The following is a 70,683-nucleotide window of genomic DNA, read 5'->3' as shown; positions in this document are numbered from 1 at the left end:
CCGCCCCAGCTCTGAGCGGTCCCTCCCCTAACAGTGATGATAAGTAGCTCCCCGCCACCCTCCCACCCCGGGCTTCCTGGGGGGGCGGGGGGGTTCCTTGGGGACTCCCCCCGGTCCCTCCCCACCGGGCCCTCAGCAGCTTGGGTGGGCGGGGTGGGGCCAAGACACACACACACCCGATTTGGGAACGATAACAGGGTCCGGGCCCGCCACCACCCAGGCAGGTCACGCCTCCCGCGGGAGCAGGGGCAGGGGCTGCCTTTGACCTGAAGACCAGACACCGTCCCTCGACCCCCGCATCCTCAGCCGTGCCCCCGGGGTTAGGGAGCTGCTGGTTCCATCCCACGACCCCGCAAGGTGACCAGCAGTTCGCCCCGACCTCTGGTTCTGCCCACATCGGTGGCCCCGCTTAGCCCCAAGTGCCCAGGGGCGGGGAGGTGCCAACCGGGGCCCCCCTCTCCCCTCCTCGTGCCCAATTTTGACAGAAGGCACTTGGGCCGGCCTGGGCAGACCCAGTGCGACAGCCAGGCCCGGGGCCGAACCTACGTGGGACGGTGGCGGCTTCCCGGGGGGGCGCGGGTCCGGGCCCACCCTCTCCGCGAGTGTCCGGGGTCGTCTCCTCTTCCCGGGCGGCTGTGGGGCTGCGGGGGGACGGATCCCGGGCCTCAGCGGCTGTTGGGCGGCCCCGTCGCCCCCCTGCCATCCCAAGATGGGGCTCAAATTGCTTCTGGATTATTTGAAATTTAGGAAGAAACAAGAGAGGAGGACGGGGCGAAAGGGGTGGGGGGGGGGAAAGGCAAGATCCCATCCTCCCTTCCCTCCCCCTGCCCTCTTCATTTCTCCCCAGGGGTGGGGAGTCCAGGGTTCATGGCTCAGTCTTGCAGCCTCGTGGCGGTAGATCGCGGTCCGGGGAGAGGGGGGCTGGGAGGGCAGTTCCCCCTCGCCCGCTCCTCGCCCGCCGGCCCCGGGCTAGGGTGGGGGCTCGGGGTAGGAGAGGAGCCAGGGGAGGGCGGATCCGGGGGGACGCGGGCGGCCCGGTCCCGTCCGCCCCCGCGCCTAGAGGGAGAACTGGCCCTCGGGGGTCTTGGAATGGCAGCCCTGGCACATCCGCTTGTGTCTGAGCAGCCGGTCTGTGCGGGAGAAGCTCTGGGTGGGCCACGCCGAGAGACAGCGGGGAGAGAAGGCGGGAGACCGCGGTCAGCCGCCCGCCGGCCGGCGCGGCCCCCCCCGCCCGCCCGCCCGCCCGCCCCCAGGAACCGGCCCGCCGGGTACCTGCTGGCAGCGCTCACACTGGTAGGGCTTCTCCCCGCTGTGGACGCGTTTGTGGCGTTCCAGGTGGTACTTCTGGATGAAACGCATGTCGCACTCGTCACACTCGAACGGCTTCTCGCCTGCGGCGGGTGGACGGCGGGGTGACTCTCGGCGGGGCTCCCGCCCTTCGGCCCGGCCCGGCCCGCCCGCGGGGCCCCCCCCCGCCCCCGGCTCACCCGTGTGGATGAGGATGTGCCGCTTGAGGTGGTAGCTGCTGCGGAAGGCGCCGAAACAGTGCTCGCAGATGAAGTTCTTGGGATTCTTGTGCTGGAATGAGCCGTTCTGCTCCGCCACCACCTACGGAGCCGGTGTTGGGGGACGGGGGACGGCCCCCCCACGTCACCTTGAGCCGGAATCTCGGACGTCCCCCACTTCCCCGCTCCCCCCCGGGGGGTCCCGACCACCTGCCTTTTTGATGGACTTTTTCGAATGCGAGGCCTCGGCCGAGCCGCTGTCGTCCTTGCGACTCCGGGACTTGTCCTCTTTCCGGTGTCCCTGGCGGACGACGGAGGACCCTCTCTTGCCGACCGTCTCCCCCTGCCAGACACACACCGGGCCCTCTCATCATCAATCGTATTTATTGAGCGCTTACTGTGTGCAGGGCACTGTACTAAGCGCTTGGGAAGTACAAATTGGGACCGCCACCGCCTCGCCCTACCGGACGCGTGGTATCCCCGGGCACCACCCCCGCGGCCCCCCGCCTCACCCTCCCGGATCTCCCGCCGGGATCACCGTCGCCGGAGTTGTGTGAAGGAGGAGGAGGAGGAGGATCTGGAAAGAGGCTCCGGCTCTGCCTTCAGACCCAGGAAGCCTTGGGAAGGGGACTGGGATCATCCCCCAGGACCCCCGTGCCAGGGCAGTAAGGTAATAATAATAATAACGATGATGGTGTTTTTAATAATAATAATAATGGCACGTATTAAGTGCTTACTATGTGCAAAGCACTGTTCTAAGCGCTGGGGAGGTTCCAAAGTGATCAGGTTGTCCCTGGGGGGGCTCACAGTCTTAATCGCCATTTTACAGATGAGGGAACTGAGGCCCAGAGCGCTTAGTACGTGCAAAGCACTGTTCTAAGCGCTGGGGAGGCTACAAAGTGATCAGGTTGTCCCTGGGGGGGGGGGGGGGGCGCACAGTCTTAATCACCATTTTTCAGATGAGGGAACTGAGGCCCAGAGCGTTTACTATGTGCCAAGCACTGTTCTAAGCGCCAGGGGGATAGAAGGTGATCAGGTTGTCCCACGTGGGGCTCCCAGTCTTCATCCCCATTTTGCAGATGAGGGAACTGAGGCACAGAGAATAATAATAATAATAATAATGGGACTGTCTCTATATGTTGCCAATTTGTACTTCCCAAGTGCTAAGTACAGTGCTCTGCACATAGTAAGCGCTCAATAAATACGATTGATGATGATGATGATAACGGCATTTATTAAGCGCTTACTATGTGCAAAGCACTGTTCTGAACGCTGGGGAGGTTACAAGGAGATCAGGTTGTCCCACAGAGGGCTCACAGTCTTTATCCCCGTTTTTACAGATGAGGTAACTGAGGCCCAGAGAAGTGAATTGACTTGCCCAAAGTCACCCAGCTGACAATTGGCGGAGCTGGGATTTGAACCCCTGACCTCTGACTCCCAAGCCCGGGCTCTTTCCACTGAGCCACGCTGCTTCTTAAGTGCTTCCTGTGCGCTAGGCACCGGGGTAGATACAAGTTAATCAGGCTGGACGCAGTCCCCGTCCCGCGTGGGGCTCCCAGTCTTCACCCCCGTTTTCCAGATGAGGGAACCGAGGCCCAGGGAAGCCAAGTGACTTGCCCAAGGTCACAGGGCGGAGCCGGAATTAGAACCCAGGCGCTCTGCTTCCCAGGCCGAGGTCAGGCGGGAGGGAGGAAGGGGGCGTAAGGCCGCGGCCCGGGCGGTCCCTCGCCTCCCCCGGCGGGGGTGGCCGGTGCCCACCGAGTCCCGGCCCGCCCGCAGAAGACCCCCGTACCTGGCCGGAGCAGCGCAGGGCGTCGGGCCCGGGGGCGTGCTCGCCGTTCTCCGCCTGCTTGCTGGCGATCTGGCTCAGCATCATCTTCTTACTGGCGGCGGTGGGCACCAGGCTCACGCCCGCGAGGCCCGCGCAGGCCAGGAGACTCGCCTGGGGGCGGGCGGGGCGGGCGGCCGGACGGGGCGGGGGGAGAGGGTCAGCCGCCGGGCCCACCTCCGCCTCAGACCCCCCTCCTAGACTGGGAACTCCCTGTGGGCAGGCAGTGTGTCTACCACCTCTGTTCTAGTAGACTCTCCCAAGCGCTCAGTGCAGTGCTCTGCACACGGTGAGCACTCAGTAAACACCACTGATCCCTGGTTCAGAGCCTCGCTGAAGGCCCATCTCCTCCAGGAGGCCTTCCCAATCAATCAATCAATCAATCGTATTTATTGAGCGCTGTACTAAGCGCTTGGGAAGTCCAAGTTGGCAACATCTAGAGACAGTCCCTACCCAACAGCGGGCTCCCAGGCTCAGCCCCACATTTCCTCATCTCCCACTCCCTTCTGCGCCGCCCTGACTTTACCCTCCCTTCCCCCGGCAAGCCCCACACCACTTATAATAATAATAACGATGGCATTTATTAAGCGCTTACTATGTGCAAAGCGCTGTTCTAAGCGCCGGGGAGGTTACAAGGGGATCAGGTTGTCCCAAAGGGGGGCTCACAGTCTTCATCCCCATTTTCCAGAGGAGGGAACTGAGGCCCAGAGAAGTGAAGTGACTTGCCCAACACGGCGGACAAGCGGCGCAGCCGGGATTTGAACCCATGACCTCTGACTCCGAAGCCCGTGAGCCCGCTGTGGGGTAGGGACCGTCTCTAGATGTTGCCGACTTGGACTTCCCAAGCGCTTAGTCCAGTGCTCTGCACACAGTAAGCGCTCACTCAATGCGATTGATTGATTGATTGATTGATTGATTTCCACTGAGCCACGCTGCCTCGGTATTGTGCTTTCCCAAGTGCTTAGTACAGTGCTCGGCACACAGTAAGCGCTTAATAAATACAATTGACTCAGATTGGCAGCTTCGTCATGGCAGGAAAGGGGGCTCCCTCCCACAGTGCCCGGAACATTGTAAGTGTGACCATTGTAAGTGTGACCTGTCGCCCCCCATTAGGTGTGTTTGTGTGTACTCTGTCTCCCCCCCATTAGGCGTGAGTGTGTGTGTTTGTGTGTTCACTGCATCCTCCCTTCCATTGTGTCCTCACGCGTTTCCCTCCGCCCCCCGAGCCTCCCCACAGTGATCCGCGGGTCAGATGGGCTTCTCGCCGGGGGCCGAATCGCCCCCCACTCACCTGAGCCATGCTGTCGCCTCGCTTGCCGAAAGTCAGGGTTCACTAGCCCAACGCTCCTGCCGTCACCGGGTACGCGCAGCGGACGGGTCTTCAGGGATTCATTGCGACCGTCTCCCGCCACCGGCCCTCCATGTTGGCGCCTGGGGATGCCAGCCAACTTCCAGGGGGCTCCAGGCCAGGGAACGGAAGCGGGCGAGGGGAGGCGGGTGGCACAGAGTCTACAGGCAGACGCCCCCGGACTCCTCTTCTCACGCCTGCCCGATCCTCGCCCGGCCTGGGCTCCGCGATCCCTCCGGGTCCAGAGACCTGCAACTGGACATCAATCAATCAATTGATTCATTCATTCATTCCGTCAGGTTGAGTGCTACGTGCCGAGCACTGTACTAAGCGCTTGGGAGAGTACGATATGATAATAATAATGGCATTTATTAAACGCTTTCTATGTGCCAAATAAATAAATCAATTCATTCATTCAGAGGTATTTGCCTGTATACATGTATGTGCATATTTATTACTTTATTTTTATTAATTTATTTATTACTAGATTTTTTAAAAAAACTATTTTTTAAAATTTAAAATTTAATTTTATTTTTACTTGTACAGATTTACTATTTACTATTTATTTCACTTTGTTAATATGTTTTGTTTTGTTGTTTGTCTCTTCCTTCTAGACTGTGAGCCCACTGTTGGGGAGGGACCGTCTCCGTATGTTGCCAACTTGGACATCCCAAGCGCATAGTACGGTGCTCTGCACACAGTAAGCACTCAATAAATACGATTGAATGAATAAATGAACATATATATAGTATATGTATTTACTATTCTATTTATTTTATTTTGTTAATATGGTTTGTTTTGTTGTCTGTCTCCCCCTTCTAGACTGTGAGCCCACTGTTGGGTAGGGACCGTCTCTAGATGTTGCCAACTTGGACTTCCCAAGCGCTTAGTCCAGTGTTCTGCACAGTAAGCGCTCAATAAATACGACGGAATGAATGCCAAGCACTGTTCATTCAATTCAATCGTATTTATTGAGCGCTTACGGTGTGCAGAGCACTGGACTAAGCGCTTGGGAAGTACAAGTTGGCAACATATGGAGACGGTCCCTACCCAACAGCGGGCTCACACTGTTCTAAGCACTGGGGAAGTTACAAGGAGATCAGGTTGTCCCACGGGGGGCTCACAGTCCTCATCCCCATTTTACAGATGAGGGAACTGAGGCCCAGAGAAGGGAAGTGACTTTCATTCATTCATTCAATAGTATTTATTGAGCACTTACTGTGTGCAGAGCACTGTACTAAGCACTTGGGAAGTACAAGTTAGCAACATATGGAGATGGTCCCTACCCAACAGCGGGCTCACGCTGTTCTAAGCGCTGGGGAGGTTACAAGGTGATCAGGTTGTCCCACGGGGGGCTCACAGTCTTCATCCCCATTTTACAGATGAGGGAACTGAGACCCAGAGAAGTGAAGTGATTTTCATTCATTCATTCATTCAATCGCATTTATTGAGCGCTTACTGTATGCAGAGCACTGTACTAAGCGCCTGGGAAGTCCAAGTTGGCAACATCTAGAGACAGTCCCTACCCAACAGCCGGCTCAGTCTAGAAGGGGGAGACAGAGAACAAAACAAAACATATTAACAAAGTAAAATATATGGAATAGCAATTATATATACTATATATATTTTCATTCATTCATTCAATCGTATTTATTGAGCGCTTACTGTGTGCAGAGCACTGTACTAAGCGCTTGGGAAGTCCAAGTTGGCAACATCTAGAGTCGGTCCCTACCCAACAGCTGACTCACAGTCTAGAAGGGGGAGACAGACAACAAAACAAAACATATTAACAAAATGAAATAAATAGAATAGTAAATATATATATACTATATATATGTTCATTCATTCATTTGTTCAATCCTATTTATTGAGTGCTTATTGTGTGCAGAGCACTGTACTAAGCACTTGGGATGTCCAAGTTGGCAACGTATAGAGCCGGTCACTACCCAACAGCGGGCTCAGAGTCTAGAAGGGGGAGACGGACAACAGAACAAAACATATTAACAAAATAAAGTAAATAGAACAGTACATATGTACAAGTAAAATAAATGGAGTAATATGTATGTACAAACATATATACAGGTGCTGTGGGGAGGGGAAGGAAGTAGGGCCGGGGGGAGCGCCCAAAGTCACACAGCTTACAAGTGGCAGAGCCGGGATTTGAACCCGTGACTTATGACTCCAAAGCCCGGGCTCTTTCCACTGAGCCACGCTGCTTCTCTGACAATAAATAACAATAAATGGACATATTCTCTTCCCAGAAAGAGCTTACAAGCACAAGGGCTGCTGGGGCCGTCTGCGGCAAGATGGAGTAAGTAATAATAATAATAATAATGGCATTTATTCATTCATTCATTCATTCAATCGTATTTATTGAGCGCTTACTGTGTGCAGAGCACTGTACTAAGCGCTTGGGAAGTACAAGTTGGCAAGCGCTTACTGTGTGCAAAGCACTGTTCTAAGCGCTGGGGAGGTTACAAGGTGATCGAGTTGTCCCATGGGGGGCTCACAGTCTTAATCCCCATTTTACAGACGAGGGAACTGAGGCACAGAGAAGTGACTTGCCCAAAGTCACCCAGCTGACAACTGGCGGAGCCGGGATTTGAACCCATGACTTCTGACTCCAAAGCCCGGGCTCTTTCCACTTCTCTGACAATAAATAACAATAAATGGACACATTCTCTGCCCACAACGAGTTTACAGACGCAAGGGCCGCTGGGGCCGTCTGCGGCAAGATGGAGTAAATAATAATAATGATGGCATTTATTAAGCGCTTACTATGTGCAAAGCACTGTTCTAAGCGCTGTGGAGGTTACAAGGTGATCGAGTTGTCCCATGGGGGGCTCACAGTCTTAATCCCCATTTTACAGACGAGGGAACTGAGGCACAGAGAAGTGACTTGCCCAAAGTCACCCAGCTGACAACTGGCGGAGCCGGGATTTGAACCCATGACTTCTGACTCCAAAGCCCGGGCTCTTTCCACTTCTCTGACAATAAATAACAATAAACGGACACATTCTCTGCCCACAACGAGTTTACAGACGCAAGGGCCGCTGGGGCCGTCTGCGGCAAGATGGAGTAAATAATAATAATGATGGCATTTATTAAGCGCTTACTATGTGCAAAGCACTGTTCTAAGCGCTGTGGAGGTTACAAGGTGATCGAGTTGTCCCATGGGGGGCTCACAGTCTTAATCCCCATTTTACAGACGAGGGAACTGAGGCCCAGAGAAGCGTCTTGCCCAAAGTCACCCAGGTGACAACTGGCGGAGCCGGGATTTGAACCCATGACTTCTGACTCCAAAGCCAGGGCTCTTTCCACTTCTCTGACAATAAATAACAATAAATGGACACATTCTCTGCCCACAACGAGTTTACAGACGCAAGGGCCGCTGGGGCCGTCTGCGGCAAGATGGAGTAAACAATAATAATAATAATGATGGCATTTATTAAGCGCTTACTATGTGCAAAGCACTGTTCTAAGCGCTGGGGAGGTTACAAGGTGATCAGGTTGTCCCATGGGGGGCTCACAGTCTTAATCCCCATTTTACAGACGAGGGAACTGAGGCACAGAGAAGTGACTTGCCCAAAGTCATACAGCTGACAATTGGCGGAGCCGGAACTTGAACCCATGACTTCTGACTCCAAAGCCCGGGCTCTTTCCACTTCTCTGACAATAAATAACAATAAACGGACACATTCTCTGCCCACAACGAGTTTACAGACGCAAGGGCCGCTGGGGCCGTCTGCGGCAAGATGGAGTAAATAATAATAATGATGGCATTTATTAAGCGCTTACTATGTGCAAAGCACTGTTCTAAGCGCTGTGGAGGTTACAAGGTGATCGAGTTGTCCCATGGGGGGCTCACAGTCTTAATCCCCATTTTACAGACGAGGGAACTGAGGCCCAGAGAAGCGTCTTGCCCAAAGTCACCCAGGTGACAACTGGCGGAGCCGGGATTTGAACCCATGACTTCTGACTCCAAAGCCAGGGCTCTTTCCACTTCTCTGACAATAAATAACAATAAATGGACACATTCTCTGCCCACAATGAGTTTACAGACGCAAGGGCCGCTGGGGCCGTCTGCGGCAAGATGGAGTAAACAATAATAATAATAATGATGGCATTTATTAAGCGCTTACTATGTGCAAAGCACTGTTCTAAGCGCTGGGGAGGTTACAAGGTGATCAGGTTGTCCCATGGGGGGCTCACAGTCTTAATCCCCATTTTACAGACGAGGGAACTGAGGCACAGAGAAGTGACTTGCCCAAAGTCATACAGCTGACAATTGGCGGAGCCGGAACTTGAACCCATGACTTCTGACTCCAAAGCCCGGGCTCTTTCCACTTCTCTGACAATAAATAACAATAAATGGACACATTCTCTGCCCACAACGAGTTTACAGACGCAAGGGCCGCTGGGGCCGTCTGCGGCAAGATGGAGTAAATAATAATAATGATGGCATTTATTAAGCGCTTACTATGTGCAAAGCACTGTTCTAAGCGCTGTGGAGGTTACAAGGTGATCGAGTTGTCCCATGGGGGGCTCACAGTCTTAATCCCCATTTTACAGACGAGGGAACTGAGGCCCAGAGAAGCGTCTTGCCCAAAGTCACCCAGCTGACAACTGGCGGAGCCGGGATTTGAACCCATGACTTCTGACTCCAAAGCCAGGGCTCTTTCCACTTCTCTGACAATAAATAACAATAAATGGACACATTCTCTGCCCACAACGAGTTTACAGACGCAAGGGCCGCTGGGGCCGTCTGCGGCAAGATGGAGTAAACAATAATAATAATAATGATGGCATTTATTAAGCGCTTACTATGTGCAAAGCACTGTTCTAAGCGCTGGGGAGGTTACAAGGTGATCAGGTTGTCCCATGGGGGGCTCACAGTCTTAATCCCCATTTTACAGATGAGGGAACTGAGGCACAGAGAAGTGACTTGCCCAAAGTCATACAGCTGACAATTGGCGGAGCCGGAACTTGAACCCATGACTTCTGACTCCAAAGCCCAGGCTCTTTCCACTTCTCTGACAATAAATAACAATAAATGGACACATTCTCTGCCCACAGCGAGTTTACAGATGCAAGGGCCGCTGGGGCCGTCTGCGGCAAGATGGAGTAAACAATAATAATAATAATGATGGCATTTATTAAGCGCTTACTATGTGCAAAGCACTGTTCTAAGCGCTGGGGAGGTTACAAGGTGATCAGGTTGTCCCATGGGGGGCTCACAGTCTTAATCCCCATTTTACAGATGAGGGAACTGAGGCACAGAGAAGTGACTTGCCCAAAGTCATACAGCTGACAATTGGCGGAGCCGGGACTTGAACCCATGACTTCTGACTCCAAAGCCCGGGCTCTTTCCACTTCTCTGACAATAAATAACAATAAATGGACGCATTATCTGCCCACAGCGAGTTTACAGACGCAAGGGCCGCTGGGGCCGTCTGCGGCAAGATGGAGTTGGTTTATCCTGAGGGAAAAGAAATCAGGGGTGAGCCCACCACGGAAGAGGGGACGTCTGAGGACTGTGGGGTCTCCAACCCCGGACAGACACTTTCATTCATTCAATCGTATTTATTGAGCGCCTACTGTGCGCAGAGCACTGGGCTAAGAGCTTGGGGAGGACAATTCGGCAACAGAGACAATCCCTTCCCACAACGGGCTCCCAGTCTAGAAGGGAGGAGGCAGACATCGAAACAAGTAAACCGGCATCAGTAGCGTCGTTATAAATAAAAAGAATTAATAACAATAATAATATCATGATGGTGGTAGTTGGAGAAGCAGCGTGGCTCAGTGGAAAGAGCCCGGGCTTTGGAGTCAGAGGTCATGGGTTCAAATCCCGGCTCCGCCAGCTGTCGGCTGGGTGACTTTGGGCAAGTCGCTTTACTTCTCTGGGCCTCAGTTCCCTCAACTGTCAAATGGGGATGAAGACTGGGAGCCCCCCTTTGGGAAAACCTGATCACCTTGTAATCTCCCCTGCGCTTAGAACAGTGTTTTGCACATTGTAAGTGCTTAATACATGCCATTATTATTATTATTCTCTAGGCCTCAGTTCCCCCATCTGTCAAATGGGGATGAAGACTGTGAGCCCCCCGTGGGACAACCTGATCACCTAGTCACCTCCCCAGCGCTTAGAACAGTGTTTGCACAAAGTAAGCACTTAAAACATGCCATCATCATCATTACTATTATTCTCTGGGCCTCAGTTCCCTCATCTGTCAAATGGGGATGAAGACTGTGAGCCCCCGGTGGGACAACTTTATCACCTTGTCACCTCCCCAGTGTTTAGAACGGTGCTTAACACAGAGTAAGCGCTTAATATATGCCATCATCATTATTATTATTATTCTCTGGGCCTCAGTTACCTCATCTGTCAAATGGGGGTGAAGACTGTGAGCCCCCCGTGGGACAACCTGATCACCTTGTCACCTCCCCAGCGCTTAGAACAGTGCTTTGCACAGAGTAAGCGCTTAAGAAATGCCATTATTATTATTATTATTCTCTGGGCCTCAGTTCCCTCATCTGTCAAATGGGGGTGAAGACTGTGAGCCCCCCCGTGGAACAACCTGATCACCTTGTCACCTCCCCAGCGCTTAGAACAGTGCTTTGTACAGAGTAAGCGCTTAAGAAATGCCATTATTATTATTATTCTCTGGGCCTCAGTTCCCTCATCTGTCAAATGGGGGTGAAGACTGTGAGCCCCCCGTGGGACAACCTCATCACCTTGTCACTTCCCCAGCGCTTAAAACGGTGCTTTGCACATAGTAAGTGCTTAACACATGCCATCATCATTATTCTTCTCTGGGCCTCAGTTCCCTCATCTGCGAAATGGGGATGAAGAGTGTGAGCCCCCCGTGGGACAACCTGATCACCCTGTCACCTCCCCAGCGCTTAGAAAGGTGCTTTGCACAGAGTAAGCACTTAATAAATGCCATCATCATTATTATTATTATTCTCTGGGCCTCAGTTCCCTCATCTGTCAAATGGGGGTGAAGACTGTGAGCCCCCCGTGGGACAACCTCATCACCTTGTCCCCTCCCCAGCACTTAGAATGGTGCTTTGCACAGAGTAAGCGCTTAACAAATACCATTATTATTATTATTCTCTGGGCCTCAGTTCCCTCATCTGTCGAATGGGGGTGAAGACTGTGAGCTCCCCGTGGGACAAACTGATCACCTTGTCACCTCCCCAGCGCTTAGAATGGTGCTTTGCACAAAGTAAGCGCTTAACAAATACCATTATTATTATTATTCTCTGGGCCTCAGTTCCCTTATTTGCGAAATGGGGATGAAGACTGTGAGCCCCCCGTGGGCCAACCTCATCACCTTGTCACCTCCCCGGCGCTTAGAACAGTGCTTGGCACCTAGTAAGCGCTTAAGAAATGCCATTATTACTATTATTATTATTCTCTGGGCCTCAGTTCCCTCATCTGTCAAATGGGGGTGAAGACTGTGAGCCCCCCGTGGGACAACCTGATCACCCTGTCACCTCCCCAGCGCTTAAAACGGTGCTTTGCACATAGTAAGCGCTTAACACATGCCATCATCATTATTCTTCTCTGGGCCTCAGTTCCCTCATCTGCGAAATGGGGATGAAGACTGTGAGCCCCCCGTGGGCCAACCTCATCACCTTGTCACCTCCCCGGCGCTTAGAACAGTGCTTAGCACCTAGTAAGCGCTTAAGAAATGCCATTATTACTATTATTATTATTCTCTGGGCCTCAGTTCCCTCATCTGTCAAATGGGGGTGAAGACTGTGAGCCCCCCTTGGGACAACATGATCACCTTGTCACCTCCCCAGCGCTTAGAACAGTGCTTCGCGCTTAACACATGCCATTATTATTAGTCTCTGTACTTTCCATGCCTTCAATCGTGTTTATTGGGCGCTTACTGTGTGCAGGGCACTGTACTGAGCGCTTGGGAAGTCCAAGTGGGAACCATCTAGAGACGGTCCCTACCCAACAACGGGCTGGCAGGGCGGCAGGGGGATGGCCCCTTTGGCCACCGGAAGTCGGCTGTGAGGGAGCCGGCCCTCTGATTGGCCGAGCCGCTCGCACGGCGGCAGGGGGATGGCCCCGATGGCCACCGGAAGTCGCCCGTGAGGGAGCCGGCCCTGTGATTGGCCGAGCGTCCCGGGGTGGGGAAAGGGGGCGGGGCCTGTCTCCACGAACACCCGGGGAAGCCGGATGGGAAGCGCACGTGGGGGCCGCCAGGGGGGGCGCGCGAGGCCCGCCGGAGGGGGGCGCGCGCGCGTTACGTGCGCGCCCCCGAGGGCGCAGGCGGCGCGCGGTGAGGCGGGGGATGGCGCGCGCGCCTCCTCACCTCTCCCCCCCTCCCCCACAATCCCTCGGGCGCGCGCGCGCGCGCGCTCCCCCCTCCGCCCTGCGCGGCTCCGGAGTCCGTGAGGGGCCTGAGGCGCCGCCCCCGCCGCGGCTCCTACCTGCCGGGCCCGGCCTCCGCCCGCTGGGCCCGCGGCAAGTTTACAAACAGCAGCCCGGGGCCCGCTCCCCCGGAAGCGCTCCCACCCCCTCCCCTCCGCCCGGCCGTGTCCACTTCCGGCCCCGACGGAGGGACCCGCCGCGGTTGGGCTGGGAGGGGGACGGCGCCTGCGCAGTCGGGGCGGCGGCCGCCATGTTGGACGAGGGCGGGAGGAGGGGCGGGGAGCGTGCGGGAGGAGGGCTGGGAGGGGGGCGGCGCATGTGCAGTCGGGGCGGCGGCCGCCATGTTGGACGAGGGCAGGAGGAGGGACGGGTCACGTGGGGGGGCGTACGGGAGGAGGGCAGGGAGAGGGAGGGCGCCATGTTGGACGAGGGCTGGAGGAGGGCCGGGTCACGTGGGGGGAGTGTGCGTCTGCGCGTGCGGGAGGAGGGCAGGGAGAGGGAGGGCGCCTGAGCAGTCGGGGCGGCGGCCGCCATGTTGGACAAGGGCAGGAGGAGGGACGGGTCACGTGGGGGGAGCGTGCGTCTGCGCGTGCGGGAGAAGGGGAGAGAGAGAGAGAGAGAGAGAGAGAGAGAGAGAGAGAGCGAGAGAGCGCATGTGCAGTCGGGGCGGCGGCCGCCATGTTGGACGAGGGCAGGACGAGGGACTTGTCACGTGGAGGAACGTGCGTCTGCGCGTGCGCGGCCGCCGCCTCCCGCCAGGCCGTTCGCCCGACGTTCATTCATTCATTCAATCAATCGTATTTCTTGAGCGCTTATTGTGTGCAGAGCACTGTACTAAGCGCTTGGGAAGTCTAAGTTGGCAACATCTAGAGACGGTCCCTACCCAACAGCGGGCTCACAGTCTAGAAGCTGTGTGGCCTACTAGAGAGCCCAGGCCTTGGGGTCAGAAGAGCTGGGTTCTAATCCTACCTCTGCTACTTTTTTTTATGGCATCTATTAAGGGCTTACTATGTGCAAAGCACTGTTCTAAGCGCTGGGAAGGTTACAAAGTGATCGGGTTGTCCCAAGTGGGGTTCACAGTCTTCATCCCCATTTGACAGATGAGGGAACTGAGGCCCAGAGAAGTGAAGTGACTTGCCCAAAGTCACCCAGCTGACAAGCGGCAGAGCCGGGATTCGAACCCATGACCTCTGACTCCAAAGCCCGGGCTCTTTCCACTGAGTCACGCTGCTTCTCCGACTTGACTGCTTTATGGCTTTGGGAAAGTTGCCCACCTCCAATTGCCTCAGTTTCCTCTTCTGTAAAATAGAAATTCAATACCCATTCTCCCTCCTACTCAGACAACGTCTGAGTATTAGAAGGGGGAGACAGACAACAAAACAAAACATATTAAGCCCTTCTAGACTGTGAGCCCGCTGTTGGGGAGGGACCGTCTCTAGATGTTGCCAACTTGGACTTCCCAAGTGCTTAGTACAGTGCTCTGCACACAGTAAGCACTCAATAAATATGATTGAATGAATGAATGAATATTAACAAAATAAAATAAATAGAATAAATATGTGCAAAGTAATATAGAGTAATAAATATGTACAAACATATGTACAGGTATAATCCTCATTGTACAGATGAGGTAACTGAGGCCCAGAGAAGTGGAGTGACTTGCCCAAAGTCACACAGCTGGCAAGTGGCAGAGCTGGGATTTGAACCCGTGACCTCTGACTCCCGAGCTCTTTCCACTGAGCCACGCTGCTTCTTATTCAATACCTGTTGTTCTTACTTGATAATGAGCCTCATGTGGGTCTCGATTTGGCCTGATTAACTTGTATCTTATAGCAGTGCTTGACAGAGTAAATGCTTAACAAATATCATTTAAAAAAGAGGGCTGAGAGTGGAGAGAAAAATCTCTTCAAATGTCCTTCTGGGCACAGCCTTTACAGGTAAGATCATTGTCATCGGTACCTATTGAGCACCTACTGAGGGTAAAGTCTCATATAAAGAAGGGCTTGGGAGTGAGAGGATGCACTTTTAAAAATGATATCTGTTAATTGCTTACGATTCATTCAATCGTATTTATTGAGCGCTTACTGTGTGCAGAGCACTGGACTAAGCGCTTGGGAAGTACAAGTTGGCAACGTATAGAGACGGTCCCTACCCAACAGCGGGCTCACAGTCGAGAAGGGGGAGACAGACAACAAAACAAAACATATTAACAAAATAAAATAAATAGAATAAATATGTACAAATAAAATAGAGTAATAAATGCGTACAAACATATATACATATGTATATGTTTTATGTTTTAGAAGATGAAACAATTATTCCTGCAGACATTCTGGGTAGCTATCTATAATTTATTCAGCTGTCAAATACATGAATAAAAAAGCTAAGGTGCTCGCTTTTGAAATACTATGTGACAGGCACTGTACTAAGCGCTGGGATAGATACAAGATAATCAGTTTGGACACAGTCCATGTCCTACATGGAGCTCACAGTCTTAACCCCCATTTTACAGGTGAGGTAACTGAGGCCCAGAGAGGTGAACAATAATAATAATAATGATGGCATTTGTTAAGCACTTACTATGTGCAAAGCACTGTTCTAAGCGCTGGGGGGGATGCAATGTGATCAAGTTGTCCCACGTGGGGCTCACAGTCTTAATCCCCATTTTTACAGATGAGGTAACCGAGGCTCAGAGAAGTTAAGTGACTTGCCCAAGGTCACACAGCAGACTTGTGGTGGAGCTGGGATTCGAACCCATGACCTCTGACTCCAAAGCCCGGGCTCTTTCTGCTGAGCCACGCTGCTTCCCAATGATGGGAGCTCACAGTCTTAACCCCCATTTTACAGGTGAGGTAACTGAGGCCCAGAGAAGTGAACAATAATAATAATGATGGGGGCTCACAGTCTTAACCCCCATTTTACAGGTGAGGTAACTGAGGCCCAGAGAAGTGAACAATAATAATAATGATGGGAGCTCACAGTCTTAACCCCCATTTTACAGGTGAGGTAACTGAGGCCCAGAGAAGTGAACAATAATAATAATGATTGGGGCTCACAGTCTTAACCCCCATTTTACAGGTGAGGTAACTGAGGCCCAGAGAAGTGAACAATAATAATAATGATGGGAGCTCACAGTCTTAACCCCCATTTTACAGGTGAGGTAACTGAGGCCCAGAGAAGTGAACAATAATAATAATGATGGGAGCTCACAGTCTTAACCCCCATTTTACAGGTGAGGTAACTGAGGCCCAGAGAAGTGAACAATAATAATAATGATGGGAGCTCACAGTCTTAACCCCCATTTTACAGGTGAGGTAACTGAGTCCCAGAGAAGTGAACAATAATAATAATGATGGGGGCTCACAGTCTTAACCCCCATTTTACAGGTGAGGTAACTGAGTCCCAGAGAAGTGAACAATAATAATAATGATGGGGGCTCACAGTCTTAACCCCCATTTTACAGGTGAGGTAACTGAGGCCCAGAGAAGTGAACAATAATAATAATGATGGTATTTGTTAAGCGCTTACTACGTGACAAGCACTGTTCCAAGCACTGGGGTAGAATCAAGGTCATCAGGTTGTCCCATGTGGTCCCATGAGTCTCAATCTCCATTTTCCAGATGAGGTCACTGAGGCACAGAGAAGTGAAGTGACTTGCCCAGAGTCACCCAGTTGACAAGTGGCGGAGGCAGGATTAGAACCCACGGCCTCTTGACTCCCAAGCCCGGGCTCTTTCTACTGAGCCGGGCCCAGAGAAGTGAACAATAATAATAATGATGGTATTTGTTAAGCGCTTACTATGTGACAAGCACTGTTCTAAGCACAAGGTCGTCAGGTTGTCCCATGTGGTCCCATGAGCCTCAATCTCCATTTTCCAGATGAGGTCACTGAGGCACAGAGAATTAATCAGGGTGGGCAAAGTCTTGTCCCACAAGGGCTTCACAATCTAAGCGGGAGGGAGAACGGGTTTTGAATCCCCTTTTTACAGATGAGGAAACTGAGGCCCGGAGAAATGGAGTGACTGGCCCAGAGTCACCCAGCTGACGAGTGGCGGAGGCAGGATTAGAACCCACGGCCCCTGACTCCCAAGCCCAAGCTCTTTCCACTGAGCCCACTGTTGGGTAGGGACCGCCTCTATATGTTGCCAATTTGCAATTCCCAAGCGCTTAGTACAGTGCTCTGCACACAGTAAGCGCTCAATAAATACAATTGAATGAATGGATGAGCCACCCTGCTTCTCTGGAAATGGTCAGCCTCAGGTGAGAAGCGGCGTGGCCTAGTGGGAAGAGCCTGGGCCTGGGACTCAGAAGGACCTGGGTTCTAATCCCGGCTCTGACACTTTGTCTGCCGGGTGACCTTGGGCCAGTCACTCCACTTCAAAAGCAGCGTGGCTCAGTGGAAAGAGCCCGGGCTTTGGAGTCAGAGGTCATGGGTTCGAATCCCGACTCCACCACATGTCTGCTGCGTGATCTTGGGCAAGTCACTTCACTTCTCTGGGCCTCAGTTACCTCATCTGTAAAATGGGGATTAAGACTGTGAGCCCCACGTGGGACAACCTGATCACCCTGTATCCTCCCCAGCGCTTAGAACAGTGCTTTGCACATAGTAAGCGCTTAACAAATGCCAATTATTATTATTATTATTTCTCCGGGCCTCAGTTTCCTCATCTGTAAAAGGGGGATTCAGAACCCGTTCTCCCTCCTGCTTAGATGGGGAAGCCCTTGTGGGGCAAGACTTTGCCCCCCCTGATTAATTTGTAGCTCCAACAGCCCTTGGCACAGAGGAGGCGTTCAATAGATAATATAATTATTAACAGTTTCTCCCTCTCTGTTTGAAAAATCTCCACCTTCAAGCACTAGGGGGGCGCCCTTCACGCTGGTAGTCATTCATTCATGCATTCATTCATTCATTCAATCGTATTTATTGAGCGCTTCCTGTGTGCGGAGCACTGGACTAAGCGCTTGGGAAGCCCAAGTCGGCAACATCTAGAGACGGTCCCTACCCCACAACGGGCTCCCAGTCTAGAAGGGGGAGACAGGCGACAAAACAAGACATGGGGGACAGGTGTCAAGTCATCAGAATAAATAGAAATAAAGCTAGATAATAATAATAATAATAATAATCAATCGTATTTATTGAGCGCTTACTATGTGCAGAGCACTGTACTAATAATGTCATAATAATGGCATTTATTAAGCGCTTACTATGTGCAAAGGGGGAGACAGGCGACAAAACAAGACATGTGGACAGGTGTCAAGTCATCAGAATCAATCATCAATCAGTCGTATTTATTGAGCGCTTACTGTGTGCAGAGCACTGGACTAAGTGCTTGGGAAGTCCAAGTTGGCAACATCTAGAGACGGTCCCTACCCAACAGTGGGCTCACAGTCTAGAAGGAGGAGACAGAGAACAAAACCAAACATACTAACAAAATAAAATAAATAGGATAGGTACAAGTAAAATAAATAAATAGAGTAATAGAAATAAAGCTAGATAATAATAATAATAATGGCATTTATTAAGCGTACTATGTGCAAAGCACTGTTCTAAGCGCTGGGGAGGTTACAAGGTGATCAGGTTGTCCCACGGGGGGCTCGCAGTCTTAATCCCCATTCTACAGATGAGGGAACTGAAGCACAGAGCAGTGAAGCGACTTGCCCAAAGTCACCCAGCTGACAGGTGGTGGAGCGGGGATTTGAACCCATGACCTGTGACTCCAAAGCCCGGGCTCTTTTCCACTGAGCCACGCTGCTTCTCTAGATGCACATCATCAACAAAATAAATAGGATAGTAAATATGTACAAGTAAAATAAATAGAGTAATAAATCCGTACAAACATCTATACAGGGGCTGTGGGGAGGGGAAGGAGGTAGGGTGGGGGGGGGTGGGGAGGAGGAGAGGAATCGTACTTTCTGAGCTCTTACTGTGTGCATAGCGCTTACTATGTGCCAGGCACTGTACTAAGCGCTGGGATCAATGCAAGATAATTGAGTTGGACACAGCCCCTGACGCACAACTTTAATCCCGCTGCCTCAAATTCCTCTCTGCCAATTCTCTCCTTGACCCTTTCCAATCTGGTTTCCGTCCCCTTCACGCCGCAGAAACCATCCTCTCAAAGGTCACCGTTCATTCAATCGTCTTTATAATAATAATAATAATAATAAACTATTATTTATTATTATTATTAACTATAACGATAATTAAATATTAACAATAATAATAATGATGATGGCATTTGCTAAGCACTTACTATGTGCCAAGCATTGTTCTAAGCACTGGGGTAGATACAGTAATAATAATAGCATTTATTAAGCGCTTGCTCTGTGTACAGCACTGTTCTAAGCGCTGGGGAGGTTGCAAGGTGATCAGGTGGTCCCACGGGGGGGCTCACAGTCTTCATCCCCACTTTATAGATGAGGTCACTGAGGCACAGAGAAGTGAAGTGACTCGCCCAAAGTCACACAGCTGACAATTGGTGGAGATGGGATTTGAACCCAGGACCTCTGACTCCAAAGCCTGTGCTTTTCCCACTGAGCCACACTGCTTCTCAAGATACAAGGTAATCAGGTTGTCCCCCGTGGGGCTCACAGTCTTCATCCCCATTTTACAGATGAGGTCACTGAGGCCCAGAGAAGTGAAGTGACTTGCCCAAAGTCACCCAGCTGACAAGCGGTGGAGCCGGAATTTGAACCCATGACCTCTGACTCCCAAGCCCGGGCTCTTTCCACTGAGCCACGCTGTAAGCGCTTACCAAATACCACCACCACCATCATCATCATCATCATCATCATCATCATTCATTCATTCATTCATTCAATCAATCAATCGTATTTATTGAGCGCTTGCTGTGTGCAGAGCACTGGACTAAGCGCTTGGGAAGTACAAGTTGGCAACATATAGAGACGGTCCCTACCCAACAGTGGGCTCACGGTCACATCATCCCAATCACATCCTCAACGTGGCTCAGAGGAAAGAGCCCGGGCTTTGGAGTCAGTGATCATGGGTTCAAATCCCGGCTCCGCCAATTGTCAGCTGTGTGACTTTGGGCGAGTCATTTCACTTCTCTGGGCCTCAGTTCCCTCATCTGGAAAATGGGGATGAAGACCGGGCGCGCCCCTCCCAGTGGGACAACCCGATTACCTTGTATTTACCCCAGCGCTTAGAACAGTGCTTGGCACATAGTAAGCGCTTCACAAATAGCAGCTCCGAGCGGCAGCGTGGCTCGGTGGAAAGAGCCCGGGCTTTGGAGTCAGAGGTCATGGGTTCGAATTCCGCTCCTCCACGTGTCTGCTGTGTGACCTTGGGCAAGTCACTTAACTTCTCTGCGCCTCAGTTACCTCATCTGTAAAACGGGGATTAAGACTGTGAACCCCACATGGGACAACCTGATCGCCTTGTATCCCCCCCAACGCTTAGAACAGTGCTTTGCACATAGTAAGCGCTTAATAAATACCATCATTATTATTATTATTATCCTCCTCCCCCCCCCCATACACACACCTCCCTTTCCCGGAACAAGGTTGGGACAACACTGAGAGGCTCCCCAGGAGAAGAGCGAGGAGGAAAGGAGGAGCGGGGTGGCAGAAAGGAAGGAACAGATAGGAATTTTGTTTTGTTTTGTTTTGTTGTCTGTCTCCCCCTTCTAGACGGCGAGCCCGTTGTTGGGCAGGGACCGTCTCTAGATGTTGCCAACTTGGACTTCCCAAGCGCTCAGTCCAGTGCTCTGCACACAGTAAGCGCTCAATCAATACGACTGAATGAATGAATGAATTGCAGCGGGAGGGAGCTGAGTTAGACCTAAGGAAGGACATCCTGATTTTCGGTGTTTGTAGGCGTTGGTTGGGAAGACAGCCCTGAGCTGGGTTTCCGTCTCCAGGAACCAGGAATGCCACCTGGAAGTGAAGCCCCGGGTGGCTAAGGTCTTGGCTCAGTGGAAAGATCCCGGGCTTTGGAGTCAGAGGTCGTGGGTTCAAATCCCGGCTCCGCCAACTGTCAGCTGGGTGACTTTGGGCAAGTCGCTTCACTTCTCTGGGCCTCAGTTACCTCATCTGGAAAATGGGGATTAAAACTGTAAGCCCTCTGTGGGACAACCTGATCATCATCATCAGTTGTATTTATTGAGCGCTTACTGTGTGCAGAGCACTGGACTAAGCGCTTGGGAAGTACAAATTGGCAACATATAGAGACAGTCCCTACCCAACAGTGGGCTCACAGTCTAAAAGGGGGAGACAGAACAATCAATCAATCAATCAATCGTATTTATTGAGCGCTTACTATGTGCAGAGCACTGGACTAAGCGCTTGGGAAGTACAAATTGGCAACACATAGAGACAGTCCCTACCCAACAGTGGGCTCACAGTCTAAAACAAAACCAAACCGAACATACTAACAAAATAAAATAAATAGAATAGACATGTACAAGTAAAATAGAGTAATAAATATGTACAAACGTATTTATTACTGTAATATTAATTATTACATTACATTAAATAACTGTAATTATTTCTTGTAACATTTATTACAAACATGTAATAAATATTGTACAAATATGTACAATATGATCACCTTGTAACCTCCCCAGCGCTTAGAACAGTGCTTTGCACATAGTAAGCGCTTAACAAATGGCATTATTATTATTATTATTAACAAATACCATTATTATTATTATTATTCCCCAGCCCGGCGTGGAGGCAGGGGACTGGCCTCTGAGTCCAAGCGGTCGATTTATCCCTCCCATCCCGGCGGAGGGGAGGACAGGGAGGGGGACAGTGGCTGACTTCTGGCCTATTTAACTTTTCCATGTTTTCCCTAGGAAAAAACCCATTGTGAAACTTGTTGAGGGCCAGGAGGGAGTTTGGCCAGGTCAGGAGGGCGAGTCGTGTTTGTGAAGCCCAGCCAACCGAGGGGGCCTGATAAAGCCCTTTGAAGATTACATTTCTTTTGGAAAGGGTGATCCATCAATCAATCCTATTTATTGAGCGCTCACTGTGTGCAGAGCACTGTGTTAAGCGCTTGGGAAGTCCCAGGTGGCAACATCCCTACCCAACAGTGGGCTCACAGTCTAGAAGCGGGAGACGGAGAACAAAACCAAAGGGTCTGGCCTGGGCACTGACCTGGAGAAGATGATGATGATAATAATGATAATAATAATAATAATGTTGGTATTTGTTAAGCGCTTACTATGTGCAAAGCACTGTTCTAAGCGCTGGAGTAGATACAAGGTAATTGAGCACTCAGAACAGCGCTTAGAACAGTGCTTTGCACATAGTAAGCGCTTAATAAATGCCATCATTATTATTGAGCGCTCACTGTGCGCAGAGCCCTGTACTAAGCGCTTGGGAAGTCCAAGTCGGTAACATTCATTCATTCATTCTTTCATTCATTCAATCGTATTTATTGAGCGCTCACTGTATGCAGAGCCCTGTACTAAGCGCTTGGGAAGTCCAAGTCGGCAACATTCACTCATTCATTCATTCAATCATATTTATTGAGCGCTCACTGTGCGCAGAGCCCTGTACTACGCGCTTGGGAAGTCCAAGTCGGTAACATTCATTCATTCATTTATTCATTCATTCAATCGTATTTATTGAGCGCTCACTGTGTGCAGAGCCCTGTACTAAGCGCTTGGGAAGTCCAAGTCAGCAACATTCATTCATTCATTCATTCAGTCGTATTTATTGAGCGCTCACTGTGCGCAGAGCCCTGTACTAAGCGCTTGGGAAGTCCAAGTCGGTAACATTCATTCATTCATTTATTCATTCATTCAATCGTATTTATTGAGCGCTCACTGTGTGCAGAGCCCTGTACTAAGCGCTTGGGAAGTCCAAGTCAGCAACATTCATTCATTCATTCATTCATTCAGTCGTATTTATTGAGCGCTCACTGTGCGCAGAGCCCTGTACTAAGCGCTTGGGAAGTCCAAGTCGGTAACATTCATTCATTCATTCATTCTTTCATTCATTCAATCGTATTTATTGAGCGCTTACTGTGTGCAGAGCCCTGTACTAAGCGCTTGGGAAGTCCAAGTCAGCAACATTCATTCATTCATTCATTCATTCAGTCGTATTTATTGAGCGCTCACTGTGCGCAGAGCCCTGTTCTAAGCGCTTGGGAAGTCCAAGTCGGCAACATTCATTCATTCATTCATTCATTCATTCAATCGTATTTATTGAGCGCTCACTGTGCGCAGAGCCCTGTACTAAGCGCTTGGGAAGTCCAAGTCGGCAGCATTCATTCATTCATTTATTCCTTCATTCAATCGTATTTATTGAGCGCTCACTGTGTGCAGAGCCCTGTACTAAGCGCTTGGGAAGTCCAAGTCGGCAACATTCATTCATTCATTCATTCAATCAATCGTATTTATTGAGTGCTCACTGTGTGCAGAGCCCTGTACTAAGCGCTTGGGAAGTCCAAGTCGGCAGCATTCATTCATTCATTTATTCATTCATTCAATCGTATTTATTGAGCGCTCACTGTGTGCAGAGCCCTGTACTAAGCGCTTGGGAAGTCCAAGTCGGCAACATTCATTCATTCATTTATTCATTCATTCAATCGTATTTATTGAGCGCTCACTGTGCGCAGAGCCCTGTACTAAGCGCTTGGGAAGTCCAAGTCAGCAACATTCATTCATTCATTCATTCAGTCGTATTTATTGAGCACTCACTGTGTGCAGAGCCCTGTACTAAGCGCTTGGGAAGTCCAAGTCGGCAACATTCACTCATTCATTCATTCATTCATTCAACCATATTTATTGAGCGCTCACTGTGTGCAGAGCCCTGTACTAAGCGCTTGGGAAGTCCAAGTCGGCAGCATTCATTCATTCATTTATTCATTCATTCAATCGTATTTATTGAGCGCTCACTGTGCGCAGAGCCCTGTACTAAGCGCTTGGGAAGTCCAAGTCGGTAACATAGAGAGGCGGTCCCTACCCGAAGGGCTCACAGTCTAGAAGGGGGAGACGGACAACAAGACAAAATACGGAGACAGGTGTCAAAACCATCAGAATAAATAGAAATCAAAGTTGGGTTTTAAAAAAAAATCTTAGGATGAACAGGATACAATTAAAATGTGTGAAAGCACGGTGTTCGTCACTAGATGCCTTAATAATAATAATAATAATAATGGCATTTATTAAGCGCTTACTATGTGCAAAGCACTGTTCTAAGCACTGGGGAGGTTACAAGGTGATCAGGTTGTCCCACGGGGGGCTCACAGTCTTAATCTCCATTTTACAGATGAGGGAACTGAGGCACAGAGAAGTTGAGTGACTTGCCCAAAGTCACACAGCTGACAATTAGATCTAGAAAGGAAGCAATTTTACCACACCAAAATTGGAAACTCACCCAAATCACTCAATCAGATTTATTGAGCGCTCACTGTGCGCAGAGCCCTGTACTAAGCGCTTGGGAAGTCCAAGTCGGCAACATAGAGAGGCGGCCCCTACCCCACGACGGGCTCACAGTCTAGAAGGGGGGAGACGGACAACAAGACAAAATACGGAGACAGGTGTCAAAACCGTCAGAATAAATAGAAATCAAAGCTGGTTTATTTTTTTAAATTTTAGGATGAACAGGATACAATTAAAATGTGTGAAAGAAACAGGTGTTCGTCACTAGATGCCTTAGATCTAGAAAGGAAGCAATTTTACCACACCAAAATTGGAAATCAGTCAATCAATCAATCGTATTTATTGCGCGCTTACTGCGTGCAGAGCACTGGGAAACTCACCCAAATCACTCAATCGGATTTATTGAGCGCTCACTGTGCGCAGAGCCCTGTACTAAGCGCTTGGGAAGTCCAAGTAGGCAACATAGAGAGGCGGTCCCTACCCCACGACGGGCTCACAGTCTAGAAGGGGGAGACAGACAACAAGACAAAGTATGGGGACAGGTGTCAAAACCTTCAGAATAAATAGAAATCAAAGTTGGTTTATTTTTTAAATTTTAGGATGAACAGGATACAATTAAAATGTGCGAAAGCAACTGGTATTCGTCACTAGATGCCTTAGATCTAGAAAGGAAGCAATTTTACCACACCAAAATTGGAAATCAGTCAATCAATCAATCGTATTTATTGAGCGCTTACTGCGTGCAGAGCACTGGGAAACTCACCCAAATCACTCAATTGGATTTATTGAGCGCTTACTGCGTGCAGAGCACTGGGAAACTCACCCAAATCACTCAATTGGATTTATTGAGCGCTCACTGTGCGCAGAGCACTGTACTAAGCGCTTGGGAAGTCCAAGTTGGCAACATAGAGAGACGATCCCTACCCGACGACGGGTTCACAGTCTAGAAGGGGGAGACAGACAACAAGACAAAGTACGGGGACAGGTGTCAAAACCGTCAGAATAAATAGAAATCAAAGTTGGTTTATTTTTTTAAATTTTAGGATGAACAGGATACAATTAAAATGTGTGAAAGAAACAGGTGTTCGTCACTAGATGCCTTAGATCTAGAAAGGAAGCAATTTTCCCATAGAAGGGGGAGACAGACAACAAGACAAAGTATGGGGACAGGTGTCAAAACCATCAGAATAAATAGAAATCAAAGTTGGGTTTTTTTTTAATTTTAGGATGAACAGAATACAATTAAAATGCGCGAAAGCAACTGGTGTTCGTCACTAGATGCCTTAGATCTAAAAAGGAAGCAATTTTCCCACACCGAAATTGGAAACTCACCCAAATCACTCAGTCGGATTTATTGAGCGCTCACTGTGCGCAGAGCCCTGTACTAAGAGGAAGGAGCATTTAAATACCACAATTAGTATTTTTATTATTATTAATAACTTGTAGGGTGCCGTGGCTAGAATGGCGGGGAGGGTGGCTATCTGGGGGTCAGCCCAAACCCTCCGCCAGTGGGAAAGAGCCTGGGCTTTGGAGTCAGAGGTCATGGGTTCGAATCCCGGCTGCGTCACTTAGCTGTGTGACTTTGGGCAAGTCACTTCACTTCTCTGGGCCTCAGTTCCCTCATCTGTAAAATGGGGATGAAGACTGTGAGCCCCACGTGGGACAACCTGATCACCTTGTATCCCCCCCAGCACTTAGAACAGTGCTTTGCACATAGTAAGCGCTTAATAAATGCCATCATTATTATTATTATTATTATCACCCAGTGCTTAGAACAGTGCTTTGCACATAGTAAGCGCTTAATAAATGCTATTATTATTATTATTATTATCATCCATCCAAGCCCCTTCCTTTCCCTGGCCCACCGCTCCTAACGAAGCCCCCCCGGTGAAGTCGATGACGATGATGATGATATTTGTTAAACGCTTACCGTGTGTGAAGCGCCAAGGACCCATGGCCCCAACTCTGTCTCTGCTCCACCCCGCAGCTGTCATTTATTTATTTGTATTAATAATGTTGGTATTTATTAAGCGCTTACTACGTGCAGAGCACTGTTCTAAGCGCTGGGGAGGACACAAGGTGATCAGGGTGTCCCACCTGGGGCTCGCAGTCTTCATCCCCATTTTACAGATGAGGGAACTGAGGCCCAGAGAATAATAGTAATAATAATGGCATTTATTAAGCGCTTACTATGTGCAAAGCACTCTTCTAAGCGCTGGGGCAGTTACAAGGTGATCAGGTTGTCCCACGGGGGGCTCACGGTCTTCAGCCCCATTTTCCAGTTGAGGGAACTGAGGCCCAGAGAATAACAGTAATAATAATGGCATTTATTAAGCGCTTACTATGTGCAAAGCACTGTTCTAAGCGCTGGGGCGGTTACAAGGTGATCAGGTTGTCCCACGGGAGGCTCACAGTCTTCATCCCCATTTTCCACTTGAGGGAACTGAGGCCCAGAGAATAACAGTAATAATAATGGCATTTATTAAGCGCTTACTATGTGCAAAGCACTGTTCTAAGCGCTGGGGTGGTTACAAGGTGATCAGGTTGTCCCACGGGAGGCTCACAGTCTTCATCCCCATTTTCCAGTTGAGGGAACTGAGGCCCAGAGAATAATAGTAATAATAATGGCATTTATTAAGCGCTTACTATGTGCCAAGCACTGTTCTAAGCACTGGGGAGGTTACAAGGTGATCAGGTTGTCCCACGGGGGGCTCACAGTCTTCATCCCCATTTTCCAGATGAGGGAACTGAGGCCCAGAGAAGTGAAGTGACTTGCCCAAAGTCACCCAGCAGACAAGTGGCGGAGGCGGGATTAGAACCCACGACTTCTGACTCCCAAGCCTGGGCTCTTAGGCGTTTACTATGTGCAAAGCGCTGTTCTAAGCAGTGGGGCAGATACAATTCATTCACTCAACCATATTTATTGAGCGCTTACTGTGTGCAGAGCACTGGACTAAGCGCTTGGGAAGTCCAAGTTGGCAACATGTAGGGACGATCAGGTTGGACACGGACCCCGTCTAGTCAGCCCCGGCCTCCATTTTACCTCTGAGGTCACTGAGGCCCAGAGAAGTGAAGCCACCAGCCCAAGGTCACCCAGCAGACCAGGGGCGGAGGCGGGATTAGAACCCCTGACCTTCGGACTCCCAGGCCTGTAGGCTAGCTGCTGTTTATTGAGCGCTTGCTGTGTGCAGGGCGCTGTACTAAGCGCTTGGAAGAGCACAATGCAACGATAAATGGGCACATTCCCTGCTGAGCAGACCTGCTCTTGATGGGGTGGGGGAATGGTCAATTTGGCGGCCTTCAATTCTGCCCCTCTCTCCCTGACCGTTACCCTCTCTCAATCAATCAATCAATCAATCAATCGTATTTATTGAGCGCTTACTGTGTGCAGAGCACTGGACTAAGCGCTTGGGAAGTCCAAGTGGGCAACATATAGAGACAGTCCCTACCCAACAGTGGGCTCACACAGTCTAAAAGGGGGAGACAGAGAACAAAACCAAACATGCTAACAAAATAAAATAAATAGAATAGATATGTACAAGGAAAATAAATAGAGTAATAAATACGTCCAAACATATATACATCTATACAGGTGCTGTGGCGAAGGGAAGGAGGTAAGATGAGGGGGATGGAGAGGCGGACGAGGGGGATATAGACTTCTGATATATATGTTGCCAACTTGTACTTCCCAAGCGCTTAGCACAGTGCTCTGCACACAGCAAGCGCTCAACGAATACGATTGAATGAATGAATGAAGGGGCTCAGTGTCCAGGGGTCATCATCATCATCATCAACCGTATTTATTTCCCCCCCGCCCCCAATTTTACCCCCCTCCCTCCTCCCCAGGGCTGGTTTGCTTTTCCAGAGACTTATCCCCCGCCCTCTAAATCAAACCCAATAAGTCCCTTGGCTACCAAGGGGGACCAGATAGGCTACTGGGGGCCATGTGACTCTCAATCTATACTTGGGCCCCCGGCCTGGGTGCTGCCCACTGCCCTGGCTCTGCCACCCTGCTGAGGTAGGGGCCCCGCCTGCCCAGATGGGCCGGGGGAAACTGGCAGGGTGGGCACAGGGGATGGAAAACTTGGGAGGGATGGGGGGGTCCTTTAAGGGGGAAGGGCAGAGTCTGAGGACACTCTGAAGGGTGGGGGGTCTCATAGAAGGGGATGGACAGGGGCTGGGACCCCTGGGAGGGATGGGGGCCTTATAGCTGGGGAGGGTCGGGGGCTGGAAATACTGGGAGGGGTGGGGGGGCTCTTGAGGAGAGGGGGCTGGGAAGATTGGGATGGGTGGGGGTCTTGTTGGGGGGGGGGGTACAGAGCCTGAGGACACTCTGAAGGGTGAGGGGGTCTCACAGAGGGGGATGGACAGGGGCTGGGACCCCTGGGAGGGATGGGGGCCTTATGGGGGGGAGGGTCAGGGGCTGGAAATACTGCAGGGGTGGGGGGTCTCTTGAGGAGAGGGATGGGGCTGGGAAGACTGGGATGGGTGGGGGTCTTGTGGAGGGGAGGTACAGAGTCTGAGGACACTCTGAAGGGTGGGGGGGGTCTCATAGAGGGGGATGGACAGGGGCTGGGACCCCAGGGAGGGATGGGGGCCTTATGGGGCGGGGAGGGTCAGGGGCTGGAAATACTGGGAGGGGTGGGGGGGCTCTTGAGGAGAGGGGGCTGGGAAGACTGGGATTGGTGGGGGTCTTGTTGGGGGGGTACAGAGTCTGAGGACACTCTGAAGGGTGGGGGGGTCTCACAGAGGGGGATGGACAGGGGCTGGGACCCCGGGGAGGGATGGGAGCCTTATGGGGCAGGGAGGGTCAGGGGCTGGAAATACTGGGACGGGTGGGGGGGGGGCTCTTGAAGAGCGGGAGGGGGCTGGGAAGACTGGGATGGGTGGGGGTCCTGTTGGGGGGATACAGAGTCTGAGGACACTCTGAAGTGTGGGGGGTCTCACAGAGGGGGATGGACAGGGGCTGAGACCCCTGGGAGGGATGGGGGCCTTATGGGGGCGGGGAGGGTCAGGGGCTGGAAATATTGGGATGGGTGGGGGGGCTCTTGAGGAGAGGGGGCTGGGAAGACTGGGATGGGTGGGGGTCTGGGGGGGGGTACAGAGCCTGAGGACACTCTGAAGGGGGTGGGGGGTCTCACAGAGGGGGATGGACGGGGGCTGGGACCCCTGGGAGGGATGGGGGCCTTATAGCTGGGGGGGGGAGGGCCAGGGGCTGGAAATACTGGGAGGGGTGGGGGGGGTCTCTTGAGGAGAGGGATGGGGCTGGGAAGACTGGGATGGGTGGGGGTCTTGGGGGGGGGTACAGAGTCTGAGGACACTCTGAAGGTCTGAAGGGTGGGGGGAATCTCATAAAGGGGGATGGACAGGGGCTGGGACCCCTGGGAGGAATGGGGGCCTTATGGGGGGGGAGGGTCAGGGGCTGGAAATACTGGGAGGGGTGGGGGGGCTCTTGAGGAGAGGGGGCTGGGAAGACTGGGATGGGTGGGGGTCTTGTGGAGGGGAGGTGCAGAGTCTGGGAATCCTGGGAGGGGTGGGGATCTTTTGGGAGGGGGAGACAGGGGCTGGGAATACTGGGAGGGGTGGGGGGGGTCTCATGAGGGAGAGGGACAGGGCTGGGAATACTGCTGTCATTGTCAATCGTATTTATTGAGCGCTTACTGTGTGCAGAGCACTGTGCTAAGCGCTTGGGAAGTACACGTTGGCAGCATATAGAGACGGTCCCTACCCAACAACGGGCTACTGGGAAGGGTGGGGATCTTGTGGGGGGGAGGTGCAGAGTTTGGGAATCCTGGGAGGGGTGGGAATCTTTTGGGAGGGGGAGACAGGGGCTGGGAATACTGGGAGGGGTGGGGGGGGGTCTCATGAGGGAGAGGTACAGGGCTGGGAATACTGTTGTCATTGTCAATCGTATTTATTGAGCGCTTACTGTGTGTGCTAAGCGCTTGGGAAGTACATGTTGGCAGCATATAGAGACGGTCCCTACCCAACAACGGGCTACTGGGAAGGGGGGGGGGGGTCTTGATGGGGGTGTGTGTGCAGAGTCTGGGAATCCTGGGAGGGGTGGGAATCTTTTGGGAGGGGGAGACGGGGCTGGGAATACTGGGAGGGGATGGGGGGGTCTCATGAGGGAGAGGGACGGGGCTGGGAATACTGCTGTCATTGTCAATCGTATTTATTGAGCGCTTACTGTGTGCAGAGCACTGTACTAAGCGCTTGGGAAGTCCAAGTTGGCAACATCTAGAGACGGTCCCTACCCAAAAGTGGGCTACTGGGAAGGGTGGGGGTCTTGTGGGGGGGAGGTACAGAGTCTGGGAATCCTGGGAGGGGTGGGGATCTTTTGGGAGGGGGAGACAGGGGCTGGGAATACTGGGAGGGGAGGTGGAAGGGCCCTGCAGGGAATTGTTTACTCTGATTAGGTATGGATCCAAGTTAATAATAATAATAATAATAATGGCATTTATTAAGCGCTTACTATGTGCCAAGCACTGTTTCAAGTTATGTCACCCTAGCTACCCCACTGCTTAGAACAGTGCTTGGCACATAGTAAGCACTTAAGAGCCCGGACTTGGGAGTCAGAGGTCGTGGGTTCTAAATACACCTAGGTAGATTTATTCTGATGGTATTCATTCAATCGTATTTATTGAGCGCTTACTGTGTGCAGAGCACTGTACTAAGCGCTTGGGAAGTCCAAGTTGGCAACATCTAGAGACGGTCCCTACCCAACAGTGGGCTCATATTCATTCGTTCATTCAATCGTATTTATTGAGCGCTTACTGTGTGCAGAGCACTGGACTAAGCGCTTGGGAAGTCCAAGTTGGCAACATCTAGAGACGGTCCCTACCCAACAGTGGGCTCACAGTCATTCGTTCATTCAATCGTATTTATTGAGCGCTTACTGTGTGCAGAGCACTGTACTAAGCGCTTGGGAAGTACAAGTTGGCAACACCTAGAGACGGTCCCTACCAAACAGTGGGCTCACATTCATTCATTCATTCATTCATTCATTCATTCAATCGTATTTATTGAGCGCTTACTATGTGCAGAGCACTGGACCAAGCGCTTGGGAAGTCCAAGTTGGCAACATCTAGAGATGGTCCCTACCCAACAGTGGGCTCACAGTCATTCATTCATTCAATCATATTTATTGAGCACTTACTGTGTGCAGAGCACTGGACTGAGCGCTTGGGAAGTCCAAGTTGGCAACATCTAGAGATGGTCCCTACCCAACAGTGGGCTCACAGTCTAGAAGGTGTGACACCTGTCTCGTTGTTTTGTTTTGTGGTCTGTCTCCCCTTTCTAGACTGTGAGCCCCTTGTTGGGCCGGGACTGTCTCTGTCTGTTGCTGATGTGTCCTTCCCGAGCGCTCAGTCCAGTGCTCTGCACACAGTAAGTGCTCAATAAATATGATTGAATGAATGAATGACTGTGAGCCCACTGTTGGGTAGGGACCGTCTCTAGATGTTGCCAACTTGGACTTCCCAAGCGCTTAGTCCAGTGCTCCGCAAACCGTAAGTGCTCAATAAATACGATTGAAATGTGAGCCCACTGTTGGGTAGGGACCGTCTCTATACATTGCCAACCTGGATTTCCCAAGCACTTAGTCCAGTGCTCCACACATAGTAAGCGCTCAATAAATACGATTGATTGATTGATTGATTGATTGATTGATTGGACTTCCCAAGCGCTTAGTCCAGTGCTCCGCACACCATAAGCACTCAGTAAATACGATTGAAATGTGAGCCCACTGTTGGGTAGGGACCGTCTCTACACGTTGCCAACTTGGACTTCCCAAGCGCTTAGTCCAGTGCTCAGCACACCGTAAGTACTCAATAAATACAATTGATTGATTGATTGATTGGACTTCCCAAGCGCTTAGTCCAGTGATCTGCACACAGTAAGCACTCAATAAATACGATTGATTGATTGGACTTCCCAAGCGCTTAGTCCAGTGCTCTGCACACCATAAGCACTCAATAAATACGATTGATTGATTGATTGATTGGACTTCCCAAGCGCTTAGCCCAGTGCTCCGCACACCATAAGCGCTCAATAAATACGATTGAAATGAGAGCCCACTGTTTGGTAAGGACTGTCTCTATACGTTGCCAACTTGGACTTCCCAAGCGCTTAGTCCAGTGCTCTGCACACAGTAAGTGCTCAATAAATACGATTGATTGATTGATTGATTGATTGGACTTCCCAAGTGCTTAGTCCAGTGCTCCGCACACCTTAAGTGCTCAATAAATACGATTGAAATGTGAGCCCACTGTTGGGTAGGGACCGTCTCTACACGTTGCCAACTTGGACTTCCCAAGCGCTTAGTCCAGTGCTCTGCACACCGTAAGTACTCAATAAATACGATTGATTGATTGATTGATTGATTGGACTTCCCAAGCGCTTAGTCCAGTGCTCTGCACACCATAAACGCTCAATAAATACGATTGATTGATTGGACTTCCCAAGCGCTTAGTCCAGTGCTCTGCACACCGTAAGCACTCAATAAATACGATTGATTGATTGATTGATTGGACTTCCCAAGCGCTTAGCCCAGTGCTCCGCACACCGTAAGCGCTCAATAAATACGATTGAAATGAGAGCCCACTGTTTGGTAAGGACTGTCTCTATACGTTGCCAACTTGGACTTCCCAAGCGCTTAGTCCAGTGCTCTGCACACCGTAAGTGCTCAATAAATACGATTGATTGATTGATTGATTGATTGGACTTCCCAAGTGCTTAGTCCAGTGCTCTGCACACAGTAAGCACTCAATAAATACGATTGATTAATTGGACTTCCCAAGCGCTTAGTCCAGTGCTCTGCACACCATAGGCCCTCAATAAATACAATTGAAATGTGAGCCCACTGTTGGGTAGGGACCGTCTCTACATGTTGCCAACTTGGACTTCCCAAGCGCTTAGTCCAGTGCTCCGCACACAGTAAGTGCTCAATGAATATGATTGATTGGCCGACTTGGACTTCCCAAGTGCTTAGTCCGGTGCTCCACGCCCAGTAAGCGCTCAATAAATACGATTGATTGATTGGACTTCCCAAGCGCTTAGTCCAGTGCTCCGCACCCAGTAAGCGCTCAATAAATACGATTGATTGATTGGACTTCCCAAGCGCTTAGTCCAGTGCTCCGCACCCAGTAAGCGCTCAATAAATCCGATCGAACGAATGACTGCATGAGAAGGGAAGAGGTCGGGGTCTGGGGGCGTCTCTGGTTGTGGGTGGGGAGGGGGGGTGTCTCACGGCGTCTCCCCCAGCTCCCGATGGCCGATCCCACCCTCCCGCGGCGGCGGGACGGAGACCCCGCGGCGGACGAGGCCCTGCTGCGGGCCGTCCTGCAGCTCCTCCTGGACGAGGCCGTGCGCCGGGGGACGGACGCCTCGGAGAAGGTGGGCGACCCCGGGCCCCCCTGCCCCGTCCTCCCCTTGTCCCCCCCGGCGTCCTCCCCATCCACCCCGCGCCCTCGCCCCCGCAGGTCTGCGAGTGGAAGGAGCCCGCCGAGCTGCGAGGCCTGCTCGATTTGGACTTGCGGCCCGAAGGGGAGGGCGACCAGCGCATCCTCCAGCGATGCCGGGACATCATCCGCTACAGCCCCAAGACCTGTGCGTCCCGGGGTGGGTGGCGGGGGGGCCGGTTGGGGAGGGGGGCCGCACCCCACCCGGCTGCATTTCGGCCTTCGTCCCCTCCCAGGTCACCCCCGCTTCTTCAACCAGCTCTTCTCCGGACTGGACGCCCACGCCTTGGCCGGACGCTTCATCACCGAGACCCTCAACACCAGCCAGTAAAGGCCCGGGGGGGTCGGGGGGCTCCGGGGTGGGGAGAGAGGGGGTGCCCTCGAAGCGGGCGGGGGGCTTCTCCTGCCCCCCTCCCCCTCCGTCCCGGCCTCCGCCTGATGTCCGGCGTCTCCCCCCCACCGCAGATACACCTATGAGGTGGCCCCCGTTTTCGTGCTGATGGAGGAGGCCGTTCTGCAGAAGCTGCGGTCGTTGGTGGGATGGACGAACTCCGGGGGAGGGGTCTTCTGTCCCGGTATTCCTTCATTCGGTCGCATTGATTGAGCGCTTACTGGGCACGGAGCAATCAATCAATCAATCAATCAATCGTATTTATTGAGCGCCTACTGGGTGCAGAGCACCGGACTACACGCTTGGGAAGTCCAAGTCGGCCACATCTAGAGCCGGTCCCTACCCACATTCATCCATTCATTCAATCGTATTTATTGAGCGCTTACTGGGTGCAGAGCACCGGACTAAGCGCTTGGGAAGTCCAAGTTGGCCACATCTAGAGCCGGTCCCTACCCAACATTCATTCATTCATTGATTCGTTCAATCGCATTTATTGAGCACTTACTGGGTGCAGAGCACTGGACTAAGCACTTGGGAAGTCCAATTCAGCCACATCTAGAGCTGATCCCTATCCAACATTCATTCATTCATTCAATCGTATTTATTGAGCGCTTACTGGGTGCAGGGCACTGGACTAAGCGCTTGGGAAGTCCAAGCCGGCCACACCTAGAGCCGGTCCCTACCCAACATTCATTCATTCGTTCAATCGTATTTATTGAGCACTTACTGTGTGCAGAGCACCGGACTACACACTTGGGAAGTCCAAGTCGGCCACATCTAGAGCCGGTCCCTACCCACATTCATCCATTCGTTCAATCATATTTATTGAGCGCTTCCTGTGTGCAGAGCACCGGACTAAGCGCTTGGGAAGTCCAAGTCGGCCACACCTAGAGCCGGTCCCTACCCAACATTCATTCATTCGTTCAATCGTATTTATTGAGCGCTTACTGGGTGCAGAGCACTGGACTAAGCGCTTGGGAATTCCAATTCAGCCACATCTAGAGCTGATCCCTATCCAACATTCATTCATTCATTCATTCAATCGTATTTATTGAGTGCTTACTGGGTGCAGAGCACCGGACTAAGCGCTTGGGAAATCCAAGTCGGCCACACCTAGAGCCGGTCCCTACCCAACATTCATTCATTCGTTCAATCGTATTTATTGAGCGCTTACTGGGTGCAGAGCACTGGACTAAGCGCTTGGGAATTCCAATTCAGCCACATCTAGAGCTGATCCCTATCCAACATTCATTCATTCATTCAATCGTATTTATTGAGCGCTTCCTGTGTGCAGAGCACCGGACTAAGCGCTTGGGAAGTCCAAGTCAGCCACACCTAGAGCCGATCCCTACCCAACATTCATTCATTCATTCAATCGTATTTATTGAGCGCTTACTGGGTGCAGGGCACTGGACTAAGCGCTTGGGAAGTCCAAGCCGGCCACACCTAGAGCCGGTCCCTAACCAACATTCATTCATTCGTTCAATCGTATTTATTGAGCGCTTACTGGGTGCAGAGCACTGGACTAAGCGCTTGGGAAGTCCAAGTCGGCCACGCCTAGAGCCGGTCCCTACCCAACATTCATTCATTCATTCAATCGTATTTATTGAGCGCTTACTGGGTGCAGAGCACCGGACTAAGCGCTTAGGAAGTCCAAGTCGGCCACATCTAGAGCCACTCCCTACCCAACATTCATTCATTCGTTCAATCGTATTTATTGAGCGCTTACTGGGTGCAGAGCACTGGACTAAGCGCTTGGGAAGTCCAAGTCGGCCACATCTAGAGCCGATCCCTATCCAACATTCATTCATTCATTCAATCGCATTTATTGAGCACTTACTGGGTGCAGAGCACCGGACTAAGCGCTTGGGAAGTCCAAGCCGGCCACACCTAGAGCCGGTCCCTACCCAACATTCATTCATTCGTTCAATCGTATTTATTGAGCGCTTACTGGGTGCAGAGCACTGGACTAAGCGCTTGGGAAGTCCAAGTCGGCCACATCTAGAGCTGGTCCCTACCCAACATTCAGTCACTTCACTTCTCTGGGCCTCAGTTCCCTCATCTGTAAAATGGGGATGAAGACTGTGAGCCCCCCATGGGACAACCTGATTACCTTGTATCTATCCCAGCGCTTAGAACAGTGCTTTGCACATAGTAAGCGCTTAACAAATACCAACATTATTATTATTATTCATTCACTCAATCGTATTTATTGAGCGCTTACTGTGTGCAGAGCACTGTACTAAGCGCTTGGGAAGTACAATTTGGCAACATATAGAGACGGTCCCTACCCAACAGCGCTTACAGTGTGCAAAGCACTGCATTCAGCGCTTAGCACTGTTACTAAGCGCTTAGCACTGCGCTTGCTGTGTGCAAGGCACTGTACTAAGCACTTAGCACAGCACTTAATGAGTGCAAAGCACTGTACAAGCGCTTAGTACAGTGCTCTGCACACAATAAGCGCTCAATAAATACGATTGAATGAATGAATACTAAGCACTTAGCGCAGCGCTTACTGCGTGCAAAGCACTGCACTAAGCGCTTGGCACTGTTACTAAGCGCTTACGGTGTGCAAGGCACCGTACTAAGCACTTAGCGCAGCGCGTACTGCGTGCAAAGCACTGTACTAAGCGCTTTAGCACTACATAACCATAACACTAGACAGGCTGGAGGCGAGGAGGGGGTTGGGTGGGCCCCTATGGCTCCTGCGGTCTATCATCAATCGTATTTATTGAGCGCTTACTGTGCGCAGAGCACTGTACTAAGCACTTGGGAAGTCCAAGTTGGCAACATCTAGAGACGGTCCCTACCCAACGGTGGGCTCACAATCTAAAAGGGGGAGACAGAGAACAAAACCAAACCTACTAACAAAATGAAATCAATAGAATAGGTAGGTACAAGTAAAATAAATAAATAAATAAATAAATAAATAAATAAATAAATAGAGTCTATGGGGTCGTGGGGGTCAAAGGTCAGGCCCCTGATGTGCGCCCCTCGCAGGGGGCTCCATCTCCAACATGTACGCCCTCAACCTGGCCCGGTATCGACGCTTCCCGGACTGCAAGGAGCGGGGCATGCGGGCACTGCCAGCCCTGGCGCTCTTCACGTCCCAAGAGGTGCGGAAGGAGGCCGGGGGCGGTGGGAGGGAGGGATGGATGGATGGACCCCCGGGTGGACCCCCCCCACCCCATTCAGTCAATCATTCAATCGGATTGATTGGGCCTGGAATGCCCTCCCGGGCCTGGAATGCCCCCAATCCCTCTGCCCATCCGCCAAGCTCGCTCTCTTCCTCCCTTCAAGGCCCTGCTGAGAGCTCACCTCCTCCAGGAGGCCTTCCCAGACTGAGCCCCTTCCTTCCTTTCCCCCTCGTCCCCCTCTCCATCCCCCCCATCTTACCTCCTTCCCTTCCCCACAGCACCTGCATATATGTATATATGTTTGTACATATTTATTACTCTATTTATTTATTTTATTTGTACATATCTATTCTATTTATTTTGTTAGTATGTTTGGTTTTGTTCTCTGTCTCCCCCTTTTAGACTGTGAGCCCACTGTTGGGTAGGGACTGTCTCCAGATGTTGCCAATTTGTACTTCCCAAGCGCTTAGTACAGTGCTCTGCCCATAGTAAGCGCTCAATAAATACGATTGATGATGATGATGATGATGATTGATTGAGCGCTTACCGCGTGCAGAGCACTGGACTAAACGCTTGGGAAGGCCAAGTTGGCAACATCTAGAGACGGGCCCAGCCCTGGGAGCAGCTCCAGACACCCCTAACTCCTCAGTGTCCCCCAGACAGATTTCCCCCCCACCCTGGAATAACCATAATAATAATAATGAGAAGCAGCGTGGCTCAGTGGAAAGAGCCCGGGCTTTGGAATCAGAGGTCATGGGTTCGAATCCCGGCTCCGCCACTTGTCTGCTGTGTGACCTTGGGCAAGTCACTTAACTTCTCTGAGCCTCAGTTACCTCATCTGTAAAATGGGGATTAAGACTGTGAACCCCACAGGGGACAACCTGATCACTTTGTATCCCCCCCAGCGCTTAGAACAGTGCTTTGCACATAGTAAGCGCTTAACAAATGCCAACATTATTATTATTATTATTATTATGATTTGTTAGGCGCTTACTATGTGCCAAGCACTGTTCTAAGCGCTGGGGTGGTCCCACGTGGGGCTCACAGTTTTCATCCCCGTTTTGCAGGTGAGGTCACTGAGGCCCAGAGAAGTGAGGTGACTTGCCCAAAGTCACACCGTTGAGAAGCGGTAGAGACGGAATTAGAACCCGTGCCCTCTGACTCCCAAGCCCGGGCTCTTTCATTCATTCATTCATCCAGTCGTATTGATTGAGCGCTTACTGTGTGCAGAGCACTGGACTAAACGCTTGGGAAGTCCAAGTTGGCAACATCTAGAGACGGTCCCTACCCAACAGCGGGTTCACGGTCTAGAAGGGGGAGACAGAGAACAAAACAAAACATATTAACAAAATAAAATAAATAGAATAAATATGTACAAGTAGAATAAAACCCAATTGAGCCACGCAAGTGCTTTTCTAAGCACTGGCAGGGATACAAGGTGATAATAATAATAATAATAATGGCATTTATTAAGCGCTTACTATGTGCAAAGCACTGTTCTAAGTGCTGGGGAGGTTACAAGGTGATCAGGTTGTCCCACAGGGGGCTCACAGTCCTAATCCCCATTTTACAGATGAGGTAACTGAGGCACAGAGAAGTGAAGTGACTTGCCCAAAGTCACCCAGCTGACAGTTGGCAGAGCCAGGATTTGAACCCGTGACCTCTGACTCCAAAGCCTGGGCTCTTTTCCACTGAGCCACGCTGCTTCTCAGGTGATCAGGTTGTCCCACCTGTTCATCCCCATTTTCCAGATGAGGGAACTGAGGCCCAGAGAAGTGAAGTGATTTGCCCAAAGTCACCCAGCTGATGCGTGGCAGAGGCAGGATTAGAACCCATAACCTCTGATTCCCGAGCCTAGGCTCTTGTCCCCTCTCCCTCCCACCTCCTCAGCCTACTGCCCCCCAACCCCAGCCTCAATCAACTCATAGGATTGTATTTATTGAGCGCTTACTGTGTGCAGAGCAATCAGTCAATCGTATTTATTGAGCACTTACTGTGTGCAGAGCACTGGACTAAGCACTTGGGACAATAAACAGTGACATTCCTTACCCACAACGAGCATACAGTCTGGAGGGGGGGAGGCAGACATCAATACAAATAAATAAATAATAATAATGATGGCATTTACTAAGCACTTACTATGTGCAAAGCATTGTTCAGGTTATAAGGTGATCAGGTGGTCCCACGGGAGGCTCACAGTCTTAATCCCCATTTTCCAGATGAGGTCACTGAGGCCCAGAGAAGGGAAGTGACTTTTTTTTTTGATGGCATTTATTAAGCGCTTACTATGTGCCAAGCACCATTCTAAGCGCTGGGGTAGATACAAGGTAATCAAGTTGTCCCCCGTGGGGCTCCCAGCCTTAATCCCCCAGAGAAGTGAAGTGCCTTGCTCAAAGTCACCCAGCTGACAAGTGGCGGAGCCGGGATTTGAACCCATGACCTCTGATTCCCAAGCCTGGGCTCTTTCCACTGAGCCACGCTGCTTCCCTGACAGATAGGGATGTGCTGTGTGACCTTGGGCAAGTCACTTCACTTCTCCGGGCCTCAGTTCCCTCACCTGTAAAATGGGGATGAAGACCGGGAGCCCCAAGGGGGACAACCTGATCACCTTGTATCTCCCCCAGCGCTTAGAATAGTGCTTTGCGCATAGTAAGCGCTAAACAAATGCAATCATTATTATTATTATGAAATGAAGTGGGCCACAGTCCCCGTCCCACGTGTTGCGGCAGTAATCAAGCAATCAATCATATTTATTGAGCGCTTACTGTGTGCAGAGCACTGTACTAAGCGCTTGGGAAGTCCAAGTTGGCAACATATAGAGACAGTCCCTACCCAACAGTGGGCTCACAGTCTAAAAGTACTAGCCGAGGCATGGCGCGGCCTTCCCAACATCGTTCAGGCTCCGCTGCCCTCCCATCCCATCCCTCTCCCGGTCTCCCCCAGAGCCACTATTCCATCCAGAAAGGGGCGGCTTTCCTGGGCCTGGGCACCGACAGCGTCCGGCTGGTCAAGGCTGACGAGAGGTAAGGACCCGGGCCCTGGAGTGGGCGGCCAAACAGTCCACGGGGCCTGCTACTAGGGGGACGCCACCCTGGGCCACCTTCCTCCCTCCCACCCTCACTCTTCCCAACGGGGAAGGCCCCAGATCCCCTTCCCCATCCCCATCCTGCTGCCCCTTCTCCTTCCCAATTCCCTGAGCCCTTTCCCGGCCTCCAGTCCCTTCCCGCCCCTTCCTCGTCCAACCCAAATCTCCTTCTTAGGGGGAAGATGATCCCGGAGGAGCTGGAGAAGCAGATTGAGCAGGCAGAGGCCGAGGTGAGCCCCACTTGGCCTCCTCTTCTCCAGCCCAGCTTCCCTCTCCTCCCTCTGAGTCCGTCTCCTCCTTCCTGGGAGTAATAATAATAATAATAGCATTTATTAAGCGCTTACTATGTGCAAAGCACTGTTCTAAGCGCTGGGGAGGATACAAGGTGCTTAGGTGGTCCCACGTAGGGCCCACAGTCTTAATTCCCATTTTCCAGATGAGGTCACTGAGGCCCAGAGAAGTAAAGTGACTTGCCCAAAGTCACCCAACGGCCCAGATAAGTCAAGTGACTTGCCCAAAGTCACCCAGCTGACAGTTGGCGGAGCCGGGATTTGAACCCGTGACCTCTGACTCCCAAGCCCGGGGCTCTTTCCACTGAGCCACGCTGCGAATAGTCTCTCCCTTAATAATACTAATGATGGTATTTGGTAAGTGCTTACTATGTGCCAAGCACTGTTCTAAGCACTGGGGAGGATACAAGGTGATTAGGTGTTCCCGGGGGGGCTCACAGTCTTAATTCCCATTTTCCAGATGAGGTCACTGAGGCCCAGAGAAGTCAAGTGACTTGTCCAAAGTCACCCGACTGTTGGCGGAGCCAGGATTTGAACCCATGACCTCTGACTCCCAAGCCCGGGCTCTTTCCATTGAGCCATGCTGCTTCTCTAATAATAATAATAATGGTATTTGTTTCCACTGAGCCACACTGCAAATAGTCTCTCCCTTAATAATAATAATGATGGTATTTGTTAAGCGCTTACTATGTGCCAAGCACTGTTCTAAGCGCTGGGGAGGATACAAGGTGATTAGGTTGTCCCACAGGGGGCTCACAGTCTTAATTCCCATTTTACAGATGAGGTCACTGAGGCCCAGAGAAGTCAAGTGACTTGCCCAAAGTCACCCAACTGACCGTTGGCAGAGCCGGGATTTGAACCCATGACCTCTGACTCCCAAGCCCGGGCTCTTTCCATTGAGCCATGCTGCTTCTCTAATAACAATAATAATGGTATTTGTTTCCACTGAGCCACGCGCGAATAGTCTCTCCCTTAATAATAATAATGATGGTATTTGTTAAGCGCTTCCTATGTGCCAAGCACTGTTCTACGCACTGGGGAGGATACAATCAATCAATCAATCAATCGTATTTATTGAGCGCTTACTGTGTGCAGAGCACTGGACTAAGCGCTTGGGAAGTACAAGTTGGCAACATATAGAGACAGTCCCTACCCAACAGTGGGCTCACGGTGATTAGGTTGTCCCACGGGGGGCTCACAGTCTTAATTCCCATTTTCCAGATGAGGTCACTGAGGCCCAGAGAAGTGAAGTGACTTGCCCAAAGTCACCCAACTGACAGTTGGCGGAGCCGGGATTAGAACCCATGACCTCTGACTCCCAAGCCCGGGCTCTTTCCACTGAGCCACGCTGCAAATAGTCTCTCCCTTCCTCCGGCCAGCCTTCCCTGCTCCTGACCATTACGGTTCCAGACCACCTCCTTCTGGAAGTCTTCCCTGATTTACACAGGCACATACATATCCAGTCTCTCTCTTTCCGTGTCTCAGTGTTTCTGGCTCTTTCTGAGCCCCCTTTTTCCTCTCCTCCGCCCCCTCCCCCCCCGCCCTCCCTCCTTCCCCTCCCCACAGCACCTGTTTATTCATTCAATCATATTTATTGAGCGCTTACTGTGTGCAGAGCACTGTACTAAGCGCTTGGGAAGTACAAATTGGCAACATCTAGAGACGGTCCCTACCCAACGGCGGGCTCACAGTCTAGAAGGGGGTGATTTATATTCATTCATTCATTCAGTCATATTTATTGAGCACTTACTGTGTGCAGAGCACTGTACTAAGCACTTGGGAAGTACAAATTGGCAACATATAGAGACGGTCCCTACCCAACGGCGGGCTCGCAGTCTAGAATGTTTGTACAGATTTATCATCATCATCATCATCATCAATCGTATTTATTGAGCACTTACTGTGTGCAGAGCACTGTACTAAGCGCTTGGGAAGTCCAAGTTGGCAACATATAGAGACAGTCCCAACCCAACAGTGGGCTCACAGTCTAAAAGGGGGAGACAGAGAACAAAACCAAACATACTAACAAAATAAAATAAATAGAATAGATATGTACAAGTATTACATATCTAAACTAAACTCTATTTAGTTTACTTGTCCATATTTACTATTCTATTTATTTTGTTAATGATGTGCATCGAGCTTTATTTCTATTTGTTCTGACGACTTGACACCCGTCCACATGTTTTGTTTTGTCATCCATCTCCCCCTTCTAATAATAATAATCATGGCATTTATTAAGCGCTTACTATGGGAAGCAGCGTGGCTCCGTGGAAAGAGCCCGGGCTCTGGAGTCAGAGGTCCTGGGTTCAAATCCCAGCTCCGCCGCTTGTCAGCTGTGTGACTTTGGGCTAGTCACTTCACTTCTCTGTGCCTCAGTTCCCTCATCTGTCAAATGGGGATTGATTGTGAGCCCCACATGGGACAACCTGATCACCTTGTATCCTCCCCAGTGCTTAGAACAGTGCTTGGCACATAGTAAGCGCTTAACAAATACCAAAATTCATTCATTCATTCAATCGTATTTATTGAGCGCTTACTGTGTGCAGAACACTGTACTAAGCGCTTGAGAAGTACAAGTTGGCAACATCTAGAGACAGTCCCTACCCAACAGTGGGCTCACAGTGTAGACGGGGGAGACAGAGAACAAAACAACATATTAACAAAATAAAATAAGTAGAATAAATATGTACAAGTAAAATAAATAAATAGAGCAATAGTAATCTATTATCAAATGAAACACAACAGCAATGCTACATTTAATTCAGAAATGTTGCTTCTTTCTAAATCTAAATGGACCAAATGCAGAAAGAGCTTCAAGAGTTGCCCCTGAAATGCGAAGGATACTAACAATAAATGCAGCAGAACTTACCAGAATTTTCTCCAAGTATCACAAATTTTTTATTTTATTTTATTTTATTTATTTTATTTTACTTGTACATATCTATTCTATCTTATTTTGTTAGTATGTTTGGTTTTGTTCTCTGTCTCCCCCTTTTAGACTGTGATCCCACTGTTGGGTAGGGACCGTCTCTATATGTTGCCAACTTGGACTTCCCAAGCGCTTAGTACAGTGCTGTGCATACAGTAAGCACTCAATAAATACGATTGATTGACTGATTGATTATATATACCACCTTTCTTCTAAGCAGCTCCAAAACTGTTTTTTTTTCCACGTCTAGGTAAATAATAACTTTATTATGATTACGTGCAAAGCACTGTTTGAATGATTGAATGACTGTTGGACGATTGATTGATTATATATACCACCTTTCTTCTAAGCAGCTCTAAAACTGTTTTTTTTCCATGTCTAGATAAATAATAACATTATTATGATTACGTGCAAAGCACTGTTTGAATGATTGAATGACTGTTGGACGATTGATTGATTATATATACCACCTTTCTTCTAAGCAGCTCTAAAACTGGTTTTTTTCCACATCTAGATAAATAATAACATTATTATGATTATGTGCAAAGCACCGTTTGAACGATTGAATGACTGTTGGACGATTGAATGAACGACATGCCTTTGTCGCAGAAGCAGCGTGGCCTAGTGGAGCCAGAGGACCCGGGTTCTAATCCCGACTCTGCCTCTCGCCCACCGGGTGACGGGGGGCCAAGTCACCTCACTTCCCTAGGCCTCAGTTCCCTTATTGGTAAATGGGGATTAAAGTACCTCGTGCTTAGACGGTGAGCACCACGTCTAATGGGGCCCCCCAGATTTTCACGCCCCCCGCCTTCTCTCCAGGGCATGGTGCCATTTTTCGTCTGTGCCACCTGTGGAACCACCGTCCTGGGTGCCTTCGACCCGCTGCCGCCCATCGCCGACGTGTGCCGACGCCACGGGCTATGGCTGCACGTCGATGTGAGTGTCCGGGGGTCCCGGGGAGGTCCGTGGGGATGGGGGTGTGCTGGTGGGACGTGGCGGAGGGCACCGGGGATGCCCCCAGAGAGGCCAGGCCTGCCATACCAACCGTGCCCCTCTCTCCCCCTTCCCAACAGGCAGCGTGGGGCGGCAGCGTCCTGCTTTCCCAGGGCCACCGGTACCTCCTGGACGGGATCGAGAGGTGGTCGAGGCCCCAGGCTTGGCGGGACGGGGGGCTGGGGGTGGGCCGGTGAGCGGGCGGGGGTCACCGGACCCCGGCCTGGCTGCGGTGGACTCTGCCAATCAGTCCCAGGGCCCGGACCCGGGGAGGGATGCCAAGGGGAAGGTGAGCTTGGATGCCCGGTGTAGGGGCTGAAGCAGAAAATCAATCAATCGATCATATTTATTAAGCGCTTACTGTGGGCAGGGCGCTGTACTAAGCGCTTGGGAAGTCCAAGTTGGCAATATACCGAGACGGTCCCTACCCAACAGTTGGCTGGGGTTGTGGGGTGAGGCCCAGGGGGATGCTGAGAGGAGCCGGGACTGGGGAGAAAAGATGGAGAAAAAAGAGGTTTACTGGGGGCTTGAGGGGAGGAGGTGGAGGCTGGTGGGACTTGGGAGGGATGAGGCAGGGGCTGCCCCAGGGCTAGCAATAATAATAATAATGGCATTTGTTAAGCGCTTCCTATGTGCAAAGTGCCGTTCTAAGCGCTGCGGCGGTTACCAGGTAATCAGGTTGTCCCATGTGGGGCTCCCAGTCTTCATCCCCATTTTCCAGATGAGGGAACTGAGGCCCAGAGAAGTGAAGCGACTTGCCCAAAGTCACATGGCTGACCATTGGTGGGGCCGGGATTTGAACTCATGACCTCCGACTCCAAAGGCCGGGCTCTTTCCACTGAGCCACGCTGCTAGATGCACAGCATTAGCAAAATAAATAGAACAATCATTTGTTCTGACGACTTGACACCCATCCACATGTTTTATTTTGTCATCCATCTCCCCCTTCTAATAATAATAATAGTAATAATGGCATTTATTAAGCACTTACGATGTGCAAAGCCCTGTTGTAAGCGCTGGGGAGGCTACAAGGTGATGAGGTTGTCCCACGGGGGGCTCACGGGCTTCGTCCCCATTTTCCAGATGGGGGAACTGAGGCCCAGAGAGGTGACCCCCAGGGCCTCCCAGGGGGGACTGGGCAGACTGTGAGCCCACTGTTGGGTAGGGACTGCCTCTAGATGTTGCCAGCTTGTGCTTTCCAAGCGCTTAGTCCAGTGCTCTGCACACAGTAAGCGCTCAATAAATACGATTGATTGATTGATTGATTGATTGATTGATTGCCGCTTCCCCCTCCCGTGCCCTCTGTGTCCCCAGGGCTGACTCGGTGGCCTGGAACCCGCACAAGCTGCTGATGACGGGGCTCCAGTGCTCTGCCCTCCTGCTGCAGGACTCCTCTGTGAGTGCTGGTCCAGCCCCAGCCCCTCACTCCCCCCCGCCTCACCTGTCTCCCTCTGTCCAACCCCTCACACCCCACTGCCCGTCCCCTTCAATCAATCAATCAAACAATCAATCAATCAATCAATCAATCAATCGTATTTATTGAGCACTTACTGTGTGCAGAGCACTGTACTAAGTGCTTGGGAAGGACAAGTTGGCAACATATAGAGATAGTCCCTACCCAACAGTGGGCTCACACTTCAATCAATCTATCAATCAATCAATCATCTTTATTGAGCACTTCAAGGCTCTACTGAGAGCTCACCTCCTCCAGGAGGCCTTCCCAGACTGAGCCCCTTCCTTCCTTTCCCCCTCGTCTCCCTCTCCATCCCCCCATCTTACCTCCTTCCCTTCCCCACAGCACCTGTATATATGGATATATGTTTGTACAGATTTATTACTCTATTTATTTTACCTGTTCATATCTATTCTATATATTCTATTTTGTTAGTATGTTTGGTTCTGTTCTCTGTCTCCCTCTTTTAGACTGTGAGCCCACTGTTGGGTAGGGACTGTCTCTATATGTTGCCAACTTGGACTTCCCAAGTGCTTAATACAGTGCTCTGCACAAAGTAAGCGCTCAATAAATACAATTGATTGATTGATTGATTGATATAATCTTGTACATATTAACTAAAGACTGAGCCCCTTCCTTCCTCTCCCCGTCCTCTCCCTCCCTATCCCCCCCTGCCTTGCCTCCTTCCCCTCCCCACAGCACCTGTATATATGTTTGTATGTATTTATTGCTCTATTTATTTATTTATTTTATTTGTACATATTTATTCTAATTATTTTATTTTGTTAGTGTGTTTTGTTTTGTTGTCTGTCTCCCCCTTCTAGACTGTGAGCCCACTGTTGGGTAGGGACCGTCTCTAGATGTTGCCAACTTGGACTTCCCAAGCGCTTAGTCCAGTGCTCTGCACACAGTAAGTGCTCAATAAATACGATTGATTGATTGATTGATTGATTACTGTGTGCAGAGCACTGTACTAAGCGCTTGGGAAGTCCCAGTTGGCAACATCTAGAGACGGTCCCTACCCAACAGCGGGCTCACAGTCGAGAAGGTGGTCCACCCTGGCCTGGCCCAACCCGTCACTCACTACTTCGTGCATCCCTGTCGTGGGAGCCCGAGGGATTCATTTATTCAACTGTGTTCAAATCCCGGCTCTGCCAATCATCAGCTGGGTGACTTTGGGCAAGTCACTTCACTTCTCTGGGCCTCAGTTCCCTCATCTGGAAAATGGGGATTAAGACTCTGCGAGCCCCCTGTAGGGCAACCTGATCACCTTGTAACCTCCCCAGCGCTTAGAACAGTGCTTGGCACATAGTAAGCGCTTAATAAATGCCATCATTATTATTATTATTATTTCATTTACTCACGCGGCTCAGTGGAAAGAGCACCGGCTTTGGAGTCAGAGGTCATGGGCTCACATCACTTAACTTCTCTGAGCCTCGGTTACCTCATCTGTAAAAATGGGGATTAAGACTGTGAGCCCCCCGTGGGACAACTTGATCACCTTGTATCCCCCCCAGCACTTAGAACAGTGCTTTGCACATAGTAAGTGCTTAACAGATGCCATCATTATTATTATTATTACTACCCCAGTCCACTGCGTGACTCTGGGCAAGTCGCTTCCTTTCTCTGGGCCTCAGTTCCCTCATCTGTCAAATGGGGATGAAGACCGTGAGCCCCCCGTGGGATGACCTGATCACCTTGTAACCTCCCCGGCGCTTAGAACAGTGCTTTGTACATAGTATGCGCTTAATAAATGCCATCATCATCATCATTATTATTATTCATTCAATCGTATTTATTGAGCTCTTACTATGTGCAGAGGACTGTTACTAAGCACTTGGGAAAGTCCAGTAGAACAATAAACAGTCACATTCCCTGCCCACAGTAAGCTCACAGTCTAAGGGGGAAAGACAGACAACAATACAAATAAATAAAATTACACTACACATATGTACAGAAGTGCTTTGGTATTTATTGAGCACTTACTGATAAATACATAAACGCAGACAGATAAAATTACATTACACATTTGTACATAAGTGCTTTGGTATTTATTGAGCACTTACTGATAAATAAATGCAGATAGATAAAATTACATTACACATATGTACAGAAGTGCTTTGGTATTTATTGAGCACTTACTGATAAATACATAAATGCACATAAATAAAATTACATTACACATATGTACAGAAGTGCTTTGGTATTGATTGAGCACTTACTGATAAATAAATAAATGTAGACAGATAAAATTACATTACACATATGTACATAAGTGCTTTGGTATTTATTGAGCACTTACTGATAAATACATAAATGCACATAAATAAAATTACATTACACATATGTACATAAGTGTTTTGGTATTTATTGAGCACTTACTGATAAATACATAAATGCACATAAATAAAATAACATTACACATATGTACAGAAGTGCTTTGGTATTTATTGAGCACTTACTGATAAATAAATAAATGCACACAGATAAAATTACATGACACATATGTACATAAGTGCTTTGGTATTTATCGAGCACTTACTGATAAATAAATGCAGACAGATAAAATTGCATTACACATATGTACATAAGTGTTTTGGTATTTATTGAGCACTTACTGATAAATACATAAATGCACATAAATAAAATAACATTACACATATGTACAGAAGTGCTTTGGTATTTATTGAGCACTTACTGATAAATACATAAATGCACATAAATAAAATAACATTACACATATGTACAGAAGTGCTTTGGTATTTATTGAGCACTTACTGATAAATAAATAAATGCACACAGATAAAATTACATGACACATATGTACATAAGTGCTTTGGTATTTATCGAGCACTTACTGATAAATAAATGCAGATAGATAAAATTACAGTACACATAGGTACGTAAGTGCTTTGGTATTTATTGAGCACTTACTGATAAATAAATGCAGATAGATGAAATTACATTACACATATGTATGTAAGTGCTTTGGTGTTTATTGAGCACTTACTGATAAACGCAGATAGATAAAATTACATTACACATATGTACATAAGTGCTTGGTATTTATTGAGCACTTACTGATAAACGCAGATAGATAAAATTATATTACACGTATGTACATAAGTGCTTGGTATTTATTGAGCACTTACTGATAAATAAACGCAGATAGATAAAATTACATTATTCATTCATTCATTCAATAGTATTTATTGAGCACTTACTGTGTGCAGAGCACTGTACTAAGCGCTTGGGAAGTCCAAGTTGGCAACATATAGAGACGGTCCCTACCCACCAGTGGGCTCACAGTCTAAAAGGGGGAGACAGAGAACAAAACCAAACATACTAACAAAATAAAATAAATAGAATAGATATGTACAAGTAAAATAAATAAATAGAGTAATAAATCTGTATACAGGTGCTGTGGGCAGGGGATGTGTCCGTTTGTTGTTGTAGTGTACTTTCCCTAGCGCTTAGTTCAGTGCTCAGCACGCAGTAAGCGCTCAAGAAATACGATTGAACGAATACTCAATAAATACCGTTGATGATGAGCAGAAACTGTTTGTGGGCAAAGAAACTAGTCCCCCAAGTCTGTTCTATCGTCCTCTCCCAGGTGCTTAGACCATCATCATCATCAATCATATTTATTGAGCGCTTACTGTGTGCAGAGCACTGTACTAAGCGCTTGGGAAGTACAAGTTGGCAACATATAGAGACAGTCCCTACCCAACAGTGGGCTCACAGTCTAAAAGGGGGGGACAGAGAATAAAACCAAACATACTAACAAAATAAAATAAATAGAATAGGTATGTACAAGTAAAATAAATCAATAAATAGAGTAATAAATATGTACAAACATATATACATATATACAGGTGCTGTGGGGAAGGGAAGGAGGTAAGATGGGGGGATGGAGAGGGGGACGAGGGGGAGAGGAAGGAAGGGGCTCAGAGTGCTCTGCACACAGTAAGAGCTCAATAAATGGGACTGACGTTTGATTGACATCACACATATGTACATAAGTGCTTTGGTATTTATTGAGCACTTAATAAATAAATGCAGATACATAAAATTACATCACACATATGTACATAAGTGCTATGTGCAAAGCACTTTTCTAAGCGCTGAACACTGTTCGAAGGCGGCCTCTTTCCACCTCAGGATTTGGGGGTCACTGATTATCCCCTCCCGCCCCTTCCCAGGACCTGCTGAGCCGATGTCACGGGGCGCAAGCCACGTACCTGTTCCAGACGGACAAATTCTACAGCTCGGCGCTGGACACGGGTGACCGGGCCATCCAGTGCGGACGCCGCGTCGACTGCTTGAAGCTGTGGCTCATGTGGAAAGCCCAGGGCGGGCAGGGGCTGGGCCTACGCGTGGACAAGGCCTTCGCCCTCGCTCGGTACCCCCCCCAGGGTCAATCAATCGTATTTATTGAGCGCTTACTGCGGGGTCCCCTCCTGCCCCACCTCGGCCCCCCAACCGGTCCGTCGGTCCGACTGGCACCGGCCGTCTACACCCTCCTGGTTCTGATTCTGCTCGTCCCTCGTGGTCTCTGTGAGACTGTCACTGTCAGTATCTGTCATTCACATTCTGTCTGTATCTGTACATATCTCTTCTATTTCTTTTATTTTGTTACTATGTTTGGTTTTGTTCTCCGTCTCCCCCTTCTAAGAATAATAATGATGGCATTTGTTAAGCGCTTACTATGTGCAAAGCACTGCTCTAAGCGCTGGGGGCGGATACAAGGTGATCAACTTGTCCCACGTGGGGCTCACAGTCGATCCCCATTTCACGGATAATGATAAGAATAATAATGTTGGTATTTGTTAAGCGCTTACTATGTGCCAAGCGCTGTTCTAAGCGCTGGGGTAGATTACAAGATAATCAGGTTGTCCCACGTGGGGCTCCCAGTCTTCATCCCCATTTTCCAGATGAGGGAACTGAGGTCCAGAGAAGTGAAGTGACTTGCCCAAAGTCACCCAGCTGACAAGTGGCGGAGCCAGGATTTGAACCCATGACCTCTGACTCCAAAGCCCGGGCTCTTTCCACTGAGCCACGCTACCCATCCATCCATCCTTCCTTCCATCCATCCATCCATCCATCCATCCATCCATCCAACCATCCATGCATTCATTCATTCATTCGTATTCATTCGTATTTATTCATTCATTCAATCGTATTTATTGAGCACCTACTGTGTGCAGAGCACTGTACTAAGCGCTTGGGAAGGACAAGTTGGCAACATATAGAGATGGTCCCTACCCAACAACGGGCTCACAGATGAGGTAACTGAGGCTCAGAGAAGTTAAGTGACTTGCCCAAGGTCACACAGCAGACATGTGGAGGAGTTGGGATTCGAACCCATGACCTCTGACTCCAAAGCCCGGGCTCTTTCCACTGAGCCATGCTTCTAGACTGTGAGCCCACTGCGGGGTAGGGACCGTCTCTATGTGCTGCCAAATTGTGCTTCCCAAGCGCTTAGTGCAGTGCTCTGCACACAGTAAGCGCTCAATAAATACGATTGACTGATTGATTGATTCACTCAATCAGATTTATTATTAATAATAATAATAATAATGTTGGTATTTGTTAAGCGCTTACTATGTGCAAAGCACTGTTCTAAGCGCTGGGGTAGATACAAGGTAATTGAGCGCTCACTGTGCGCAGAGCCCTGTACTAAGCGCTTGGGAAGTCCAAGTAGACAACATAGAGAGGCGGCCCCTACCCGACGACGGGCTCACAGTCTAGAAGGGGGGAGACGGACAACAAGACAAAATACGGAGACAGGTGTCAAAACCGTCAGAATAAATAGAAATCAAAGTTGGGTTTTTTAAAAAATCTTAGGATGAACAGGATACAATTAAAATGTGCAAAAGCAACTGGTGTTCGTCACTAGATGCCTTAGATCTAGAAAGGAAGCAATTTTACCACACCAAAATTGGAAATCAATCAATCAATCATATTTATTGAGCGCTTACTGTGTGCAGAGCACTGGGAAACTCACCCAAATCACTCATTTGGATTTATTGAGTGCTCACTGTGTGCAGAGCACTGTACTAAGCGCTTGGGAAGTCCAAGTCGGCAACATAGAGAGGCGGTCCCTACCTGACGACGGACTCACAGTCTAGAAGCGGGGGACAGACAACAAGACAAAATACGGAGACAGGTGTCAAAACCGTCAGAATAAATAGAAATCAAAGTTGGGTTTTTTTTTAATTTTAGGATGAACAGAATACAATTAAAATGTGCGAAAGCAACTGGTGTTCGTCACTAGATGCCTTAGATCTAGAAAGGAAGCAATTTTACCACACCAGAATTGGAAATCAATCAATCAATCGTATTTATTGAGCGCTTACTGTGTGCAGAGCACTGGGAATCTCACCCAAATCACTCATTTGGATTTATTGAGCGCTCACTGTGTGCAGAGCACTGTACTAAGCGCTTGGGAAGTCCAAGTCGGCAAAATAGAGAGACGTTCCCTACCTGATGATGGGCTCACAGTCTAGAAGGGGGGAGACAGACAACAAGCCAAAATACGGAGACAGGTGTCAAAACCATCAGAATAAATAGAAATCAAAAAGTTTCGTTTTTTAAAAAATTTAGGATGAACAGAATACAATTAAAATGTGCAAAAGCAACTGGTGTTCGTCACTAGATGCCTTAGATCTAGAAAGGAAGCAATTTTACTACACCAAAATTGGAAATCAATCAATCAATCGTATTTATTGAGCTACTGTGTGCAGAGCACTGGGAAACTCACCCAAATCACTCATTTGGATTTATTGAGCGCTCACTGTGTGCATAGCCCTGTACTAAGCGCTCCTGTATATATGTATATATGTTTGTACATATTTATTACTCTATTTATTTTACTTGTACATATCTATTCTATTTATTTTATTTTGTTAATATGTTTGGTTTTGTTCTCTGTCTCCCCCTTCTAGAGTGTGAGCCCACTGTTGGGTAGGGAACGTCTCTATATGTTGCCAACTTGTAGTTCCCAAGCGCTTAGTACAGTGCTCTGCACACAGTAAGCGCTCAATAAATACTATTGATTGATTGATTGATTGATTGGGAAGTCCAAGTTGGCAACATAGAGAGGCGGTCCCTACCCGACGACGGGCTCACAGTCTAGAAGGGGGAGACAGACAACAAGACAAAATACGGAGACAGGTGTCAAAACCGTCAGAATAAATAGAAATCAAAGTTGGGGGTTTTAAAAAATTTTAGGATGAACAGAATACAATTAAAATGTGTGAAAGAAACAGGTGTTCGTCACTAGACGCCTTAGATCTAGAAAGGAAGCAATTTTACCACGCCAAAATTGGAAACTCACCCAAATAATAATAATAATAATGATGGCATTTATTAAGCGCTTACTATGTGCAAAGCACTGTTCCTAAGCGCCGGGGAGGTTACAGGGTGATCCGGCTGTCCCACGGGGGGCTCGCAGTCTTAATCCTCATTTTACAGATGAGGTCACTGAGGCACAGAGAAGTGAAGTGAGTTGCCCAAAGTCACACAGCTGACAATTGCAACATCAAATCAAAATCATACATGCATTAGGTCATCAAAATATCATGAAGTAGGATCGGTCCTGGATCATCTTGACCGCCATAAAACTTATTGGTCCGGTCTGTTCCGTAAACGTCCTTATCTATTAGACTCCTGTAATCGCGTAACCTTGAATTTCTTTTTTCTTGTTCCTCACCGATAGATTTCCATCGTAGTTTCATCCTGAGAAGCAGCGTGGCTCAGTGGAAATCAATCAATCGATCGTATTTATTGAGCGCTTACTGTGTGAAGAGCACTGTACTAAGCGCTTTTAGAAAGAGCCCGGGCTTTGGAGTCAGAGGTCAGGGGTTCAAATCCCGGTTCTACCAACTGTCAGCTGGGTGACTTTGGGCAAGTCGCTTCACTTCTCTGGGCCTCCGTTCCCTCATCTGGAAAATGGGGATGAAGACTGGGAGCCCCCGTGGGACAACCTGATCACCTTGTAACCTCCCCGGCGCTTAGAAAGGTGCTTTGCACAGAGTAAGCACTTAATAATAGTAATAATAATAATAATAATGATGGCATTTGTTAAGTGCTTACTATGTGCGAAGCACTGTTCTAAGCGCTGGGGGGGAATACAATGTGATCAGGTTGTCCCACGTGGGGCTCACAGTCTTAATCCCCATTTTACAGATGAGGGAACTGAGGCTCAGAGAAGTTAAGTGACTTGCCCAAGGTCACACAGCTGACAAGTGGCGGAGCCGGGATTCCAACCCGTGACCTCTGGCTCCCAAGCCCGGGCTCTTTCCACTGAGCCACACTGCTTCTCTTAATAAATGCCATTATTTTTATTATTATCCTGAAATATTCAAGATCTGTGAAGATCCGTCAGGGTGTATCCGTCACAGTCTGTCTCTGCCTGTCTGTCCTGGTTTGTCACTGTCTCTCTCCCGCTCCTTGAGAGTCTCCTGGGAACTGGGTTTGTCTTGTTCATTCATTGAGTCAATCGTACTTATTGAGCGCTTACTGTGTGCAGAGCACTGGACTAAGCGCTTAGTCTGTCTGGGGGGTGGTGTCCTCCAGGCCCCCAAGGACCGACGACGGTCCGGCCTTCTCCGCAGGTACGCTGCTGAGGAGATAAAGAAGAGGGTTGGCTTTCAGTTGGTGATGGAGGTGCGTCTCCCCACTCTCCCCTCACCTACTTCTTGGACACCCCCCTTATCTCCCCCTCACCCCCGGCCACTGACGTCCAATATCTCCCCTCTTCTGCCCCCCTGCCCCTGGAAGCCCCCTTCTCCCCTCCTCAGACCCTCCCACCCACAGACACCCCCTTCTCCCTTCTTCTGCCCCCTCCTCAGACCCTCCTGCCCACGGACATAATAATAATATTATTTTTGATGGCATTTATTAAGCGCTTACTATGTGCCAAGCACCGTTCTAAGCGCTGGGGAGGTTACAAGGTGATCAGGTTGTATAATAATAATGATGGTGCTTATTAAGCGCTTACTATGTGCCAAGCACCGTTCTAAGCGCTGGGGAGGTTACAAGGTGATCAGGTGGTATAATAATAATGATGGTGCTTATTAAGCGCTTACTATGTGCCAAGCACCGTTCTAAGCGCTGGGGAGGTTACAAGGTGATCAGGTTGTATAATAATAATGATGGTGCTTATTAAGCGCTTACTATGTGCCAAGCACCGTTCTAAGCGCTGGGGAGGTTACAAGGTGATCAGGTTGTATAATAATAATGATGGTGCTTATTAAGCGCTTACTATGTGCCAAGCACCGTTCTAAGCGCTGGGGAGGTTACAAGGTGATCAGGTGGTATAATAATAATGATGGTGCTTATTAAGCGCTTACTATATGCCAAGCACCGTTCTAAGCACTGGGGAGGTTACAAGGTGATGAGGTCCCACGGGGGGCTCACAGTCTTCATCCCCATTTTACAGATGAGGGGACTGAGGCACAGAGAAGTGAAACGACTTGCCCAAAGTCACACAGCTGACAATTGGCGGAGCCGGGGTTTGAACCCATGACCATTGACTCCAAAGCCCGGGCTCTTTCCACTGAGCCACGCTGCTTCTCTACATAATAATGATGGCATTTATTAAGCGCTTACTATGTGCAAAGCACTGTTCTAAGCTCTGGGGAGGTTACAAGGTGATCGGGCTGTCCCACGGGGGCTCACAGTCTTCATCTCCGTTTTACAGATGAGGTAACTGAGGCCCATAGTAATAATAATGGCATTTATTAAACGCTTATTATGTGCAAAGCACTGTTCTAAGCGCTGGGGAGGTTACAAGTTGATCAGGCTGTCCCACGGGGGCTCACAGTCTTCACCCCCATTTTACAGATGAGGGAACTGAGGCCCAGAGAATAATAATAATAATAATAGTAATGGCATTTATTAAGCGCTTATGTGCAAAGCACTGTTCTAAGCACTGGGGTGGTTACAAGGCGATGATCAGGTTGTCCCACAGGGGGCTCGCATTCTTCATCCCCATTTTACAAATGAGGTAACTGAAGCACATAATAATAATAATGGCATTTATTAAGTGCTTATTATAATAATAATGGCATTTATTAAGCACTTACTATGTGCAAAGCACTGTTCTAAGCGCTGGGGTGGTTACAAGGCGATGATCAGGTTGTCCCACGGGGGGCTCACAGTCTTCATCCCCATTTTACAGATGAGGTAACTGAGGCCCATAATAGTAATAATAATGGCATTTATTAAGCACTTATAATAATAACAATGGCACTTATTAAGCGCTTACTATGTGCAAAGCACTGTTCAAAGCGCTGGGGTGGTTACAAGGCAATGATCAGGTTGTCCCACAGGGGGCTCGCAGTCTTCACCCCCATTTTCCAGATGAGGGAACTGAGGCCCAGAGAAGTGACTTGCCCAAAGCCACCCAGCTGACAATCGGCGGAGCGGGGATTTGAACCCAGCACCTTAATCCCCTCCTCAAACCCCCTGTGGCAACCCCTTCTCCCTTCCTCTGCCCTCCCCAGACCATGGACGACCCCTTCGCCCTTCCTCTGCCCCGCCACCCACGGACACCCCCTTAGCCCTTCCTCATCATCATCAATCGTATTCACTGAGCCCTTACTGTGTGCAGAGCACTGTACTAAGCGCTTGGGAAGTACAAATTGGCAAATATAGAGAGTGTCCCTACCCAACAGTGGGCTCACAGTCTAAAAGGGGGAGGCAAAACCAAACATACTAACAAAATAAAATAGAATAGATATGTACAAGTAAAATAAATAAATAAATAAATAAATAGAGTAATAAATATGTACAAACATATATACAGGTGCTTCCTCCACATCTGACACCCCCTTCTCCTCTCCTCTGCCCCCCCACCCCTGGACGCCCCCTCTCTCCTCCTCAGACCCCCACTTCTCCCCTCTTCTTCCCCCCCTTTGCCCTCCATGGACCCCCCACTTGTGCCCTCCTTATACCCGCCTCCCTCTTGTCCCCCCAGCCCGAGTTCCTCAACGTGTGCTTCTGGTTCGTGCCACCCAGTCTGCGGGGGCACCAGGAGTGCCCCGACTACGCCGAGAGGCTGGCCAAGGTGGGCACCTCCGGGCGGACCCTCCCCCTGCCAGGGCAGGGCCCTGGGGGAGGACCAGGCCGCAGCGGGCACCGGCTCTGTACGTCGGTGGCCACTGGCGGGGTCACAGTGGCGATGCCCTATGCCCATTCCCCCCCACCCAACAATCACAATGATAACATTTGTTAAGCGCTTACCATGTGCCAGGCACTGTACTGAGCGCCGGAGTGGGTACAAGCAAATAATAATGATGGCATTTATTAAGCGCTTACTATGTGCCAAGCACTGTTCTAAGCGCTGGGGAGGTTACAAGGTGAGCAGGTTGGACCCAGTCCCTGCCCCACATGGGGCTCGCGGTCTTCATCCTCATGTTCTCCGTCTGCCCCTTCTATAATAATAATAATTGGCATTTGTTAAGCGCTTACTATGTGCAAAGCACTGTTCTAAGCGCTGGGGAGGATACAGGGTGATCAGGTTGTCCCACGTGGGGTTCACAGTCTTAATCCCCATTTTACAGATGAGGTAACTGAGGCCCAGAGAAGTTAAGCGACTTGCCCAAGATCACACAGCAGACATGTGGCGGAGCCGGGATTCGAACCCATGACCTCTGGCTCCCAAGCCCGTGCTCTTTCCACTGAGCCACGCTGCTTCTTCTAGACTGTGAGCCCACTGTTGGGTAGGGACCGTCTCTAGATGTTGCCAACTTGGACTTCCCAAGCGCTTAGTACAGTGCTCTGCACACAGGAAGCGCTCGATAAATACGATTGAATGAATAATAGTGCTCTGCACACAGTAAGCGCTCGACAAATACGATTGAATGAATGAAATGAGGATTCATTCATTCATTCAATCGTATTTACTGAGCGCTTACTGTGTGCAGAGCACTGTATTATTCATTCATTCATTCAATCGTATTTATTGAGCGCTTTCTGTGTGCAGAGCACTGTATTATTCATTCATTCATTCAGTCGTATTTATTGAGCACTTACTGTGTGCAGAGCACTGTATTATTCATTCATTCACTCAGTCGTATTTATTGAGCGCTTACTGTGTGCAGAGCACTGTACTAAGCGCTTGGGAAGTCCAAGTCGGCCACATATAGAGACGGTCCCTACCCAACAACGGGCTCACGGTCTAGAAGGGGGAGACAGACAACAAAATAATGATGATGGCATTTGTTAAGCGCTTGCTATGTGCCAAGCACTGTCCTAAGCGCTGGGAGGGGATACAAGGTCATCAGGGTGTCCCACGTGGGGCTCCCAGTACAGCGCCCTGGACACAGTAAGCGCTCAATAAATCATCATCAATCGTATTTATTGAGCGCTTACTATGTGCAGAGCACTGTACTAAGCGCTTATTACGACCGACCAGACCGTAAGATCGTCGTTGGCGGGGAACGCGTCTGTCCCGTTGCGTCGCCCTTTTCCCAGGTGTTCAGTCCGGTGCCTCGCCCGCAGTAAGCGCTCAATAAATCCCACCGCCCGTCCTACCAGGTGGCCCCCACGCTGAAGGAGAGGATGGTGAAGTCCGGCTCCATGATGATCGGCTACCAGCCTCGGGGGAGGCTCGCCAACTTCTTCCGCCTGGTCCTGGGCAACCCGGCCGTGACTCCGGCGGACGTGGACTTCGTACTGAGCGAGCTGGACCGGCTGGGGCGGGACCTGTGACCGCCCGCCCCGTCTCCCTTCTTCCCCTATAAAGGCTGAGCGCTGATTAATAATAATAATGATGGCATTTGTTAAGCGCTTACTATGTGCCAAGCACTGTTCTAAGCGCTGGCAAGGTGATCAGGTTGTCCCACGGGGGGCTCACGGTCTTCATCCCCATTTTCCAGATGAGGGAACCGAGGCCCGGAGAAGTGAAGTGACTTGCCCAGAGTCACGCAGCTGACGGCGGAGCCAGGATTTGAACCCATGACCTCGGACTCCAAAGCCCGGGCTCTTTCCGCTGAGCCACGCTGCTTCTCTAATTCGTTCACTCAATCGTATTGATTGAGCGCTGACTGTGTGCAGAGCACTGTACTAAGCGCTTGGGAAGCCCAAGTCGGCAACATCTAGAGACGGTCCCTACCCGACAACGGGGTCACGGTCTAGAAGGGGGAGACGGACGACAAAACAAAACATATTAAAAAAATAAAATAAGTAGAATAGTAATTCTAACACCTATTCTCCTTCCTCCTTAGTCTGCCCACCTGATTATCCTGTATCCAACCCAGCGCTCAGCGCGGTGCTCGACACATAATAAGCGCTTAAATACCTCACTCATTATACGGGATCATCATCATCAATCGTATTTATTGAGCGCTTACTGTGTGCAGAGCACTGGACTAAGCGCTCGGGAAGTACAAATTGGCAACATATAGAGACAGTCCCTACCCAACAGTGGGCTCACAACTATGCAACATATAAAATATGTTATACGTACTTCCCAACTTGTACTTCCCAAGCGCTTAGTCCAGTGCTCCGCACACAGTAAGCGCTCAATAAATATGATTGATTGATTGATTGATTAATTGATTGATATAAAATAAAAAGTCAGTAAGGAGCTGGGGTGGGACGATCAGAATTTCAGGTCTCTCCTGCTGCAGAGTCGTAACAGTAGTAGTAAAAACGACGTTTTTTATTGAGCTGCCAATAGGTGCGACGCACTGAGCTAAGCACTTCGGTAACGTGGCCTGCCCGCCTCTTTGGCGGGGACAGAAATCGTAAGAAAAATAAAAATACGGTCGCGGTAAAAAGACGGCTGGAAAAAAAAAAAAAAGATTTCCTTTTGGAAGATTCCGGCTCCCGCCGTCCTTCGGGAAGCAGCGGGACCTAGGAGGATAAAGCCCGGACCTCTTGGAGTGGGAAAGACCTCATCCGGGCTCTGCCAGTTGTCCGCCGTGTGACCTTGGACGAGTCATTTCACTTCTCCGGGCCGCAGTTCCCTCATCTGTAAAAAATGGAGATCGAGGCTGTGAGCTCCCGGCGTTTAGTCCAGTGCCCGGCGCATAGTGACTGCTTAACAGACGCCCCAGTCATTATTATTATTCATCCATTCGGTCGTATTTACGGCGCGCCGACTGTGAGCGGAGCGCTGTCTCTTGAGTGACCTTGGACAAGTCACTTCTCTGTGGATCGAGCATAAACTTGAGTGTCAGAAGGAGCTGGGTTCTAATCCCGGCTCCGCCCCTTCTCTGTTGTGATGGGGGTAACTGAGGCCCAGAGAAGTTAAGGGCTCACGGTTTTAATCCCCATTTTACAGAGGGAACTGAGGCCCAGAGAAGTTAAGTGACTTGCCCCAGGTCACACAGCAGATAAGTGGTGGAGCCAGGATTAATTTATGTTGCCAATTTGGACTTCCCAAGCGCTTAGTACAGTGCTCTGCACACAGTAAGCGCTCAATAAATATGACTGACGATGATGGATCGAGCATAAGCTTGAGTGTCAGAAGGAGCTGGGTTCTAATCCTGGCTCCGCCCCTTCTCTGTTGTGAGGAGGTAACTGAGGCCCAGAGAAGTTAAGTGACTTGCCCCAGGTCACACAGCAGATAAGTGGTGGAGCCAGGATTAATTTATGTTGCCGACTTGGACTTCCCAAGCGCTTAGTACAGTGCTCTGCACACAGTAAGCGCTCAATAAATACGATTGATGATGATGGATCGAGCATAAACTTGAGTGTCAGAAGGAGCTGGGTTCTAATCCCGGCTCCGCCCCTTCTCTGTTGTGAGGAGGCAACTGAGGCCCAGAGAAGTTAAGGGCTCACGGTTTTAATCCCCATTTTACAGAGGGAACTGAGGCCCAGAGAAGTTAAGTGACTTGCCCCAGGTCACACAGCAGATAAGTGGTGGAGCCAGGATTAATTTCTGTTGCCGACTTGGACTTCCCAAGCGCTTAGTACAGTGCTCTGCACACAGTAAGCGCTCAATAAATACGACTGATGATGATGGATCGAGCACAAGCTTGAGTGTCAGAAGGAGCTGGGTTCTAATCCCGGCTCCGCCCCTTCTCTGTTGTGAGGAGGTAACTGAGGCCCAGAGAAGTTAAGGGCTCACGGTTTTAATCCCCATTTTACGGAGGGAACTGAGGCCCAGAGAAGTTAAGTGACTTGCCCCAGGTCACACAGCAGATAAGTGGTGGAGCCAGGATTAATTTCTGTTGCCGACTTGGACTTCCCAAGCGCTTAGTACAGTGCTCTGCACACAGTAAGCGCTCAATAAATACGACTGATGATGATGGATCGAGCGTAAGCTTGAGTGTCAGAAGGAGCTGGGTTCTAATCCCGGCTCCGCCCCTTCTCTGTTGTGAGGAGGTAACTGAGGCCCAGAGAAGTTAAGTGACTTGCCCCAGGTCACACAGCAGATAAGTGGTGGAGCCAGGATTAATTTATGTTGCCAACTTGGACTTCCCAAGCGCTTAGTACAGTGCTCTGCACACAGTAAGCGCTCAATAAATATGACTGACGATGATGGATCGAGCATAAGCTTGAGTGTCAGAAGGAGCTGGGTTCTAATCCCGGCTCCGCCCCTTCTCTGTTGTGAGGAGGTAACTGAGGCCCAGAGAAGTTAAGTGACTTGCCCCAGGTCACACAGCAGATAAGTGGTGGAGCCAGGATTAATTTATGTTGCCGACTTGGACTTCCCAAGCGCTTAGTACAGTGCTCTGCACACAGTAAGCGCTCAATAAATATGACTGACGATGATGGATCGAGCATAAGCTTGAGTGTCAGAAGGAGCTGGGTTCTAATCCCGGCTCCGCCCCTTCTCTGTTGTGATGGGGGTAACTGAGGCCCAGAGAAGTTAAGGGCTCATGGTTTTAATCCCCATTTTACAGAGGGAACTGAGGCCCAGAGAAGTTAAATGACTTGCCCCAGGTCACACAGCAGATAAGTGGTGGAGCCAGGATTAATTTATGTTGCCGACTTGGACTTCCCAAGCGCTTAGTACAGTGCTCTGCACACAGTAAGCGCTCAATAAATACGATTGATTGATTGATTGTGTGGTCTTGGGCAAGTCACTTCACTTCTCTGAGCCTCAGTTCCCTCCTCTGTAAAATGGGGATGAAGACTGTGGGACCACCTGATGACCTTGTATCCCCCCCAGCGCTCAGAACAGTGGTTGGCACATAGTAAGCGCTTAACAAACACCATCATCATTATTTGCAAGGGCTCGGGAGTCGGAGGATGTGGTTTCCACTTGTCTGCTGTGTGACCTTGGGCAAATCACTTCACTTCTCTGTGCCTCAGTTACCTCATCCGTACAATGGGGATTAAGACTGTGAACCTTAGGTGGGACAACCTGATTGCCCTGTATCTAACCTGGCACTTAGAACAGTGCTGGGCACATAGTAAGCGCTTAACAAATACCACAACTATTCATTATTGTTATGATTATCTATAAAATGGGGATTAAGACTAGGAGCATCACATTATAATAATGATGGTATTTGTTAAGCGCTTACTATGTGCCAAGCACTGTTCTAAGCGCTGGGGGAGATACAAGGTCATCAGGTTGTCCCACGGTGGGGGGAGCTCACAGTTTTAATCCCCATTTTACAGACGAGGCAACTGAGGCCCAGAGAAGTTAAGGGCTCTCAGATTTCATCCCCATTTTACAGATGAGGTAACTGAGGCCCAGAGAAGTTAAGGGCTCTCAGATTTAATCCCCATTTTACAGATGAGGTAACTGAGGCCCAGAGAAGTTAAGGGCTCACAGTTTTAATCCCCATTTTACAGACGAGGCAACTGAGGCTCAGAGAAGTTAAGGGCTCTCAGATTTAATCCCCATTTTACAGATGAGGTAACCGAGGCCCAGGGAAATTAAGGGCTCACAATTTTAATCCCCATTTTACAGATTCATTCATTCAACTGCATTTCTTGAGCGCTTACTGTGTGCAGAGCACTGTACTAAGCGCTTAAGTTACAGACTAGGTAACCGAGACCCAGGGAAAATGAGGGCTCACAGTTTTAATCCCCATTTTACGGATTCATTCATTCCACTGCATTTCTTGAGCGCTTACTGTGTGCAGAGCACTGTACTAAGCGCTTAAGTTACAGACGAGGTAACCGAGGCCCAGAGAAGTTAAGGGCTCACAGTTTTAATCCCCATTTTACAGATTCATTCATTTAACTGCATTTCTTGAGCGCTTACTGTGTGCAGAGCACTGTACTAAGCGCTTCAGTTACAGACGAGGTAACCGAGGCCCAGGGAAGTTAAGGGCTCACAGTTTTAATCCCCATTTTACAGATTCATTCATTCAACTGCATTTTTTGAGCACTTACTGTGTCCAGAGCACTGTACTAAGCGCTTAAGTTACAGACGAGGTAACCGAGGCCCAGGGAAGTTAAGGGCTCACAGTTTTAATCCCCATTTTACAGATTCATTCATTCAACTGCATTTCTTGAGCACTTACTGTGTGCAGAGCACTGTACTAAGCGCTTAAGTTACAGACGAGGTAACCGAGGCCCAGAGAAGTTAAGGGCTCACAGTTTTAATCCCCATTTTACAGATTCATTCATTCAACTGCATTTTTTGAGCACTTACTGTGTGCAGAGCACTGTACTAAGCGCTTAAGTTACAGACTAGGTAACCGAGACCCAGGGAAAATGAGGGCTCACAGTTTTAATCCCCATTTTACAGATTCATTCATTCAACTGCATTTCTTGAGTGCTTACTGTATGCAGAGCACTGTACTAAGCGCTTAAGTTACAGACGAGGTAACCGAGGCCCAGAGAAGTTAAGGGCTCACAGTTTTAATCCCCATTTTACAGATTCATTCAACTGCATTTTTTGAGCGCTTACTGTGTGCAGAGCACTGTACTAAGCGCTTAAGTTACAGATGAGGTAACCAAGGCCCAGAGAAGTTAAGGGCTCACAGTTTGAATCCCCATTTTACAGATTCATTCATTCAACTGCATTTCTTGAGCGCTTCCTGTGTGCAGAGCACTGTACTAAGCGCTTAAGTTACAGACGAGGTAACCGAGACCCAGGGAAGGGCTCACAGGTTTAATCCCCATTTTACAGATTCATTCATTCAACTGCATTTCTTGAGCGCTTACTGTGTGCGGAGCACTGTACTAAGCGCTTAAGTTACAGATGAGGTAACCGAGGCCCAGAGAAGTCAAGTGACTCGCCCCAAGTCACCCGGCTGACAATGGGCGGAGCCGGGATGGAGCCCGGGCTCCTTCCACAGTCTCCATCCCCATTTTCCAGATGAGGTAACCGAGGCCCGGAGAAGTCAAGTGACTCGCCCCAGCTCACCCGGCTGACAACTGGCGGAGCCGGGATGGAGCCCGGGCTCCTTCCACAGTCTTCATCCCCATTTTCCAGATGAGGTAACTGAGGCCCGGAGAAGTCAAGTGACTCGCCCCAGGTAACCCGGCTGACAACTGACGGAGCCGGGATGGAGCCCGGGCTCCTTCCACAGTCTTCACCCCCACTGTCCAGATGAGGTAACCGAGGCCCGGAGAATAATAATAATAATAATAATAATAATAATAATAATGGTATTTGTTAAGCGCTTACTATGTGCCAAGCACTGTTCTAAGCGCTGGGGAGGTTACAAGGTGATCAGGTACTACGTGCCAAGCAGCTCCTCCACAATATAATAATAATAATAATAATGGTATTTGTTAAGCGCTTACTATGTGCCAAGCACTGTTCTAAGCGCTGGGGAGGTTACAAGGTGATCAGGTACTACGTGCCAAGCAGCTCCTCCACAATATAATAATAATAATAATGGTATTTGTTAAGCGCTTACTATGTGCCAAGCACTGTTCTAAGCGCTGGGGAGGTTACAAGGCGATCAGGTTGTCCCACGGGGGGCTCACAGTCAATCCCCATTTTCCAGATGAGGTAACTGAGGCCCAGAAAAGTGAAGTGACTTGCCCAAAGTCACACAACTGACAGTTGGTGGAGCCGGGATTTGAACCCACGACCTCTGACTCCCAAGCCCGGGCTCTTTCCACTGAGCCACGCTGCTATAATATTATATATGCGCCAAGCCCCGTTGGAAGCACTAAGGTAGACACAAGTTGATGGGGTTGGGCCCAGTCCCTGTCCCACATGGGGCTCACGATCTATTTATTTTATTTTGTTAGTATGTTTGGTTTTGTTCTCTGTCTCCCCCTTTTAGACTGTGAGCCCGCTGTTGGGTAGGAACCGCCTCTCTATGTTGCCAACTTGGACTTCCCAAGCGCTTAGTCCAGTGCTCTGCACATAGTAAGCGCTCAATAAATACGACTGATGATGATCCCATGAGGGAACCGAGGCCCAGAGAAGTGGAGTGACGTGCCCGAGGGCACACAGCGGACCCGCGGCCGGCCGGGATCGGAACCCAGATCCCTTTGGGTCTCGGGCCCGCTGTGTGCCCTCGGGCACGTCACTTCTCTGGGCCTCGGTTCCCTCATGGGATCATCATCAATCGCATTTATCGAGCGCTTACTATGTGCAGATTCCGGAGAAGTCGAGTGACTCGCCCCAGGTCACCCGGCTGGCAAGTGGCGGAGCCGGGATGGAGCCCGGGCGCCCCGGCGCTTAGCACAGTGCCCGGCCCCTCCTTGCCACCTCCTCCCACCCACCCGCCGCCGGTAGCCCCCCCCGATACCCGCCGTTCAGGGCCGGTCCAGCAGCTCGGCCAGGGCCTCGGGGTCCACCGGGGAGTCGTCCTGGCTGAGGAGGCGCAGCAGGCGGGAGGCGGTGGCCGCGGGGCCCTCGCGGTTCCTCCAGAGCATGAGCATGGCGAAGACGCGGGTGCCCACCGTGCCGTGGTCTTCCTCCACGCCGTCCAGCTGGTGCCGTCGCAGGCCCAGGAACTCCACGCCCACCTCCCGCCACTGGCGCCCCAGCTTCCGCGCCAACCGCATCAACTGCCGCTGGCTCACCACCCGCTCGCCTGCCGGGGATGGGCGCCGCACGCCCGTCAGGCCGCGGGTAACAACAAATGATAATCGTAACAATAGCGATAGCATCTATTAAGCGCTTACTAGGTGCCAAGCACACTGTTCTAAGCGCTGGGGGAGGTTACAAGGTGATCAGGTTGTCCCACGGGGGGCTCACAGTCTTCATCCCCATTTGACAGATGAGGGAACTGAGGCCCAGAGAAGGGAAGTGACTCGCCCAAAGTCACACAGCTGACAAGTGGCGGAGCCGGGATTTGAACCCATGACTTCTGACTCCAAAGCCCGGGCTCTTTCCACTGAGCCACACTGCTTCTCCATATAATGATAAATAAAAATAATGAATAGTAATAATAATAAAAAATAATAAATGATAATAAGGGCATTTACTAAGCGCTTACTAGGTGCAAAGCACCGTTCTAAGCGCTGGGGAGGTGACAAGGTGATCAGGTGGTCCCTCGGGGGGCTCACGGTCTTCATCCCCATTTTACAGATGAGGTCACTGAGGCCCAGAGAGTCAATCGTATTTATTGAGCGCTTACTATGTGCAGATCACTGTACTAAGCGCTTGGGAAGTCCAAGTGGGCAACATATAGCGGCGGTCCCTACCCAACAGTGGGCTCACGGTCTCTCTCAGCTGCCTCTGACACTGTGGCCCACCCCCTTCTCCTCCACACGCTATCCGACCTTGGCTTCACAGACTCCGTCCTCTCCTGGTTCTCCTCTTATCTCTCCGGTCGTTCTTTCTCAGTCTCTTTTGCAGGCTCCTCCTCCCCCTCCCATCCCCTTACTATGTGGGGGTTCCCCAAGGTTCAGTGCTTGGTCCCCTTCTGTTCTCAATCTACACTCACTCCCTTGGTGACCTCATTCGCTCCCACGGCTTCAACTATCATCTCTCCGCTGATGACACCCAGATCTCCATCTCTGCCCCTGCTCTCTCCCCCTCCCTCCAGGCTCGCATCTCCTCCTGCCTTCAGGACATCTCCATCTGGATGTCCGCCCGCCACCTAAAGCTCAACATGTCGAAGACTGAGCTCCTTGTCTTCCCTCCCAAACCCTGCCCTCTCCCTGACTTTCCCATCTCTGTTGCCGGCACTACCATCCTTCCCGTCTCACAAGTCCGCAACCTTGGTGTCATCCTCGACTCCGCTCTCTCGTTCACCCCTCACATCCAAGCCGTCACCAAAACCTGCCAGTCTCAGCTCCGCAGCATTGCCAAGATCCGTCCTTTCCTCTCCATCCCTGCTCGTTCAAGCTCTCATCCTATCCCGTGTGGACTACTGCATCAGCCTTCTCTCTCATCACCCATCCTCGTGTCTCTCCCCACTTCAATCCATACTTCATGCTGCTGCCCGGATTGATTTTGTCCAGAAACGGTCTGGGCATGTTACTCCCCTCCTCAAAAATCTCCAGTGGCTACCAATCAATCTGCGCATCAGGCAGAAACTCCTCCCCCTGGGCTTCCAGGCTGTCCATCCCCTCGCCCCCTCCTACCTCACCTCCCTTCTCTCCTTCTCCAGCCCAGCCCGCAACCTCCGCTCCTCTGCTGCTAATCTCCTCACCGTTAGGCCCCGTGCTCGCCTGTCCCGCCGTCGACCCCCGGCCCACGTCATCCCCGGGCCTGGAATGCCCCCAATCCCTCTGCCCCTCCGCCAAGCTCGCTCTCTTCCTCCCTTCAAGGCCCTACTGAGAGCTCACCTCCTCCAGGAGGCCTTCCCAGACTGAACCCCTTCCTTCCTCTCCCCCTAGTCCCCCTCTCCATCCCCCCCCCATCTTACCTCCTTCCCTTCCCTACAGCACCTGGATATATGGACATATGTTTGTACAGATTTATTACTCTATTTATTTATTTATTTTACTTGTACATATCTATTCTATTTATTTTATTTTGTTAGTATGTTTGGTTTTGTTCTCTGTCTCCCCCTTTTAGACTGTGAGCCCACTGTTGGGTAGGGACCGTCTCTATATGTTGCCAATTTGTACATATCTATTCTATTTATTTTATTTTGTTAGTATGTTTGGTTTTGTTCTCTGTCTCCCCTTTTAGACTGTGAGCCCACTGTTGGGTAGGGACTGTCTCTATATGTTGCCAATTTGTACTTCCCAAGAGCTTAGTACAGTGCTCTGCACATAGTAAGCGCTCAATAAATACGATTGATGATGATGATGATGATGATGATGATGATGAGGGAACTGAGGCCCAGAGAAGTGAAGTGACTCGCCCAAAGTCACACAGCTGACAAGCGGCGGAGCCGGGATTAGAACCCATGACCTCTGACTCCCAAGCCCGGGCTCTGCTCCCAGTTAAGACTGCGAGCCCTACATGGGACAACCCGATGACCTGATCTACCCCATTCATTCAATCGTATTTATTGAGCGCTTATTGTGTGCAGAGCACTGTACTAAGCGCTTGGGAAGTACAAGTGGGCAACATAGGGAGACGGTCCCTACCCAACAACGGGCTCGGCGCTTAGAACAGTGCTTGGCACATAGTAAGCGTGAAGGCCCCATGGTGTAAAGGTTAGCACATTGGACTCTGAATCCAGCGATCCGAGTTCAAATCTCAGTGGGAACTAAAGTTTGGAGAAGCAGCGTGGCTCAGTGGAAAGAGCCTGGGCTTTGGAGTCAGAGGTCGGGAGTTCAAATCCTGGCTCCACCAGTTGTCAGCTGGGTGACTTTGGGCAAGTCACTTCACTTCTCTGGGCCTCAGTCCCCTCATCTGTCAAATGGGGATGAAGACTGTGAACCCCCCGTGGGACAACCTCATCACCTTGTCACCGCTCCAGCGCTTAGACCGGTGCTTGGCACATAGTAAGCGTGAAGGCCCCATGGTGTAATGGTTGGACACTCTGGACTCTGAATCCAGCGATCCGAGTTCAAATCTTGATGGGAACTAAAGTTTGGAGAAGCAGCGGGGCTCAGTGGAAAGAGCCCGGGCTTTGGAGTCAGAGGTCGGGAGTTCAAATCCCGGCTCCACCGGTTGTCAGCTGGGTGACTTTGGGCAAGTCACTTCACTTCTCTGGGCCTCAGTCCCCTCATCTGTCAAATGGGGATGAAGACTGCAAGCCCCCCGTGGGACAACCTGGTCACCTTGTCACCTCTCCAGCGCTCAGAACGGTGCTTGGCACATAGTAAGCGCTTAATAAAGGCCATCGTTATTATTAGTATAGTAAATGCCATCGTTATTGTTACCCGGGCGTCCCGGCCCTTACCGGCGTCCGTGGTCAGCGGCGGGTCGGAGGTCTCCCCGGGGGTGTCCTGCGGTCCCCGGGTGGCATCGCCCGGCGCGGTCCCGTGCAGCTGGTCCAGGAGATGCAGGGCGGGCATCTGGCGCAGGACCTGGGCCACCACGGCCAGGGCGCGGCCGGCGTAGTGGGCGGCCAGCAGGCCGGGGAGATCCTCGCGTGTGGCGGCCTGCAGGACCCCCCAGCCCGGGGGCCTCCCGCCCGCCTGATGCAGGAGCAGCTTGAACCTGCGGAGCTGCCCCTCGTCCAGCTCCTGCAGCGCCGCGTAGATCCGCAGCTCCGGGCACATGGCCCGCCGCACCCGCTCACCTGCTCACCCACCGGTGGACCGATCGATCGATGGGAGGACCGACCGATGGACGGATGGATGGACGGATGGACGGATGGCTGGATGGGCGGACCGATGGATGAATGGACTGACTACCTGAAACAATGAGGGTTGGGGGGGTGCAAAGGGAGGGAGCCCCCCACTCCTCCTCCTTGACCGCCCCCCACCCCCTTCCTCTTCCTGCCCCTCCTCCTCCCCTTCTCCTGCCCTTCCTCCTCTTCCTGCCCTTCTTCCTCCTCCTTACTCTTCCCCTGTCCCAATCCCCCACCTCCTCCCCCCCGCCCCCTCCCTCCTCCTTCCTCCCCCGCCTCTCCTCTTCCTCTTTCCTCCTCCTTCCCCCCTTCTGCCTCTCCCTTCTCCTCCTTCCCTCCTCCTGCCCTTCCTCCTCCTCCTTCCCTCCTCCTGCCCTTCCTTCCCCTCTCCTCCTGCCTCTCTTCCCCCTCCTCCTTCCTCTCTTCTCCCTCCTCCTCCTGACTCTCCTCTCCCTCCTCCTGCCCCTCCTCCCTCTCCTTCTTCCCCCCCTCCTCCTCTCCCTCCTCCCCCTCCTTCTCCCGCCTCTCCTCTCCCTCTTGCTCCTCCCCTCCCTCTCCCCCCCTTCCTCTCCTTCCCCCTCCTCCTGCCCCTCTTCCCCCCTCCTCCCTTTCCTTCTCCCCCTCCTCTCTCTCCTTCTCCCTCCCTGCTCCTCCTCTCCCTCCTTCTCCCCCCGCTCCTCCTCTTCCTCCTCCTCCTGCCCCTCTTCCCGCTCCTCCTCTCCCTCCTTGCCCCCCTGCTCCCCCTCCTCCCTCTCCTTCTCCCCCCTCCTCCTGCTTCCTCCTCTCCCTCTTCCCGCTCTTCCTCTCCCTCCTCCCTCTCCCCCTCCTCCGGCCCCCCGGGCCTTACCCGAGCCCTCCCCGGGCTGCTCCCGCTCCTCCTGCTCCTCCCGCTCCCGCTCCTGCTCCTCCTCCTCCGGGCGGGCCGCCGCGGTTGCTTGTGTCTCCCTGGGCTCCGGGCCCCCTCTCCGCCGGCCGGAGCCCCGCCCCAACCGC

At 50.4% G+C, this 70,683-nt stretch overlaps 3 protein-coding genes across 5 annotated transcripts; 1 reads left to right on the top strand and 2 right to left on the bottom strand.

Moving 5' to 3' along the window:
• Positions 1-165: 165 nt before the first annotated feature.
• ZNF740 (zinc finger protein 740) lies at positions 166-13,174 on the bottom strand. 2 transcript variants are annotated; one of them, XM_038752870.1, is made up of 7 exons: positions 13,130-13,174; positions 4,625-4,936; positions 3,298-3,447; positions 1,720-1,848; positions 1,488-1,608; positions 1,273-1,391; positions 166-1,146 (listed from the first exon to the last, which is right to left on the bottom strand). In XM_038752870.1, exons 2-7 carry the CDS (start codon positions 4,631-4,633, stop codon positions 1,057-1,059), a joined length of 618 nt encoding a protein of 205 aa, XP_038608798.1. In that variant the 5' UTR covers positions 4,634-4,936; positions 13,130-13,174; the 3' UTR covers positions 166-1,056. The 2 variants fall into 2 exon arrangements, with proteins under 2 accessions (XP_038608798.1, XP_038608799.1); XM_038752871.1 differs by lacking the exon at positions 13,130-13,174 and adding an exon at positions 12,581-12,616.
• Positions 13,175-28,367: 15,193 nt separating this feature from the next.
• On the top strand, positions 28,368-58,891 carry CSAD (cysteine sulfinic acid decarboxylase). The gene is made up of 15 exons (XM_038752482.1): positions 28,368-28,435; positions 33,682-33,813; positions 33,900-34,026; positions 34,115-34,205; positions 34,344-34,453; positions 37,270-37,385; positions 40,350-40,429; positions 40,667-40,721; positions 44,533-44,649; positions 44,787-44,851; positions 46,021-46,102; positions 50,362-50,561; positions 54,778-54,829; positions 57,144-57,233; positions 58,706-58,891. Exons 2-15 carry the CDS (start codon positions 33,688-33,690, stop codon positions 58,877-58,879), a joined length of 1,485 nt encoding a protein of 494 aa, XP_038608410.1. The 5' UTR covers positions 28,368-28,435; positions 33,682-33,687; the 3' UTR covers positions 58,880-58,891.
• A 922-nt stretch (positions 58,892-59,813) lies between these two features.
• LOC119933428 lies at positions 59,814-69,733 on the bottom strand. 2 transcript variants are annotated; one of them, XM_038752957.1, is made up of 3 exons: positions 69,298-69,733; positions 65,794-66,081; positions 59,814-60,143 (listed from the first exon to the last, which is right to left on the bottom strand). In XM_038752957.1, the coding sequence occupies exons 1-2, from the start codon at positions 69,617-69,619 to the stop codon at positions 65,801-65,803; spliced, it is 603 nt and encodes a 200-aa protein (XP_038608885.1). In that variant the 5' UTR covers positions 69,620-69,733; the 3' UTR covers positions 59,814-60,143; positions 65,794-65,800. The 2 variants fall into 2 exon arrangements, with proteins under 2 accessions (XP_038608885.1, XP_038608884.1); XM_038752956.1 differs by having other exon boundaries at positions 65,798-66,081.
• Positions 69,734-70,683: the final 950 nt, after the last annotated feature.

The sequence above is a fragment of the Tachyglossus aculeatus genome, chromosome 10 (genome assembly GCF_015852505.1).
Source record: "Tachyglossus aculeatus isolate mTacAcu1 chromosome 10, mTacAcu1.pri, whole genome shotgun sequence".
In the NCBI taxonomy this organism is placed as follows: Eukaryota; Metazoa; Chordata; class Mammalia; order Monotremata; family Tachyglossidae; genus Tachyglossus; species Tachyglossus aculeatus.
The sequence above is the reverse complement of the archived record's forward strand: the minus strand, read 5'-3'. Positions and strand labels throughout refer to the sequence as shown.

Coding starts and splice junctions, on each gene's coding strand:
- ZNF740 (XM_038752870.1), bottom strand. Junction 1,849..3,297: donor CCCTGCGCTGCTCCGGCCAG/GTACGGGGGTCT, acceptor TGTGTCTGGCAG/GGGGAGACGGTCGGCAAGAG. Junction 1,147..1,272: donor AGTGTGAGCGCTGCCAGCAG/GTACCCGGCGGG, acceptor TGGCCCACCCAG/AGCTTCTCCCGCACAGACCG.
- CSAD (XM_038752482.1), top strand. CDS start 33,688: ATGGCCGATCCCACCCTCCCGCGGCGGCGGGACGGAGACCCCGCGGCG. Junction 37,386..40,349: donor CGCTCTTCACGTCCCAAGAG/GTGCGGAAGGAG, acceptor GGTCTCCCCCAG/AGCCACTATTCCATCCAGAA. Junction 44,852..46,020: donor CTCCTGGACGGGATCGAGAG/GTGGTCGAGGCC, acceptor CTGTGTCCCCAG/GGCTGACTCGGTGGCCTGGA.
- LOC119933428 (XM_038752957.1), bottom strand. CDS start 69,619: ATGTGCCCGGAGCTGCGGATCTACGCGGCGCTGCAGGAGCTGGACGAG. Junction 66,082..69,297: donor GCCGCTGACCACGGACGCCG/GTAAGGGCCGGG, acceptor CATCCCCGGCAG/GCGAGCGGGTGGTGAGCCAG.